Source organism: Maylandia zebra, linkage group LG20 (genome assembly GCF_041146795.1).
Source record: "Maylandia zebra isolate NMK-2024a linkage group LG20, Mzebra_GT3a, whole genome shotgun sequence".
Taxonomy (NCBI): Eukaryota; Metazoa; Chordata; class Actinopteri; order Cichliformes; family Cichlidae; genus Maylandia; species Maylandia zebra.
Window position 1 is genome coordinate 4,831,442 of NC_135186.1, and position 72,089 is coordinate 4,903,530.

At 41.8% G+C, this 72,089-nt stretch overlaps 2 protein-coding genes across 2 annotated transcripts; one reads left to right on the top strand and one right to left on the bottom strand.

The window, feature by feature from the left end:
* The first annotated feature begins 798 nt into the window (after positions 1 to 798).
* Positions 799 to 13,316, top strand: plekhn1 (pleckstrin homology domain containing, family N member 1). Its single transcript, XM_012919859.4, has 16 exons — positions 799 to 986; positions 2,639 to 2,729; positions 2,899 to 3,060; positions 3,862 to 3,942; positions 4,612 to 4,702; positions 6,233 to 6,366; positions 6,865 to 7,014; positions 8,131 to 8,211; positions 8,321 to 8,396; positions 8,648 to 8,793; positions 9,092 to 9,244; positions 9,898 to 10,140; positions 10,562 to 10,717; positions 11,079 to 11,324; positions 11,541 to 11,601; positions 12,451 to 13,316. Exons 1-16 carry the CDS (start codon positions 913 to 915, stop codon positions 12,633 to 12,635), a joined length of 2,130 nt encoding a protein of 709 aa, XP_012775313.1. The 5' UTR covers positions 799 to 912; the 3' UTR covers positions 12,636 to 13,316.
* Positions 13,307 to 21,673, bottom strand: perm1a (PPARGC1 and ESRR induced regulator, muscle 1a). Its single transcript, XM_014407500.3, has 4 exons — positions 21,546 to 21,673; positions 17,560 to 21,230; positions 15,110 to 15,226; positions 13,307 to 14,948 (listed from the first exon to the last, which is right to left on the bottom strand). Exons 2-4 carry the CDS (start codon positions 21,206 to 21,208, stop codon positions 14,818 to 14,820), a joined length of 3,897 nt encoding a protein of 1,298 aa, XP_014262986.3. The 5' UTR covers positions 21,209 to 21,230; positions 21,546 to 21,673; the 3' UTR covers positions 13,307 to 14,817.
* Positions 21,674 to 72,089: the final 50,416 nt, after the last annotated feature.

Here is a 72,089-nt window from a genome sequence, read left to right on the forward strand (position 1 = left end):
GGGAATTGACACCTTTAACCAGATATGGGTGTTAAGACCTAACTTCTTAGAGTGACTCTCACTTTTAGGTAGTGGATATTTAATTTGGGAACATCCTCCTAAAATGCAAACAAGATGTGTTTGCATACACCTCTTGGCTTATGAAAATTTCAGTGGTTGAATTCACAAGCATCCTGTTCCCTCTGTTGCAAACATGGATAAGAAAATATCACATTTCATATATCCTTGCTCTGAAAACAATGTGACGCCAGACATTTCCCCTCTTTGGGGTTAACAGATGTTTTGACCCTTTTTAAGCCCTGTGCTGTGTTTTTTTTTATCCAGTCTACTAACCAAAAGCTCACAGATACTTACCTTGCAGTAATAAATAGAATACTTAAGTGTGGAGGCATTTTCATGTCTGGACATGCCAGCAGAAGTTCCCATCTTCCCGTGTGATTGACACACACCATCCAGCGTGTTTAGTGGCCAGTTACTGCAGCGGTGAGCCAACAATGAGCTCCATTTGGCTCCAGGAAGGTGTGAAATGGCACACTTCTCCTTGAACCCCCTCCTGTTGGCTTTGTTGTCGGGATTGATTTAGCAGACAGGGCAGGTCAGGGGAGTGTGTGTCCTTATTCACCGAGCGCGCACGCACACACACACACACACACACACACACACACACACACACACACACACACACACACACACACACACACACACACACACACAACCTGTTGTGACACAGCCCCAAACTCCACCCCCTTTTACTCACACACAGTAGTGACTCTTCACCCTCCCTACTTCTGCCTCAGTACAAGTCTGACTTCAGCAGTGAGCGCACCACACGTCTGGATTAGACTCATCCATCACACAGGGAGTTTACAGCGTATCTACACAGAGGCGCAGAGCCCGACACAGGAAAGCAGCATGGGGAGCAGTATGTCATGTGTCCCCCAGCACAACTTCAGATTCTCCAGCAAGAGTTTCATACGCAGAAACAGGTAAGAACTATTCAATCTCTCCGGGTGTTCATACTGTACTTGTGTCGGTGTGTAAACAGAGTCATGCCCTTGACAGCAGATTGTTATTTTAGACACTGGCTTTCACCCGGAAGGTATTCTTGGTATTTCTTGAGGGTTTGAGAAGTGGGGTTACACAGAGGTTGTGCATTTTGTGGGGCCAGGTTCAGGATCATAATACAGAATAGTCCCGGAGTCGTGCCTGAGCTGCCTGTCCGTCTGGCCAACGGTGTCAATGATCCAGTTACCATTTGCCTCCTCTTTGCATCTCTGTGAAGATGATCTGCCAGCTGTCGATTACTCTGTTTTCCCTCCAAAAGATGAACACACACACAAAAACCAATCCAGACTTGAGTATTAACGTGATTAATTTTGAGCTGTTATTCTTAAATGATAAGGTTTAGTCTGCTAAGTTAGTACATGACTACGTGACTATGGAGATGGCTGGCTTACACTTGGTTTTCTACCTGGTTTTCTTTTAATCCCCCAGGATTATATGCCTGGGCATGTTACCCTTGATTCAGCCTTGCTAGACCATCACATCTGGTTCTAATTCACCACTGCTTCTATTCTTCATCTTCTGACTAACGATTCAGGATGTAGTTTGGTTAAACATCTCATGTAGCTTTAAAGTTTTTTTTAAATAAAAAGATGAGCATTGCGACCCTAAAAAGACCGTTGGTTTTAAAAGCTCAGCGGCTCAAACTTGGACAGTGATACACCTTCCAGGCAGGATCACTGGATCAGGATGAACAATACAGTCAGTGTTCCATTTTTCTGTTACCGTACAACCTCTTTGTGTTGGAGAATCAGGCCAGGCTCAGGTATTCCCTGAAGAAAAGGGGAGTGAATGGTGCTGAATGCCACAGCAGTGACTTGGAGAATGTTGGGTGTGCAAATCCACTACCTGTCTATTATCTACAACACATTCCTCTGCCACCTTGCAGATGCAGATTACATCACAATGTAGGACCATTATATTTATTCACTGCGCATAAATGCATTTTAGAAAGTTTTATTTTTTTATTGTTCAATAGGCACTAATAAATAATTAATTCTGCACATGGACGTCCTGGACGGACAACCCTTGATTCCCAGCATAAAAACAAAAGCCTGCGTTGTTAAACTGAGGACACTGGCACACATATGTACAGATAAGCAGATAAACTACAAGCGGAAGCTGTAAAAGCAGTCTCTAAAGCCTTATCTTTGCAGTGTGGGAGCTTCCTCGTGAAGATGTGACACAAATGGTAATAGATGAGGGTCATGCAAAACAAAGAGAGACATTGAATGCTGATTTTTCCCTGTGGATATCCTCGCTATCACAAACACAAGACTCAGTTGTTCTTATCATTTAAAGGGCTGGCACTGACAGAGTGGGAGCCAGGCATGTGGATGCTGATTGATTTAGGAGACAGACAACGTGATTTAAACTAAAGTGTGACTTTGGAAGGAAAAGCTTTGCTATAACAAACATTAGATTTAGGTTATTTCACTAACTGTACATAGGAGACTATATTGGAATCCTTATAGGCGTGAAGTTGATTGGGAAATAAACCAAACAGCTAAACATGGATTAGGTGGTAAACACTGGAGAGTGAGTATTAACACATAGTTTTCCTTTCTCATGACAGCAGTCGCTTGTTTCGCAAGTATAATCCCCAGGAGGGACAGGAGAAGTCCAACAGCATCATAAATATCCTCTGCACTGTCACCCCGAGGAAGGTACGTACCTCCATCAGCTCTGAAAACATAACGTCATTCATCTACATGCCAAACAGAACTGCTCGGCTGTGGTTTTCAAGCCCTGTGCCAATCTTTCTGACTTTAAATTCAGGTCTGACTGCTTTACTGCTGACATGCCCGAACTAATATTGTGACTTGTTGGTTGCAGGAAATGTCCCCTAAAGATCTGCAGACGATAGAAAACATCAAATGGGATCCTCCGTTTGCTTACGACCCGATCAGCGGCTGGAAGAAGAGCAGCATCAATGTGAAGAATTATGGACGGATGATTCACAGCTCCAAAGTTCGTTTCCGCTTCCTCCACTGTCAGGTGAGCACAGCAAAGCACCTTTTTTTTTTTTTTTAAATGACCATGTGTCGCAATGTCAGGAACACAGCTGTAAAAGAAAACAAAGATTATACTGCAACTACCTCGTTGCGGTTAAAGTCATGTCCAACAATGGCCAAGCCTATGGTGACACATCATGCCAGTCATCCCTGTGCGAACCCAGTGAGTGTCAGAAGCCGAAAAAACAAAAAAACAAAACAGGTGGAGATTAACAGGATGTGGCTGCAGCCACCAAACACAATGAAACTCGCTGCCGGCTTTGACGCACTGGTTGGCTGCGAAAGATCCAATACGTTTTCCAAAAAGAGAACCGCAGCCTGTGTTTGGACATGCTTGCATAGGCTGTGGTTGTGCAACAGCTTCATGAGAAAACCTCAGGGTACAGAGAGAGTGTGTCTGATCCCAGGCACAGATAGAGGACTTGCTGGTGGGAACTGCAATTTGTCAAAGTTGTCACACAACAGCTCTGTCAATAAGCGTAAAAAAAATTAATTGAAGGAATGACGTCACGGTGGGAAAAGAACATACTGTGCAGTAAAGAGCAAAATAATACTGTAACAAGACGGTGGGCACTCAGTGAATCAGAGGAAAACGCTTGAGTAAGATGGTGTGATACAAAATAAACAGTAATAACGTGCGCCTCCGCACGGGCCTTTATGCATACACAGCTTCATTTACCTGCAACCGGAGATTGCAGTTTTAATGCAGAACAGTAATCCTCACAGGTGGGATAGATTTTACTACACGGCACATTTGGCTCATCTTCTCTTACTGTCTCTTCAGGATATACACGACTGCTACCTGGATCTGTTCCAGACACACCTTCATTTTGTTTCCAACAACACAACCGGACTGACATACCAGGTGAGTTTTCAAAATTCAAGCAACATTATCAACAATCCCTTCCTTTAAATCCTCACGATTTCAGGTTAGATGTAAAAAAAAAAAGATTGTCATTTCATCATACGCTCTGACATAGATCCCCCTGTCTACCAGCACTTTGTTGGTAAACAGAAGGTATGATTACGTGTCTTCACCTGCCTCATAAAACGTGAGCAGCCATTAATCATCAGTAGCTACCGCCAATTAAACCCCTTCTCTAAAAGAGACAGCTAAGCACCTGTGTGCAGTATTAGTCAGGCTTATAGAGGACGGAAAATGGAAGTCAGACATGAATACATCATTGGCTTCCAAGACTGACCTCACTGTCATGGTGAATAATTTTTGGTTAAGAACTAGAGCTGAACAGATGGCTCAAACAGATCATATAGCAGCTCTGATGATGATGCAGTGAACGGTTTGTAGTTTATGAATGTTTGTGTGCAAGTGAAGAGAATAGAATAGCTCTTTATTGTCATTGTGCATGCACAACGAAATTGTGGGTCAATATCAATAGTACACAGCAGGAATAAACACAAAACGAAAGAAATATATGCTATAAAAATAAGAGAAAGGCACACATTAGAGAACAAGTTGCAAAGTGAAATGAGTGAAAAGCGCCATGACTGAAGTTGTTTTACTGTTTATGTGCAGGGGACTCTTCCGTTGAAAGAGCTCACTATCTGCAGCCTGCAGCAGAACTGCAATCACAGCCAACCCCAGGAATTTGCCTTTCAAATAAACGGTATGTTTGACTTCAGTAGAAAGGACACAAGTGGTTGCTGGCATTGTGCCGTGGTATCCAATAATGCTGTTTTGTTTCTTTGGCTTTGTGGAATTTAGGTAATTGATCACTTAGACTGAAAATGTATGACGTAGAGCTGTGGATAGCTCTTTTTGATGATGAGACAGACTGACACAATTTTTATTTATTGTTTTAATCTTCTGTTGTGTGGTCAGCTGTGTCGAACCGCCTCATCAGTTATAGATCAAAGTAAAAATTCTCCTCTCTTTAGAAAAGAAAACCCCCCACTATTTCCAGACTGCAGCATTTCCACTGTTATCACATTCTGGGGATTCAAAGGTCCCGCAATCCCTCTCACCTCTTCACCTCCTCTCAAAACCGAGATGAACCAGAGCTGAGCCCCCTCCGCCTTCGGTCAGGGAGGGCCAAACTGGCCTTAAATACCCTGCTTGTTAGACAACAGGTGCACTTCAGCCGGCCCAGCTGTTGAGCAGAAAAGCCCAGCTACCGCTCTTAACCTTGTCACCGCCTATAATCTATGGTGCCACTTTCCAAAAACTGCTCAGGTTAAGGCTTGCTGAAATGCCACTTAGCTTTTGAACTTTGAATGGGCAAGAAAAAAAAAAGTATCCGAAAGTTTCTTAAATTAAAATCACAAAAAGCTGTTGTGGCGGAGGAAGCGTGAGGAAGTTCTGAGTCAAAAAGGGAGAGCTGATGTACATCGGTTCTCTGAGGGAGGCCGACGTCTTCCTCTCACTGAGTCGAAAATGCGCTGTCGATGACTTAGAGGGGTGACTGTGCAAAAGCAACACAAGAGGATGTGTAAAAATTCCTGGAAGCTTTTACACATGTAGCTGTGAACACAAGATGTTTATTGTGGCACATTTTCAACAACAGTCAATGACCTGACTGACTGAAAGCCGGGAGAGACGTTTTCGTAATGTTTGCGTTGCTTGAACTTAAAAAAAAAAGAGGAAAGATTTGAGGGAGTGAAAAAGATAACTTTAAGTTTTAGGGAGTGCTGTGGTCACGGTCTAAAATTAAGACCTGCAGTGAAAAGAAAGTCAACACAAGACTCCAGACGAGCTGCTTATTAAGGGAGCAGTCAACAGGTTCACGGTTCCAGACGATTACAGTAAAAAGCCAGTGGACGGGAATGAAATAGACTACCTATCTGTGCTGGTTATCTGTGGTATGTGTGGGACTGATAGGTAGAGGGAGATTCCAGATCTATTCATCCCAGGTCCTGTTCATTCCTTCTGGATAAGCACTGTGTGGGAAGGAAAATCTCCTACAATCCTTAAATACCAAACACAGCAGGTCAGAGGGGTTTTTCCAACATAGGTCTTACATGTGGTTGACTGTCCTGAACATGTGTTCACATTTATGGCCCTTATTGCATAACGCCTCACAACATCAAAGCAGGCAGACTGTGGACATGAATAATCTGCCACTGTGAGATAAAAAAAAAGGGGCTTAGAAAGAGGAAGCGGTTTACATTTTTGACCTGTGACCTTTTACATCCTGCAGGCGTCAGCTTGAATCCCATCATCGTCTACTTCGCCAACCAAGAAGAAATGGACATGTGGTTTGGGCTGCTCAGAGAAAACATTGAAGCTAATGGAGGAAATGCAACGTCACCAGAAAACTACACTAGAGTGAGAGTAAGTTCATCAGCCTCGCCTGTGGTTTTTTGGCCTCTGTATGTGTGTGTGTGTTCTTAAGTCACACATTGAATTAGCCAGAAAATACTTTGGCTTCAGTCCTGGCTCATAAAACAGGATGGGTGCGTGCGTGTAGATGTAGGTGAGTCAAGTGGGTCACTCACTGCTGGCTCTCCCTGAGGCTTCGATACTAGGGAGTGGCCTTGACCGCATCATGGCCTACATCAAACTAACCCTCACATCTGTGCAGGGGTAAAGTGCTGACTCTACACCCACAGGTGGGGAATTAGTTGATAAAACACGTGAATGTGGATGTATCACGAAAAAAAAGAGAAAAGAAACAGAGTCATGAGTTCTTTAAAACGGTGTTGGCGTACAAGCCGGGGAAGGAAGGCAGACGAACACGATTATGTTTCAGGAAAAGCCGAGCTTTTCTTATATTTACTCAGGTGATGATCCGACTCACCTAACTCATCTCTTGTTTACTCACTCGTGTAGCTCAACAAGGACAACTCTCTCGAGGGAAGAGAGGAGCTGAGAAATTCCATCAACAGAGAGCCAATCCACGAGTGGGAAGGCTCACAGCGAGACAGCCTGGGCACCATCACCTATGTCACTAAGGTGCGACTGCAGCACCTGCCCTGCCTGGTACGTCACCTCTGCTTCTTATCAAGACTGAATCACTGCTATGGGTCACTTGCCTAATACTGTACAGACGGTAACAAATGATACATTCATGTTTTCAAACTCTGAGAATTTTTCCCATGATTATAGTCAGGATAACATCAGCCCTTAATCTAGGTGACTCACATAGTTTTCACATTGCGCAACACAAACACAAACATCAGCTCAACAAAATGTAAGGAGTGAATGAAAAGGGTGGAGTCTATATGTGTATATAATGTCCTTCAGCTCCTTTTTGTTTCCTGTCATGGTGCACCAGCAGTGCGAGACACCTGCAACCTGGTTGCTCCTGAAAAACATACAAGAAGACAAAAAAAAAGTACCGCAAACAGGGCTTCGTTTAGCAGCCAATAAAAAAAAACCAGTAGTCATGACACAACTTGCGTGGATCTCTGCAGTTTATTTTCTGTGGGAAAAAATCGGCAGTCCCATTGAAGTGCTTGAGATTTAGGGCCTGGGTGTGTGAGAGGCATTTGCTGGGCTCACGCAGTGACTCGACTCACCTCACAGCTGGAATGTCAGCTGTCTATCCAGACACGCCCTCCGAGAGAGAGAGAGAGTGAGAGAGAGAGTGGAAACATAAACCGTCCCTCTGCCGCACCTTTAAATCCCCTCACTAACTGGTTCTGAGTGGAGATCCTACTGAGATTTAAAGTGTACCTCTCACAGCGCCGTATTAAAAGATAATGTCGCTGGTTTTGTTAACGTTCGCACAGGTCTTATGGTTGTGTTTGCACCGGAGGTTATTCGTATCTTATCACTGCTTGAGTTATCAGGGCTTGCCTTCTTACCTTCAGAAGTAAGGTAAAAGACCCAATGGAGAACAATACAGAGAAAACCCAACAATCAAGTGCAGGAATAAAATGTAAATATTAAAACACCAGGAATAAACAGTACACAGGGGAAATATATACAAACAGGAGGCATACATACAAATCAAGTGAAAGGCACACATGGTAAAATATGTAAACAAGATATACAAAATTGGGAAACTATGCAAAAATGTTGCTTCTGGTTGAAAAATAATATAAATTCTCAGCAAAAGAAAACCACACGCTTCATAAATCTCTCTGTCCTCAGGAGCAGAATGACAGGCTGCTGGTGATGTACCCATCGACCCTGATCATCCTATCAGAGGAGAACGACGGGCTCTTCTATAAGGTGAGGTTGACCCCTTTCTGATGTTCAAATGAGTCACAGGCTAAATGCATCCGACATATTAAGAGTGTGCACGAGAAAGTTGTGTTAACCTGTTGCTATACAATTGCAGGGAAAACTTCCGCTCAACATGATTACAGTGACCACGCCCTGTCAAGACGTCAAGCCCAACACCTTCATGATTGAAGGTAAACACTGTGAATCAGTGCACTGCTCTTTAGTCATATCCATGTTAAAGAGATTTTAATGAGCCTGCATTCTTATGCATGTTTTTGTGCTAAGTGCCCTTTTCCATGAATCTGCTAGCGTCACAGAGTGTAACCCCCCCCCATATGAATGAGCTGGTTTTATCCCTGCTGAATGACAATCTTGCTATAGCACATTCCAGTGAGCAAGTGGACCGAATGACAGGCTTTGTCCTCCCCTCCTCTCTTCCCAGGCAAGATGATCAACCCCATAGTGGTGTCCTGTCTGGACAGGACCGAGTTCTGCGACTGGATCCAGCAGTTCAAAGCTGCTGACGTGCCTGTTCTCAGCCCCCCGCCTCCCGTCTATGACATCATCTACACCCCGACGAAGACAGAGGTGAGGCCTGCTTTCCTTGCTTTCAGGGGACAAACATAATTAAACTGACCACAGCTGCTATTAAGAGAGCTATCTCTTGTGAAAATATGGGTGGAGTGAATTAAAGTATGAGTCTGGCCTTGCCTCTTTTGTAAACTAACACTCAGCATGATTATATACTTGACTTCCTCTATTTTTGCTACTGTGTTACCAATTTAACAATTTACTGTAGGTCTAGACATGACCAAAGTCTGAAAGATTTATTCACAGTCGCTTGCTTTACATATTTAATGCGTGCTTTGTGCCCTTTAATCTCCAGGCCCCTCAGTTTGACAGGTGGAGTGGACACAGCCAAGGAAGAATGGAGTCTGTTAAGTCTAGCCAGCCCCCAAGTGGACGAGGATCCCGAAACCTTCAGTTCCCAATTCTTGACGAGAACCCTCTCACCCCTGGGTACTCCGAGCCTCGTTGTGTAAGTCGGCTGTGTGCTACTTCTCAATCATGAGTGTTCAAGTGATCTAATAGACTTAATTGCACGCACCAATATTTGCACAGATATAAATATGGTCAGAGTTGTGAAAAAACAGCCTGTGTTTGTTTTGTTGGAGCTGAGCAACCAGATGCTTTCTTTCACAAAGTTAATTATTAAGCAAGGTGTAGAGACCAAAGTGCTCCTGTTACAAAGGCTCCGGTGCTGATCCTCAGGCCTTCAGCAAAGAAAAGGAAAGACAGAACAAAGTCATTTTCACTCAAATGATGCCTATCTGCGAAAACTATAGATTTGGAGTCATAAGAGACCTTTAGCTTCTGCTTCAGCAGTTTCCTAATCATTCTGCATTATCAGGACATTTGACCAAACTCCTCCAGGAAAGGGGGGGCGGGTCCTGTAAGCTGCCTGCCTATCCAATTAGCTAAAGTAGAGCGTGCTGCACGCCCAGATGCTAGTGTTCAGCTTCAGATCTAAGGCACAAATTAAACAGAGACATTTTTCTCTCACACTTACATGACACTGTTTGCTAAAAACACGAGCAAACAGAAGCTAAAGAGACAGTCTGTGCTGGCACATGTGATCTAAAGCTCCAGTTCTTGGCTGACTTTTGTCCTTTGGGTGTGTTGTCCTTACAGTACAGTTCCAGCCGTCCTTCTTCGACTGAGACTGCCCAGCTAGGCAGCAGAAGCAATAGCATATCTTCCCACACGAGGCCCGAGCGTGACCTACGACCTTTGTCGGTGCGCTACTCATCCCCTCAGCACAGCTCCTACCTCCAGCCTGCAGAGAGCTCCAAGCTGTCTCAGCTCTACAGCATACCCTACTCTGCCCAGCACCGGGCCAGCCCGCAGCGGTTGGAGAAAGCTCCACTTGTCAAGGTAATTCAGTCTGGCGTCTTAACTCGATAACCGAATATTCCCTTTGAGACCGCTGACGTATTTTACGTGTCATGTGTGCAGTAACCTAAATAGACACCAGGCAATAGACTGAGACATGCATATGGTGTTAACAAATGGAGTAACACTGCCACTTAGGCTGGTTGAAAGATCAATTTAATCAAAGATGCAAGGAATGAGATCTCTCTTAGAGTTTATAAACAGAGCTTAAGCCAGTCTGGTGCACTCTACTGCTCCACTGGTGCAGATCTGGAATAAGTCACAAAGACACAATCACACTGTAACACTTACAACTAATTGTGGATTAGTTGATTTTTCTACTTCCTGTGTCTATTGTTACAAATGCAAGGAAATTTCTCCTTACTGTAAAGCTAACTCCTGCCTCTGTTTAAATCCTCTCCAGTCTAACAGCTGGAGCACTCCTCAGACATCCCTGAAGTACTCCCTTGACATCTCCCAGCGCCACTCGGATATGTGTGCCCCACGACAACCCTTGTCGCCTCTCTACGATGAGCCCTGCACCCCCGAAATCTACTCCTTGGAAGAGGCCAGGCCAGTGGTAAGTGGGCCAATGATACTGGATCCACAGGTTCAATTTACACCTGCACAGCCTGTCTGATATCAAGCAGTGCAAACACCCATAAACACATGAGTATTTGGTCATATGATAACTCTTTTTTTAGAGCATGTCAAATCTTCTATAGAAGTTTAAACGTTTTAAATTGTGATTTAGCCAACCAGTCATTTAATTATTTTAGTTTGGCCTAATTTACTAGTGCAGTAAAATATTCAGTTTTACTGCACTATTCCTCTTTATGAAGTCATCATTTATTTTATTGGATACATTTACTGTCCACTGTAACTGAGGAATGTTGCAACTTTTGTGCTAAAAATGCACATCTTATTTCTTTGTTTCTTAGCCGCGGCTCTGGCAACAGCTGAATCAACAGCAGTACCACCACCAGGAACCCCAGATGCTGCCCTCCTCCTTCCAGCTCCACGACCCTCCTATGGGTGGACGCGGCAGGAGAAGCCTGGTCCTGACCAACTCCCAGGGCCACGCTCTGGACCTGGAGATGGACACACCTGAGAACCAAGCGCAGCAGAGAGCAGAGGCTGTGTCGAGGCTAAAGCTGCTGCCTGTGCCAGGTCAAATGCAAGAGCAGGTGAGAGGCACAGAGATACTCATCTCCCAGGACACTCCGGTTTCTGGAATGCAGTAGTGCAGAGTGAAATGATAAACTGTATGGTAGCACAGCAAGTGTGCTGCAGGTGATATTTAAACAGGTTCAGAAGAAACACACATTTTTAAGAAACCATGAGGATGTTTGTTGTAACTGATCACAGGAAGTAACTGTCTCTGTTTTCACATCTGCTGACAGATACTTCACCCGTCGAGCTCTGCCAGAAAGCCTGCTCAGATGCATTATGGTTACTCACCAGGTAAGAATTAAAGGCATGCAATCAATAGCCAAATAAAACATTCCTTTTATGTTTAGAACGCCTGCGTGTCATTTTTGTGCTCCTAGCCCAGATAGGAAATGTTTTCATTTCATCCTGTGAACAAAGATACAGAGCCCCTTTTTTTCTTTGTGGAGAAACAATGGAGACTCTTTGAAATCTTCAATCTCAAAGTTTGAGCTATAAAAGTCAGCACTGTGAGCCTGTGTGCCTAAAAGGACACACAACATTGGCCACGCTCCAACCACACTGTAAATTCAACACTGTGCGCACTTTGGTGTGATTAAACTCCCGGGTCTGTCAGCAGGTAGACGGAAGGTTAAAGGTTGCAGATTTGAAGGTGTAGGAAATGTGCAAATGTGCCAGTGAATTAGAGCTTAGTGTCGCTCTAAATATGCTGGTGCAGTTGTCCCAACAGGGTGAAGCTCAGTGTAAGAGAACACTGCTCAACAGATTGGATTTATAACCCCACTGTGACTGACAGCACACAACTGCTCACACAGGCTCTGCTATCGTTGATGAAACAAGACTAGGATTTCTCTGGTCAGTCCAGATTATCTGATTATCCAGATAAACTAGTAAACATGATTTTACCAGGTGATTTTATTTGACGGGCTGCACGTTTTTTACTATTGACCATAAATAACAAGAGAAGGTGGTGCAGCAGGGATTATGCAGCTCTACTGGTTTTTACAGTAAGACCATATTTTGGGACAATGCACATAACACCATAATTACTTTGGGACTGTTTCCAAGTTTACTTAAACAGGGTGAGGTTTGCTTTTTGCTGTGTGAAACTACAAGTATGTTAATCGTCTTCAATTCTTATAGGTCGCAATTCATACCTCGAACCCGCAGAACCAGATGACCAGGAAGTAGACTATGACAACATTTGGGAGTTCGACTGTGATACAGGAATGATCCAGCCAACGGCTGGAATTTCAACAGACTGGACAGGATTAGACTTCGGGGCCAGAGGGCTTGGTGCCATGGCAACACCACAGAGATGGTCATAAAACAAAAAGGATGGCCCGGCGCTCGTCTGGACGTGTGCAAACAACAGATCTCTATCAGGGGGATAATAAAAGCCGGCAAGCACAGCAAGCATCGTGCTGGTCCCACTGTGTACAGTAGGAACCAACAAATCCCAGGAACTGCTTTGTTAGACGTCGGGCAGTTGAGCAGAGGAATGACGGGATGAAGCAAAACGTTATGGAGGTGGCAAACAAAGGCTTCAGTTGTCTGTTTAATATGTAGCATTTGTGGAAGGAGACAGTAGAGGATGCTGTATATACTGTGTAGCTTGAATAATATTTTCTAAATCTGCTATATGCTGTAAGTGCACTGTCATTGGTTTTATCTGTAGTAAACCCAGTTTCTTTTTAAAAATATTTATAGGTTTTTCAAACAGGCTGTTCATTTCATATTATACTGTAATGTGTAATGTTATTAAAGCATTCCATCAGGGCTTGTTATAGTAAAGAATATATGTATATTTTTGTAAATCTTGTACACTTCTTATTTTATTGTGCTATACTGTCAAGGCAAATAGATGTGGCTGTAACTGACTAATATTGACTTAATAATAATAATAATAATATCAGAGGTGCACAGTACTGATACCTCTGTGGCTTTTTTTCATTTTTGTTTGAGGTGCTTATTTATATTTGGAAATAAAAGTGTTAAAAGTTTCAGTATATTGTGTCTGTTTTGTCCTCTTCTGCATATAGTAATAGGAACACTTTAAAGGTAATAATTTGTCAAAGTGTCTTGGCTTTAAATAAAATTAATAGTGAGTGGTGAAGGATTGGTTTATATTAGAACGTGAGAAAAATAACAGTGTAAGAATAAAACAAGTCTTTTTATGCAAACCTTATGTTGTAAAACAGGTTTTCTGCAGTCTGCACACACTAGCTCACCAGGTGCCTCTTTCAAAGTCTAGTAAGACACCATTTAGTTTCCATGTAGGCAAATAATAAACAACAGTTTACCTGTGATTAATAGATTGTACAGTGCTTTGGAAAAATCATGTGACCTCTCTAATTTCTTTACATCTTGTAGCAAAATGTGGTGCAATTGACTGAAACATGCAGGCATACACGGAAATACAGTAAATGATTTAAAAACAAGAGTTTCAGGGTTAGAGTTGTACAATTATAACCAGTTTTAAAAGTCAGTATTTTGTATGAAAATCCACCTTAGTTGGTGCAAAAATACTATTTTATATCTGTCTTTTCTTTAGTATTTTTCCTGGATTTAATTAATAAAATGATTGTAAGCTATGAGAAACTAGATTTCTGCTAGTAACAAAGTGCCTGAAGATACAATTTAAAGCTATTTGCTAAGTTGTCTGTCACGCGCAGACACAACAGTGATTCATTACTGTTAGGCAGCTTTTTCATGCTCAAATGATTCATAAGTCAGTGTTAACTGGCTCAACAAACAACAACAACAAAAAGATTCCTTTGAAAAATCAAGAGAACTTTGAAACACTTGGAGTTTATGGTCCAGTGTTGCCCCCTGCTGGACAAAACGTCTTGACAGAGTGCTCTTTGAATACCAACAATATTGACCAAACTTTTAAACTCTTTAAATTTAAACAGTATATTAAAATATATTGTGATATAAGCTTAGTCTTATATTTCTGTACTGATTTATCGGCAGTATTTTGTTTATTCTAGGGAAGAAAGACATTGTAAATCACACAGCTGCGTCCAGTTACATGAGTGTATGTCGCCATCTAGTGTTTAGAAAGGTTTGCGTGCACGTCTGCTTTTTCAATAACACACACAGCACACAACCTACACTGTTTACTTTAGTTCAACTGAAAGGCATCACTGCCATTATCATCAACATCCACAGCTCAGTGCAACATATGACAACAGTATACAGATCTCTGTCATTAACATAAAATACCATTCACATAATATATAATATACATATAACTGATACTGGCACAGAATGCTGTCCCCCTTAAATAAATTATCAGCTTGCCTCATCTTGCCTTTGGTCGTTTCATTTTTTTTCTGAACACTTTCGGATGTTAAAGTTTCACTCAAGTTAAATAACTGCTCTTAAAATAAACACTTTCTCTGGAAAGCTCAGTGAGACGTAAGATCAGTAATCACAGTGCAAACGTGTTTCAACAATCCGCCGCGGACTTTCTGGAAAAGATGGATCACTTCAGCCTCGACATATTTAGAGGCCGAGAGGTGAAGGAGCAGGCAGCGCCCTGCGGTGCAGTTTCATTTCACAGCCGGCCGCCTCCGCTTTGACGTACTTACGCAGGTATCGAATGGCTGACAGGGCACTTACATTGGCCAGCAGAACTGTGTGGAAAATGCAAGTGAAAAAGTGAGTAATCCTGTTGCTAAAATCCAAGTTTCAGTGTGTCAGGACTTGAAGCGCAGTCACTTAATAAGAACCATTTTGTAATTTCAGGAAAAGGAAATTTTCTGTGGTATTAAACACCCTGATGCTGCACACGTACCAGCCTTCCAAGCATCTCCGACTTGAGGATTTGCAGTCTTCAGCACCCACGAGGCAAACGCAATGCAAACCAGACACATGTCTGACTGTTTGAGCGGCAGGAATGGGGCATCCAACCCTTCAAAGACAGAAATGTTTTGAGTGGGTAAGCTGTTCGTGCAAATGCAACACACAAGAATGGAACAACCATGTACAAAGAAATCCATTTGTGTTTGGCAGCTGTAAATAAAATCCCACCAAGTTTGGCCTTCCTCTGCTCTCACACAGTGCCCCAGTAAACCTCGAAACACCTGCAGACAGTTCACTTCTAGGAGTATATAAGTATATATATATCTAGTGAGTATTTGTGACCTTAAAGATAACCCTCATGGGTAAGCAAAAGAGCTCAGATATCATATAGCATATTAATTAAATGCATTGGAGGAGGAGAGGGATTTACACATAAAGACTCATGAATAAATATGAGGTAATTTCATTTCCTTCACAGCCAAACACAATTACAGCCGGCTTAGAGCTCAGATATGACGCTCATTGAGTGAAGTCAACTTATCACGCACTACCATTCCCCTTAGCTTCACTCCTGCGTGCCTGCAGTCCAGTACGGATCGTGTGACAGCTGAGGAAAGAGAATCTGTCCCAGTCAGGACTGTAACAGCTGACCGAGCAGTGGACATGTCCAACGTTACAGTCGTCCACATGTGAGGAAAACAAAAAAGAGCTTAACTAAACCTGATTTAATGAAAAATAGTCTATTAGTTTTGGTTTTTTGTCTGGAGGCCTCACAGAGATGCAATCTGTTGGACAGGTTCATACAGTTAGAGCAGTCTTCATCTTGCTCTTCGAAACATCTTTTTTAAGTTTAAGTGTGTCACTCTAAGATACTGTAATACAGAATTTTTTTCACTTTTCCATTGAGGCTGGAGTGGAAAACAATATCAGGTCCAGCATACTGTAGGTGAAGTGTTCAGAAGACAACTGGACTCTATTCACCTCCTCTGGGCTGTGTTTGCTGCCTCGTTCAGGAGATTTTGGCTGATCACAGGCAGTGTTGGTCAAGTTACTTGAAAAAAGTAATCAGTAACTAATTACTGATTACTTCCCCAAAAAAGTAATCCCGTTACTTTAATGATTACTTATTTTCAAAGGTAATTAATTATTTAGTTACTTAGTTACTTTTAAAAAACACGATTTACAACCTGAATAGGTGATAAAGCAACAGATCTTTCAGCCCAATTCTACTTTTTCTGCATAATCCATCATACAAAATGTAATCAAATGGAAAAGTCTCTTTTTTAAACTTGTTTTATTAGTTTTAATCTTTTAATTTTTTAACTTTAAAATTTAATTATATGCAACATTCTCTGACTGGAAGAAATTTGTTTAATATTTAAACACATTCCAGCACATAAAATATATATATATATATTTTGTGTTTACACTCACTCTTTCAAGTAGATGCAAGTAAAACACAGCAGAAAATAAATAAAATCAAAGACTAGCGGTCCTTTTGCTCTATTTTCACCTGTAAAGCAGGACTGCGGGTAGGCGGAGGTTTACCCTGGTGTAGGTGTGCCACAGCGGTCAGTGGAAGAATCCGCGAGTTTCTCTGTGAGTTTCCCATTACGTCATAGCGCACTCGGTGCTTGCTTGGAAGTTTATGGGGTTTTTTTCGCTGTAAAAAGAAGTTTTCTTCCTATGCGCAGCAGACGCTAATGTTTTTGTCACTTTTTATGGAATCAAACTCAAAGTAAGGTCAGTACTTCCACGCTTTAAACGCTGCACGCTCATACTCTCTCCCCACTCGATATATTATCCATTGTTGATCTGCACACAGCTGTTGTCATGAACGTCACACTTGCTTACATCACTGTCATGAGACGTTCTCCCAAAAACATCACGGTTTTAGTAACGCAGTAACGCAGCGTTCCTACGGGAAAGTAACGGTAATCTATTTACTGTTTTTGCAATAGTAATCCCTTACTTTACTCGCTACTTGAAAAAAGTAATCGGATTACAGTAACACGTTACAAGTAACGCGTTACTGCCCATCTCTGATCACAGGTCATTTTAAGATTTGAAAGCAACTGAGTGCTGCTTTGTGCAACGATGACAAATTTAGACCCCTATCTGATACGTGGACATGTTTGTAAAATCAGATGGTTAAGCTGGGAGAATATAAAGAATGAATGAGGGAAAAATGCATTTTCTGTCTTTTTTCCCTTTCAACTTCTTACAAAAAATAAAGGCAAATTGAATCATTTACTTGGAATTTCAGTGAAGATGCTACTGAGATCTCATCTCTTTACTTTTTTAAATCAAACCAATCCAAACTGTTATGTCTGAAATCCAGGATACATACTGAAGATTCGACCACTGCACATTGCAATGAATCTCATAACCTAACGCATTTCCACGGTTACTGTGTGCATCGTTGTGTTAAAGTGGACTTACTTGGATTTGAAACGGCCGTCTGCAGGTCTTCGTATCTGAAAGGCTGCTGTGCTAGTTGGCTGACTACCCTGTCCTCAAAGTGGTAGAGCAGTGGATCAGGAAACATCACGTCTTCATTTCCCAGTGCATTCAGAGAAGAAACTGTCCTTGCATGAGAACCGCCCCTTTGTCTCGCAGGTACGAGAGACAGAGAGTGCGACGCCTGGTTTTGGACTGTAGATGCTGAAAAATTTATGTTCCTGAAGGAGAATGTTGTTTTCCAGAAGAAGTTTTGTCTGAGGTTGTTCTCTGCAAAGAAATCATCATACATGTCTTTAGAAATATGAGATGAGCTCGCCTTGCGGCTGAACCTGGTAAATACCCTGACAGGACCGGTGTTATCCTCCTCATCGGATTCCGACTCGTCAGATGAGGATGATGAGGCAAAGAAATAATCATAAGCTTCCGGGAACTGGAATTTTCTGTTAGCTGAGCGAGAGCTGGAAAAGATAGGAACTGGCTTGTCTTTGGTCTCATCTTCAGTTGCGATGAGCGGATAGAAGAAGTTTTCTGTGTCGAACTCAGAGAAAAAATGATCATACGTTTCAGGGACTGAATTCCCGTCATCGTAGAAGGTGGTTAAGTTATCTGCAGCTGGTTGGCTGGGAGCAGTTTGTTTCCCTCCAAAGAAGTACTGAAATATATCTATGAGAGAGATGCTGTAACTGTCTGTCAGAGAGGAAGGCAGAGGATCTGTGCCTTTGTCTTGCTTAGGCAAGACATACTCTGCTTTCTGAGATTCTCCTTCATCTACTGTTTGTAAAGTTTCACATTTCTGCGTGTAGCTAAATGACTCAGACTCGAGTGCACGTAAGTTGTGCACGCTGATATTTTTGGAAATCTTTCGGAGGGACTTTTCAGCCTTTTCTGAGAGGAAAGGTCGAGAAGTGTCGCTCACAGATGTCAGCATCACATTTTCAGGGTAAATATCAGCACTTCGGCTCACGTGGGCTGATTCACTCTCCCATAAAACACTTCGTGAAGGGGAAAAATTGGCCGCGCTATTAGGATTAAAACATGATTCTACAGCATCGGGGAAACCAGAGGCGTCCTCGGTCGTTTGCTCGGGTGTGGACTCGTCTATTTGAGTGAAAAAGCCTGAATCTGCCATCTCCTCGTTTTCCTGTAACGGTGGGAGGGAGCTGGGTGGAGCAGCTTTGCTGATCATTCTCAAACCCAGAATGTCGTTTATTGTCAGCTTCTCCATCTCACTCCAAAAGGAAGACATAGCAAACACTGGATTCAGCACCCGTTCAGGTTTACATTCAGCTTCGGGTACCAAGATGGCATCTTCCGCTTTTCCCAACAACTCGCACACTGAGTCTGGGCTCTTGAGTCCAGATTTCTCGTCCCCCTTTTTTCCTCCATGACCTCCAGACTCTTGCTCGCTGACAGATGAACAGAAACTTGCTGGCATGTCTCTGATATTTCCATTTGACCGTGACTCTGTGTTCAGAGTACCGCAGGATGATACATTTGTGATATCTGAAAGACTTGTTAGTACATCTTCAGACACGGGTGATTTGGTTTCTGCTTGACTCTTGCTTGTTATCTGTGATGCCGCTAGTGTTTCTGTGCTTTTCTCTGAAATATCTAATTTGGGTGAGGTGTGAACCTCAAGAAGACACTCTGTATTCACACCTATACAGGGTGAACTTTTAGACAGAAAGCTTTCATCGGGCGAGGGATTAAAACTATCAGATGTAAATTGAGCGCTGATAACTTTGCAGGCAGAAGTTTTTAATTGCAGAGGTTTTGTGAGCAAGCCTTTTAAAGTCGAGGCTGTAGGTGGAGAATAGTCGGTGTTTGCCATTGTGCCGCTATATTGGTCTGTGTTGTGAAACTCCTTTTCCAGCTGTTGTTGGGGCTCAGCCTCACTGGGACACAGTGTGGGCTCGTCCCCGCCAGAATTTCCAGCCTCCACAGCCAGGACTGACTTAGCGGCGGGTTGTCTGTCATTTTGGCCGACTTCCACAGAAGTAGCATTTGACTCTGAGCTCGATAAAAGACTATGAGTTACTGCTTTGACCTCTACAGCAGATGTGAGATTCTGTTCATTTTCAGGTGAAGTGACGGAGTGACGCCCCTCGACTTTTATGTCCCCGCTCTGACTTTCTCTGCCCATGTCTGGTTTACCATATTCACCTACTGTCATTAAAACTGACAGTTTAGGATACATTTTCAGTCCAGCTGATTTTTCTTCCTGCGACTCGCTGCAAACCTCTGAGTTTGTTGCCACAGTAGCACTGCTGTTTGGTGCAGACGTTGCACTGTCATCAGTTTGACTCAGTGTAGTCGCTGAGCTATTGTTTGCTGAATTATTGTCGGATGTATCTGTACTCCTCCTCTGCCTGCCCACACTCTCTGACAAATATTGGTGCTGACTATCACATGGAGGATTAGAAGATATAATCACCGGGAAACTGCTGCTGGTCATTGAATATGGTGTTAGAAGAGATGTGAGATTTTTCTGTGGTTCGTTTAAATAAAACGACTTGATATCCTCAGAAAAGCAGAGACCTGTTCCTGCTTTTGACGGGCACTGCTCCTCCTCCGAGTCGCTCGGCTTGACTAAAACCTGCCTCTCGTATCCGTGCCCACCTTCGCCTTGCTCCACACTGAGCCGTCTCTTCTTTCTCCTCTTCCTCTTCATGGAAGCAGACGGAGATTCTTGGATCACTGCTTTGTTTGAACATGCTGTGTCTGACTGTGAAACAATAGGAGTTTGGTCTTCCTGCCATTTAATATTTGCCATGTCCAAATCACTGGCTAAATCAGTGGCACACTTTTTACAGAGGTGTTTCAACAATTCTTCCTCTTTAAAGTCATGTAGAAGTGCGCATGTCTGCACCTTGTTTGGTGTGGTCACTGAGCAGACGGCCGTGCACAGTGAGTCACGATTCCACTGCTGTACGTCGCTGACTCTGGGTTCTGTGCAGGCTTCCTCTCTGATGAATAACTCAGTTTCAGTTGATTTGTTAGTGTTGAGTACTGAGTTACTGGCTGCATGTTGCAAGGAAATGCTGGGGTCAGAGTGCACTTTTCTCAGTGTGTTTGTCTTTCTGATGGTGTCGACAGGCCTCTTGCTCTCTTTGCCAACTGCTGTTTCACCCCTGGCAGGCAGAAAGTTTAACTTTTGGATGTTTTTTGGCAGTGCATCTCTACTGGCCTGCTGCCCTTCGCTGCACCGCTCCGTCTCTTGTATTGCCTCACTGTTTTTTCCAAAGTTCACTCGGCTTGGCTCAGGCTCTGTCAGACTTTTCAGCCTTTCAAAAAACATATTGACGGACTGCAGGTGGATATCCTCCTCGCTGCCCGAGAGGACGCTCTCCATCCCTCCTATGCCGTGTTTGCTGAGGTAGTGTTCCACAGGAGAGCCCTCACAGTGTGGCGGCCCATCGATAGGGCGGTCAGTCTCAGAAAAGCCTGCGGTTAGATCGACTCTCTGAGCCCTCATGGCAAGAACAGACCCCGTGTCATCGATGTCACTCATCCCCGAATCTTCGAGACCTGCTAGCGATGGAGGAAGCAGATTACACTCCTCGCACTCTGCAAAGAAGCGCTCCCAGTCACGGTCACAGATTTCCACACTGTATTCAAACTCTTCCATTTTGCTTCAACTTCAACAAAACCTGCAAAATCAATTTAAAGAGCTGTCAAGTAAAACCCTTGTTATCAGGTAATATTAACATTTACAGATCTTGTCAGGATGACTAGCAAACTCTAATCTCAAATCAACTCATTAATAAAGCTGCTCATAAAAATCCAAGGATATGAATTTTAAGTGCGCGTCATTTTCAATCCACAATTTAAATTGCAATGCAAATCATAAAACTAAAATGCCACAACTTACAACTTACTTATATTAAAATTACAGCATATAGAATTCAAATGTTTATGTGTTTTAGCTGTTTTGTTGTACTTTTACATCCAAACATGGTTCCTACCTGTCCTGATTCAAGCTGTCCTGCTCTACAGGAGATGAAGGTCAAGGAAGTCTCTGCAGCACCATGCTGTACGTCCTCTGGTAGGTGTTCTTGCATGTGAGCATGCGACAAGGCAAGCCCCATGATCTGATAAATATAGAGCGGTGCTTCTGATCACGTAATACACGCTGTGTTCTCACAGCCGCCATCTCTAACAGAGGTATAACATTTCTGAACTTTAAATAGATTCTCCCCTGGCAAACTGCTAATCTGCTTTTAGAGTAGCTTTAATGTTACTGTTGTTTAATTAGCAGAAAAACTCTTGGCATATTTAATTAAAGTTACGTATGTTTTATTATTAATCCTGACTTTTGGTCAAATAAGTGTGCTTAAACCTCAGCAAGTAGCCGGAGTGGCTGGGAGCAGCTATAAAAGAGGTCCCTCAGCAGATATGGGTGTCATGTGAGGTGTGTGTCAGTCAGCTGATACCTCACTGTTGTGACATCATGGGGTGACAGCCAATATGAAACTTTCCCATGCAATGTTTCCAGCTAAGGCGAGCCAGAAAGACAGACGGAAGAAAGTGGCACAAATGACTTAGACGTCATTTGTGACTCTTCTGAGGCTGAAAATCAGAAATACAAAGAAAAAAATAAGATTGCTTTATCTGAGGAAATAAAAAAATATATAAAGATGTTTAAGAAAATAAATAAAGGTGCTTTATTGGCAGTTTCTAAAAACAATGCCAAAGGATCAAAACACAATTTAGTGAAAAATACACAGACCAATCCATACACTGATTAACTTCAATTTAAATAGTCTTAATAAATAATTAGGTGTTACATACAAGCACATGTGTGTGTCCAGGTCATTTATTGTCTGTCAGGTTATGGCATGTTAATATAAACTGTTCATCTGATGACTGATGTAAATATCGAATCAGCCAATCACATGGCAGCATTGAAATGCATTCAAACATGTAGACATAACAACTGCAACAACATGCAAACACAGCATACACAGAAGAGCATCTCTGAATCAAACTTTGAAGCAGATGAGCTACAGCAGCAGAAGACCACACCAGGTGTCACTCCTCCCAACTAAGAACAGGAAACCGAGAGTACAACTCACACAGGTTCACCAAAATTGGAGAAGATTGGACAAATGTTGTCTGCTCTCACGAGTCTCGATTTCTGCTGCAACATTCAGATGGTGGTTTCAGAGCTTGGCATAAACAACATGAAAGCGTGGATGCATCATGCATTGTGTTAACAGTTTAGACTGGCAGCAGTGATGGGGGAAACTTCCATGCTTTAAATTCAACATCCTGTCTGAGTATTGTTGTTGACCATGTCCATCCTTTTGTGACTGCAGTGTACTCATCTTCTGACATGTCATAAAGCTCAGATCATCTCAAACTGGTTCCTTGAACATGACAGAGAGTTCACTGGACTCAAATGGCCTCCACAGTCACCACATCTCAATCCAATAGCTCACTTTTGGGATGTGCTGGGCTGTATGATGCTAGTACATCAATATAACCCAAAGTCTGTGAGGAATGTTAGAGGGTGTACGTTAAGTAACCAGATATTTCCTGTTTCCTTCTGATAAGAGAATTTTTAATTATGAGACCTCAATTAGCTTATTGAAATTTAGCAATACAGTTAAATTAGAGACTGCAAGCAGTCCTTGTGTCATTAGATAATTTACATTTCAATCTTTGTTTTAACCTCACCTGTCTAATAGTGAAGACAAGTTCTGTTTCCTTTGTCGTGATTTTTTGTGTGTTCCTTCCAACATAAAGCCTATTTCTTCGTTGCAGTGTTTTGATGGGCTTATTTGCATCGTGTTATCATTTGGTTTGGAGGGTGTCTTTAGGGCTGGATTTAGGGTGATTAACTTTGAGTGAATGTTAATTGTCAGTAAGATTTTGCCTAATTCTGCTCAACAGACATTTGCTGGTGTCTTATGCTTTACTACCATATAACACAGGGAAGGACGACACTATGAAAAATTTTAAGTGAAATTTTTATTGGAATTTTAGCGAATGAACAGTTTCTCATACATTTTTTTTCTTACATTTTCAGTTTTTCTACATAACAAAGAAACATTGCTGTAACAAAAAGAAGAAATCTGTCAGCATGACTCTTTGGGCTTAAGGTGTAAGAAATAAATGTCTAAAATTACAGAACATTTTTGCAACTCATTGCTCACACTGTCCTGTAATTAAAAAGCATTTTATTTAATTGACAGAATTCTGAAATCTACTACTGTAAAAAACAAACACACAAACAAAAACAGAATTACTTTAGTACAGTAACTTTTCTCTAATTTAACTGTTTATCTGTTACATTGGTGTAGCATGAATGGCCGTGGGGGAGGCCTTCATCGGTAGAAAAGTTGTAAAACATTAGAAAATAAGGTTAAAGTCTGAAGGCTATGCCCTCTTTCACATTTACAAAACAGTCCAGCGATGTTTTACACCCCTGCTTTACACGATCAACCTCTTTACACAGCTTTCCAGTTCGCACTCCTTGTGTTTTCTTTCCTAGTTTGCATTCCAAATATCTTTTCCAGGTTTGTATTTTTTTGTTGTCTTTTATTGTTTCCTTGTGCTTTTTGATTATTCTCCTCATGAATCTTTATCTTACTGTCTGCATGTGTACATCGATTCCTGACCAAACATTTGCTTTTTGAACATTTTTTCTGACTTCTGTATCCAGTGTTTGAATCCTCTCCTTCTGCGGAATCACCTATTGGTTCATATTAAAGTCCTAGTATTAGCTTGCCATTAACAAAGGCTTCTTCCACAACAAAGGGGCTTTACAACTGGAACTGTAAATATTTAGGTCATTAATGGGAAGAGACAGGGGGAAATGGCAGAGAAAGAAGGAAGGGGGGGGGGGGGGGGGGAAACGAGGAAGGCAAAATAAGTAAAAGATTAGGACAGGGTGGGAGTGAGAGAAAAAAGAAAGGATGTAAGTGACTTTATTGATAGTGTTGATTTACAGTGCCTTACTAATTAATGTAAGGCACTGTAAATCAATGTAAAGTTTATGTTTCAGTAATTCCACCAAGCTTTCTAACTGAAATTATATTATATTATATACTAAAATACAATTATTTCTGTTATCCATGAATTTTTAAATATACTGTTTTAGAAAAATCAGAAAATTGCAAAGCACATTAGTATTTTTTGATTATGATGCCAAATTACAGTTATTTATTTGGTTGTAGTGGTTGAATGGTGTGCTTGATAAAACTCTCAGAGTGCCAGCTCAAATTTGGGTATGAAAACAAAAATAAGAGCACCGTTTTTAGATTTACACACATCATTGGCAGATTTCTAAAATATTTGTGTTTGGTTGTTGCCAAACTGCTAAAAAGGCGAGGATGTCTTACCTGAGGAGGCCTTGAGCCTTTGTTTACAGCTATCAGCAGGACTCAGTAATAACAACGTGATTACGGGAACATCCTTGCTGTCAAAATATTCCCAACACTAAAAGATACCAAGATAACCGATCAGGCCCGATCTCATTATCTGCTGTTAATCTCAGATTATCAGATGTTGAATGTAACCTTATTGCAGCTGAATGTACTGACTAATGATGACAATTACTGATAATTTAGAAAAAGAACAATTCCCAAATGATTTTTCTCTCCCTGTCACTATTGTTAGGAATAAACAAGCCTTCACAATACACCCAGGCATAACATTATGACCACCTGTCTAATATTGTGTTGTGTCCTGACCCGCGGAGGCATGGAGTCCACTAGACGCCTGAAGGTGTGCTGGGGTCTGTGGCCCCAAGATATTAGTAACAGATCCTTTAAGTCCTGTAAGATGTGAGGTGGGGCCTCTGTGGATCGGACTTGCTTGTCCAGCACATTCCACAGAATCTGGATTGGATTGAAATCTGAGGAATTTGGAGGCCAAGCCAAGGCCTCAAACTCATTGTTGTGCTCCTCAAACTATTTGTGCCATTATCCTGGGTGCATTATCCTGCTGAAAGACGCCATCGGGGAATACTATTTCTATGAAACAGGTCTTAAGCAATCCTTAGGTAGGTGGTTTATTTCAAAGCAACATCCATATAGACGGCAGGACCAAAAGTGTCCCAGCAGTACACTGTCCAAAGTGTCACACTCATCCTTTAGTGCATTCTTGTGACAGGTGTTCCCCAGGTAAATGACCCACACAAATGCTCATGTGCCCATTGTTGGTGCTTTCAGCGATGTACAGGGGTCAGCATGGACACCCTGACTGGTCTGCAGCTCTGTGTATTCTGACACCTTTCTTTGAGAACCAGTATAAACTTTTTTCATCAGTTTGAGCAAAAGTAGTTCATCTGTTGGATTGGACACACAGGCCAGCCTTTGCTCCCCACGTTCATCATTGAGCCTTGGCCTCCAATGACCTTGTCGCTACTTTACTACTTTTCTTTCCTTGGACCAGTTTTGATAGATGCTGAACACTGCAGACTGGGAACACCCCACAACAGCTGCAGTTTTGGAAATGTTTTGATCCAGTTGTTTAGCTATTCCAACATGTTCCTTGTCAAACTCATTCAAATCCTTACACTTTTTTTCTTCTTCTAACACATCAACTTTGAGGACAAAATGTTCAATAGCTCCCTGTTATATTCCACCCACTAACAGGTGCCATGATGAAGAGATAATCAGTGTTATTCACTTCACCTGCCAGTGGTTGTAATGTTATACCTGATCATTTTATTTGTATATGTAGCAATCAGAAGTGATGCCTGAAGGCCGAAAAATGTCAAACAGATTTACTTTCACAAGTGGAGTATTATGGCCTTTGTTAGTCAAAATCTATTAGAACTTTATTGGGATTTTTTATTTTGGATTATTACAACATAACGGACGAGGCTGGTGGACAGAGGAAAAACAGAAAGAAAGACAGTGAAGTTGGGGAAAAAGTTAACAGAAAGAGACTGAGAGAAAAATAGAGGAGACGAAGAGGGATAGAGGGAGAGGGGAAAAAACCTACTGGGAAACCATAGCAACAACCAACATATGCATGCAACAGCACACAGTACTAATAATACAAGATATTTCTGGAGGCAGCAGCAGCAGCCCAAGATACTGTGTGTCTGTGTGACATAGGCAAAAATTTACACACAGACACAAGGATGCATTCCCACCCTCATGCACACAAACATTCACACACACACCCAACTTAGAGATGCACAGAAATGTTTGCCATGCACACACTCACACTCCCCATACACACTCTATACTCCCAGGTCCAGGCACCAATAAACCTCATTGGGGCACCAGCACCAGAGGTGAGGCTGCCCCAATGAGGTTGTGTTTGCATAGCTCAATTGCAGATTAAGCTGTCATTATAAGTAACAATTTAGAACAATTATTTCTCTTGTAAAAGCACACACCTGCCAGGTTTCCCTCACAGTGTCACTCTCCATTGAGACTTTTTTACCTCACACTTTCACAGGGTGGAACTGCAGCCTTTATTTACCTAATTTTCATTGCTATAGATATTTATGAGAAAACAGAGCCTCTAATTAGCCAAACCACAGCCTGGGCTGCATGCCCAAGAGGCTCCTCTCAATTCATCAGCCTCAATAAAGGGAGACAAGCCTGGGCCTGAGTGGCTACTGCACCTGGGGCAGCGGGGCTGTTTTGCCATGGGTGGGATTCTGTTTCCATCAACAGGATTAAGCTCTTATGAGTGCGTTTATGGAGCTGAGACTGAGATCCGCTCGGGCTGTTTCACAGCTACTAATGTGACAGAATTTCACCCTAATTGTTTACCATGTCAGGCTCGGCAATTCAGCGTTAATTAAACAAAACCCAGTAAAAAACACATTCATCACCAGCTCGGTGACATGGTGTTTAAACAGAGAGCAGTTTCTGTATGGTCCCGTTACCAAGCATCCTTGGCTGGTGGCACCTTTTGTGTCAAAAAGGAGTGCAATGCCTAAATTACAGCAAAGGGTAGAAGACAGAAAATAGCAGACAAAGACTTGTATTTTGCATCACTGGAGACTGTTTAGGAAGTGTGCAGACTGTTTGTACCACACAGGTTGATGTAGAGTCTGATTAAAACCAGTATGAAACTACAGACTGTTTACACTATGTGGGCGTAAAAGAATGAATTACCAACAAGTAGACGGTGCTTGTAATTGTAAAAAACAAGGGACCCTTTATTTCTTTATATTATGCTATTAAAATAGGAAATATTTTAATACATATATATATATATATATATATATATATATATAAACTAACACCCAGCACGCCCCTGCGGGCGGTTTATCCTTCAAGCCTTCAGAGGCCTGGGAGCTTGAGGGTCCTGCGCAGTATCTTAGCTGTTCCCAGGACTGCGCTCTTCTGGACAGAGATCTCCGATGTTGTTCCCGGGATCTGCTGGAGCCACTCGCCTAGCTTGGGAGTCACCGCACCTAGTGCTCCGATTACCACGGGGACCACCGTTACCTTCACCCTCCACATCCTCTCGAGCTCTTCTCTGAGCCCTTGGTATTTCTCCAGCTTCTCGTGTTCCTTCTTCCTGATATTGCTGTCATTCGGAACCGCTACATCGATCACTACAGCCGCCTTCTTCTGTTTGTCTACCACCACTATGTCCGGTTGGTTAGCCACCACCATTTTGTCCGTCTGTATCTGGAAGTCCCACAGGATCTTAGCTCGGTCATTCTCCACCACCCTTGGGGGCATCTCCCATTTTGACTTCGGGACTTCCAGGTTATACTCAGCACAGATGTTCCTGTACACTATGCCGGCCACTTGGTTATGGCGTTCCATGTATGCCTTGCCTGCTAGCATCTTGCACCCTGCTGTTATGTGCTGGATTGTCTCTGGGGCATCTTTACACAGCCTGCACCTGGGGTCTTGCCTGGTGTGATAGACCCCAGCCTCTATGGATCTTGTGCTCAGAGCTTGTTCTTGTGCTGCCATGATTAGTGCCTCTGTGCTGTCTTTCAGTCCAGCTTTGTCCAGCCACTGGTAGGATTTCTGGATATCAGCCACCTCCTCTATCTGCCGGTGGTACATACCGTGCAGGGGCCTGTCCTTCCATGATGGTTCCTCGTCTCCCTCCTCTTTCTTGGGTTTCTGCTGCCTGAGGTATTCACTGAGCACTCGGTCAGTTGGGGCCATCTTCCCAATGTATTCTTGGATGTTCGTTGTCTCATCCTGGACTGTGGTGCTGACACTCACCAGTCCCCGGCCCCCTTCCTTCCGCTTAGCGTACAGCCTCAGGGTGCTGGATTTGGGGTGAAACCCTCCATGCATGGTAAGGAGCTTTCTTGTCTTTATGTCAGTGGCTTCTATCTCCTCCTTTGGTCAGCCTATTACCCCAGCAGGGTACCTGATCACGGGCAGGGCGTACGTGTTGATGGCCCGGATCTTGTTCTTATCATTCAGCTGACTCCTCAGGACTTGCCTGACCCTCTGCAGGTACTTGGTGGTTGCAGCTTTTCTAGCGGCCTCTTCATGGTTCCCATTCGCCTGCGGGATCCCCAGGTACTTGTAACTGTCCTCTATGTCTGATATATATATATCCTCTTATTAGACTTCCAAACTGTCTTTAAGACATTATTTCAAATGCTTCGGATCCTCTATCTCCCACTCCTACTATATATATCTCTATCATGACCTAAAACATGGGACATGAATCTTTGTAATATCATGAATAATTTTATTTATTATAGTCTTGAGTCTAAGTCTCTTAGCCTCAAGTCTAGATACTTTATAATGGTATTCAATAATAAGGATATACAATCTTAAATAGAGTTACATCCCTTGACTTTGTTTCAGTACTCCTAATCAATGATGTCTTTCTGAGAACTGGCAAACCTTCCCTGAGAATTACACAAAGACACTTTATGTCCTTTCCCAGTCTTCCAAAGTACTCAGGAGCTCCCTGACAGTATACTGTAGATATTTAAAAACTGAGATCTAGGTATTCCAAATTGTTGGCAGATTGCACATCTGGAAAGCCACCATCAATGCTGAAAGGTATATAGAGGGTTTTAGCTGTCATCCCTGTTAGACAACATCTCCCACCCCATGCAGGAGACTCTGACAGCACTGAGCAGCTCCTCCAGTGGCTGCGGCACCCACGATGTGGGACGAAGAGATTTTGCAGGTCTTTCCTCCCCACTGCTGTCAGACTCCACAACAAAGACTTTTGCAGCTAATCAAACACACACAAACCCACACATGTGCAATAAGACTAAGTGCAATACTCCTTTCTGACAAAGTTGTATTTTTACTCAGTTGTATATAGAATTTGTATTCTATTTATATCCTATTGTATATTGTATTCTATTTTATTCTACTTTATATAGTATTTGATTTTATTCTATTCTGTACAGTTGTGTACAGTATATTATTCATATTGTATTCTAAGTTTTGCTATATAACTTTTGCACTGTCCACTTTCTGCTGTGACAAAACAAATTTCCCACGTGTGGGACTAATAAAGGTTATCTTATCTTGTCTTAGTCATCCAGATGACATCTTTTTCTGTTTCGAGTACTTCATTGACTACAACAGCATGGCTTCATAGTAGAAGAGGCCTGGTGCTGAGCTGGCTTGCCTACAGACCAGACCTCCAAAGAACTAAAAACATTTGGCGCATCGCGAAATGAAAAATGCAACAAAGAAGACCCAGGACTCTTTAGCAGCTAGAATCATCTATCAGGCAAGAACAGGACAACTTTCCTCTCCTAGCAGTCCAGCAGCAGGTCTGCTGTTGTTACAGTGGTGAACACGACCCTGTCACAACTGTTTTTTAGAGTGATGCCATCAAATTCCAAATTACCTTATTTTTTCCCTTTAACTGGTACATTTTCTCAGTTTTAACATTTGATGTGTTTTCTATGTTTTACTCTTGACAAAATATGGATTTCTTTTCAGAATTGCACTTTTGCACAGTTTTTATTCCTGAATTTTTTTTTTTTTAAAACACAGATACGTTTTGAATGTGCAGAAAGCGTTGAACAACAGATGAATTCTTGCAGAAAGCATATCGGGGCTGGTACATTAAAATAGCATCATTTATCATTGATTTGAACAGACACATGGTGGTTTAAAGAGATTACTCACATGAAACACAGAAGTAGCCTGAAAGCTGCAAACTGAAAGCTCTGGCTCTCACGCCTCACAGAAAAGTAAACCACACCTGTGCTTGCGCTCACTCAGCATGACAGGATGAAAGGAGGAAAGCATCACAGAATAGCAGGCAGCCTCAGTGCATCCTGTGCTGAACAGTTACCTTACAGAAACAAAGACATTTCCACAATATGTTGATGCAGAAGTATAAGCTGGCATATCCCCACTCACTTCCACTGCTCAACATCTGGAATGTGTAATCCCCACCCTACCCTCCCCACATTCATGTTTTTAAAAAGGCTTGAATCTACAGTTTTGATTTGAGCTCTTATCTTATCTTATCTTTTTTTTTTTTTTTTTAATGTTTTATACTTTTACTTTGAATTTAGTTAATTTCAGCTAGTTGAGTTTGTTCATTTCCGTTGTTTTTTTAATGTAGTTATTAAAATATAAGCACCTGTCTCTTGCTGTCCTGGATATCTCGTGGTCTCAGTAAACATTTACATCAACGGCCTCCTCAGGCTGAATTTGCTGACACATTCGTTCAAATTTACCAGTTAAGATTTCTTTCTTTCTTTCTTGCTTACCTTCTTTTCAATTTGAGGTATAATTTTGAAATTATATGTCTGCTAATTAAACTTGCTAAACTAAGCCTTTCAAGTCTAATGTGAACTAATTATAAATGAACCGTAGTTTTCTGAAGAAAAAGAGCAGAGCGTTTGCGTGTTTATCCATAAACACGAGCCCACTGTAAATAAGGTAATGGACCGTTTCAAAGCACCAGGGGTTATTCTAGTCCAGCTGTTAGGCTAAAGAGGCCATTGCTACCTGTATCCTTCTGTTGCTGCTGCTGGATGTAGGACTGCCTGCAGGTACTCAGGAGGATTATCATTCGTCCTGACAATGGTGGGATTTGATCAGGAGCACTAACAACACATTACTGGCTCACCTGAAGCATCACCACCCGGCAGTGTCAGCACACTGGGGATCATCAATACTCCTCTGCAGAACCTCTGCTTCCCAGATTAGACAGCTTATAGCCATTAATTAATTAGGGTGATTGAAATGACTTTTTTTTCTGTCTTTTTTTTTTTTTTTTTGCTTTCCCTTTGACAAGAAACACACAAATGTGTTCACGAGCACATGCCTCGTCATGTAAATACCAGATCCTGCTTTTCAGGTATGGGCCGACCCTGATGACCTCGACTCAACATGTAGTGCGCCGTGTTCACCACAAGATGGCGATTAACAACCACTGTTTGACACCAGAGCTGAAGCACAAAGGAGTTTAAGACCTGCTAACCTTACAGGTAAGTAACAGTTGCAAAAAACAAAACAAAAGTGTGAGACTTCCAAAGGCGTTTATTTATAAAAGCAGTGGCAGAGAGCAAACTGCCAAATATGTGGATTCAGCAGAGAGACAGCTCTCTGTACTTAACTGTAACTTCTGTTGTTAGCCACTATACAACCATGAAATTAAGAGACATTTCCAATTAATTTCCAAGTTAGGTCTCTGCTAATAAGTGTGCGGATGAGTATAGACTGTATACTTCTGCCGTCTCGTAGCCCTGGCTTACAGCTGGTGGCACGATGACTCTTCTCTACACTGAGTGAGCAAGTGTATAGAGTCCATCCTTAGTCCAAAGCTGACAAAACAGTCACTCGTGCAGATTTTATAACTTATTTAAACAACCATATTATTTGTATCTTCACTGATCCATATAGGAGAACCTGTGTGACTGATTTATTATTACTTATTATTTTTAATATTATTATATTTTATCTATCTGTCTGTCTGTCCCTTGTAATGTTGTTTATATTAGCAGTACTAACATTAAAAGACTTACTAACTTTATTTCCTAAATCTCTGAATGGAACGATAAGGCTGTTCACAAGTTTAAAAAAAACATAACAAAAACCAACCAAACAAATAAACAAACAAAACCATTTCTCTCCATAAAATAAAATCCAAAACTAAAACTGTTAAAATTTGTGTGGGCCAGTAATTGTTCTCTATGTTGTACTTTTGCCAGGAAACTGAGCAGACTTGCTGAAAGCTGTCCGCCACGGCTAAACTTGCAGCTTCACAAATGGTTCTTTCATAGGTTGCAAAGCCATCTTGGCTGTGAAACACAGTGATGAAACCTTTTGGTTCCATGCTGATTGCTCGCTCCTCCCTTCTACATTGAGTGTGTAACCACATCATCACGCATTAGCTGGTGTCAAGGTATTTTTAGACCTCAGACAGTGGGTTTAATTCTCCTTTCAGTTTCCAGGCATAAGGCAGTCTGACTTCTTGCACATGAAATTTGGTTAACTTTTGCCATTTTTTCCACTTCAAATGAAACAGCTGAAATGATTGTAAAGCAGGCCGAGTGAGAGCAGCACATTGACGCAGATAAACAGTGAACAATTAAGGCAGCAGACACATGACATCAGCTCAGCACCCGAGGTGTGATGTTATCTCATCTGACTCTGGTCTCTGTCCTGACAGCATGAGAGTCCCACAGGCCTGATCAGCTGAGTTAATCAGTGAAGCAGATTACACTGTTTACCTCTGAGCTACAGCTTTTGATAAGAACAATATTACCAACATTTACCAGAGTTGGCTTCAACATGGCTTCGTTTTTACTGTCCATACTGTTCATCATAGATGTTCAGGTTATTTTAAATGCCTTTTTATTAGTTTCCACTAAACTTTCCACACAACCTGTTTGCAATCCCATTTTCTTGTTGCGTATGTGTGTAAATGAGAGCAAAGTGCTCTAAAGTCATTTAAAAACGTGCATTTCTCATTATTTATAACTGATGATTTAAAATGAAAGGATAGAATGAATCTATTCCCTCCTGACAGGCTTGTGCTCACTCCTCTTGGAGGATATCACATCTCAGAGATGCCTGAAAGGCTGTTTACTCTTAGTTAACCATACAGCGAGCCATGTGAGGATTCATTCTTCTCTCAGAGGACTCTTTAAGTTAATGAGTTATTGGTGGACAAAGAGCTGACAAGCCCACTGCCACAAACTAATCGACGGCCTTCCTTCCTTTGGCCCGAGTCACAGAGGTTATCAGTGACAAGGGAACAATAGGAAGTGGTGCGACCAGTCACACTGCAGCACATCACTCACCACATGAAAGTCTCCACACGGCTCTGCAAAGCTATGGAGCTGTTGGTCTGCCACTTGCATCACATGCGATGTGACGAGGCTTTGACCTCAGCTATATTATTACTTCTCACTGCCTGAAGTTTCCCAGCAGCCGTGACGTGTCGTGACTCTCTCTTCACGGCATCTGCACAGAACACATGACCCGCCAACAAGCATGCGAAACTACTGGAAGTGTCGACGTGTTAACAGGAGAGCTGTGACTTGCAGACATGTCAGAGCTGCTGCACAAACAGGTCCATAAAAGTCCAAAAAATCAGAGTAAAAGAAAGAAATGTCAAACTCTGTCCCTCATTTAATCAACCGATTCGAACTACAATTTTATTTTATTTAATAACTGTACAGTACTCTGTTTATAGTAACCATTGCCCTTAATGTAAATATGTAAGAAAAAAAATTGTGTATGTTTCTGTTCTGTGTCCTGTGTACTGTTTGTTTGTATATGTGTCTTTCTGGCTGCTGTTAAAACCAAATTTCCCCTTGTGGGACAATTAAAGGATTCTTCTTCTTCTATTTTTTATGCCGTATGTGCAAAGAAGAGAAGCTGTGTGAAGTGGCTAAACTGCTGATTTGACACAGGAAATATATGCATGGTAAGAACAATAAGATAAAAAAGAACCAGTGATAAGCAGTAGCTCAAATTAAGTTCATTATAAAACAACAGCAAAATTATATGCAATACATAACTGTTTGCCACCAGATTTGCTAAGGTTATGTCTACTTGCTCACAACATGTTTTTGTTGCCCTCAAGTGGTTGAGAAAATAGTTATTATGGATTTAAAACTTTCATCAATGTCTTTATTTTAATGGGGGAGTGTCTGTTCACAAACCCACAGAGGATAACAAGTTTTTAGTTTCCCTCCAGCTCTTCGGAGCACTTTAAAGTTTATTTAATTTAAGTTGAATGATATTTAATAAGCCAATTTCATAAAGAGTAGCTTTGCATGATTTACTGTTCACAATAATCCGTATTTGGTGGTTTAGGTGGCTAGCACTGCTGTATGTCTGAAATGAACATAATAGGGATATCCCCTCTTACATCATATACCTATCCATCCATCCATCCATCCATCCATCCATCCATCCATCCATCCATCCATCCATCCATCCAGCCAGCCAGCCAGCCAGCCAGCCAGCCAGCCAGCCAGCTAGCTTCTTCTGCTTATCCAGTTTAGGGTTGCAGTGGGGCTGGACCCCATCCCACCTGGGTAAGGGCATAGGGCGAGAAGTAGACAACTTAGATAGGTCCCTAGTCTGTTAAAGAGACAGACAACCATTCACACCTATGATCAACTTGGCATCACCATTGTTGTCTTTGGACTGTGCACAGGGAATCAGATAATCAATAGTAGGAAAAAAACTGCCTGAAGTACAACGTTTAGTACAATCATTGAGTCACAGAGATTGTTTGCTCATATGCTGATCTCATTACTCACATGACGAATGAGAACATCCACCACTGTTACAGTTTATATATGATGGTTTAGAGAGAGTGTGTAAAAATGAATTAATGGACTCATAAGTGGCACCTTGCCCTCTGTGACTGTATTATCTTTAGATGTGGGCTGTAGTATGAGGATGAAACCAGTTTTCAGGGTGTCTCTCTCCTGTAAGGAAAAGGCGTGTGATACTGGTTGCATGCATCCTTGCCAAAACCAGCCAGTAAATCAAAGCTTGGCTGCAAAGCATTTCAGTGCAACGCCTCAGGCCAGGAGTGCACATAACTAAGTCTGAGTCAAATGTCTGTCGGTGTGCAGTGCCCTGTCTGCCCTCAGCATCTGAGTCAGCCTGCTGGTCAGAGTGGGTGTTGGCACGCTGAGGGTATGGGCCATCCCCCGAGTAACCTCAGTCTGAGCTGCCACGCAGCTTTATCACTGGGAAGAATGACAGAGAGTGGGCACAGTTTTTCCCTCTCGTACCACAAACTGTCGCACCACAGCTCTTTTGTGGTTCAAAAGTTTAGCAGAGTTCCTCCTCCAGTTTGATTGTTTCCTGTTAATGTGGATCACCCACTGTGCAGGTTATCAGTGTGCAGCGTGGTAGCGCTTACCTCCCTGGTTTGTTTAACTATCAGTGTTTGTTTGTTGCCAGACATTTGTTAATGATGTGTTTCTTCAGGGCTGAGTGGCACATTCTTGCTCTGACACTTCAGATGTTTTTTTAGCTCTTTTGCCATTGAGGCCCAGAAGCCTGTAGACTGAAAGGCAGCTAAATTAACACAACCAGTCAGTCAATGCTGGCCTTTGCCACCTGAGAGCGTGTAAGAATTTGTACTGAGGCCTCGCCATTCATTCTGCAATACAACAGGTCTCTGACAAGTGCTCCCTGAGCTCGTCTGGGTCTGCTGGGAGAGCAGCTCTCCAAGGAAAGAGACTCTTATACGAGGCCAAATAGAGAGCTTAGGTAACAAGAGGTAAGCTGGTTGCTTCTTGGCTTGGTGCTGCCATAACAGAAAGGGTAATAAGAAGCAGTGGCTAATGTGTTCCTCTACTTAAGGAAAGGGCAACAAAAGCAAATGGTCAGGGGTCAGCTATACTAATGCCATCAGCTCCTAAAACCTCTCAGAGTTACAATCCTTTTACACTAGAGAATTATCAGCCGTATAGTGTGTATTCTCAAATGTCCATAGTCTTTGGATTCAAACAGCAGAATGGGAAGAAGAGGAAACCCCCTCATTATGTTGGTTTCCCAGTAATGTTAGCTCTCGGGTCGCTTCAGATAATTAGCCTGATTTTAGCAGTTGTTAGCTTTTGTTGTGTGGCGGTTCCTGAAACCTGGTGGAATCACTGGATAAATCATTATTTTGTTTTATTCATCTGCATCATCACATATCAGTATCTCTAAGTGGGGACTAAAACTTAGAGATTCTCTTCAAACTCAGAAAAAGAAAATAATAATAATAAAAATAATAATTTGTCATATAGCAAGAATCAATCATTTTGTGTAATCTGGGCATCTTACATCATACGCTGAATAGCATCATCACACAGCACCATGCAGCTAAGACTTTTTATTTCTTTGGCCTGAAAGCAGGTAAAACATGCCATAAAAATAAAGCAGAGCCCTCTTGATCTGAAGAAGAAGCAAGTTGTGGCATTGCCACTGCTAATGGTCATGCCATTACTCTTCCTGGGTTCACTGCAAGTTCTCCTCTTATGTAACTGTAATGCTGGTAGATGCTTATGCAAACATGTTCTGGGCTGCCTCTTTTCAGACCTGTGTAATCATACATTTATTGTCAGCGTCAGATAACTTTATGTTACAAATTTGGGGCTTTGTGTTTCTTTTCTCGCCTCCTTTTTTTTAATCTCTGCCTTCATCATGGAATAATCACCTTTAATTTCCGTGGGTTTGACGGTGCAGTGTGGTTTATCACTGCGCACACAGTTCTACTCTGAATGGTTTACACGCTTCTTTGAATAATAACACTGGGAAAACCCACACAGGGTCTCAAGGGTCAAAATGCATGTATTTTTTTGGGCACTTCTGACTCATGGAGTGGGGTTGATGGGTAATTGGAAGAAATGTGCCAATAGAAACAGCATACATGAGAAGCTCTGTCTACTTTAGTTCTAATCAAACTGCACAGAGCATGGCATGCTGGGAGAAAGCCTACCCCCACCATAGCCTGGGAACACGCCAGCTTGTCTTGAGAACTTCCAAATAATCACAGCTTCCCGTCCTCTACTCTCTCAGAGCTCCCACTGTGTTGTAATATAACCTTAGAAGGGGGTAGCAGGGCTGTGCGAGGCCGGTGCTGTCAGTTGGTACATTATAGTAGACGCTGCCGGACCGCCGCGTGATATTACTAAATACTCGCCATCGCTTTGAGGTTGCTGAGGTGAACTGCTCGGTTCTAGCAGGTGGGGAGCCGGGCGGGGCTCGGGCTTTCACAGTAGGCTCTGGTTGATTAAAAGTGTTTCAACACAGTGGTGACCGGTGCTACCCAACTGCTTGCCATGAGGAAACTAACAGCATCATATATTACAACGATCAGTTGGGGATGGGAAGTGTTCCCACATCAGTCACAGCACGAGAAGCTGATTTAAAGGGGTGAGGCATTTTTAATATTGTCCCAGTGAAAGGAAAGAATCGGTCTCTGTCAGCTTTAAGTGAGTTTATGTGCTCAAAGCTTGGTTACTGCAACATTTCAATCAAAGCATTAAGTTTTATGGTGGGCAGGCCATAGTGAGATATAGTCGAGTTGATGTCTGGCGGTATGTTTTGATCTGTTTGGTCCAAGAAATGGAAGAACAGCAGGTAAGAAGATGTAATGGGCTGCTGGGGTTCATTATTTTTCCAATTTTACAACATGATGCAATTCCCCATTAAAGGACAAAGTTCAAGATTATAATGTGATATCATCTGAACCCACTGTCCATTTCATTCATTATTTTTTATGACACGAATCATGAACTGTCAGATGATTATGGTATTTTTTTATGTGCTGCTTTTCTAGAATAACATCACTTAATGTTGGACTTTAGAATAGAATAAACATTTATCCATGTATTCACGCAGCTCTGTATTTTTTATTCTGGACCTCAAACCTATATCCATCTATAACACGCATGCCTGTGAGAGACTGCGAGAGGAGGTTGTATCCAACGGAAATCCCCTCAGACACAGGCAAAATGTGCAACCTCCACAAAGAAAGGCAGCTGACCAAAAGGACAAAACCCAGAAAATTACAATACACATCACAATATTATTCATATATGTATGTATGGATAACATTCTTGTAGTGGTTATCCATCCATCCATCCATCCATACATGAGTTGATGCTTTATGTTTCACATTAGCACCATTGCATCGTTCTTCTTCAGCTTCCATGCATTCATCATACTGCAGTTTACGGTGTGCTTTCGAGTGGTTGAAGACGTTAGTTGGCTTGCTTTGTGACAGATATAGCTCTCCAACCCTCTTCCTATCATTTATCAGCATCACTTGCTCTAAAGCCAAAGTATTTCTAATTACCTCCTTCAAGCGACAAGCTCTTCGCCTTCTTGATATTTGAATTTTATAGTATAAATCTGTCTTTTTACCTAGTGTTACTGCTACAGGGAAATTCAAGCTGCATGGTGCAGGGAACAGCTTTAATTTGCACATGTAGGCATGTGGTCAGGTACTAATTTGCTTTTGGTTTGCGTTCTGTTGGTAAAGCTTTTCAGTATTGCCCGTTCATGTTTATTTAATTGTAGAAAGGCAAACTTGTAAAATGTAAATTATTATTTTAACAGCCTTAAAATGTAGCCCCGGTTTATTGAATTATGGAACGATTTCGGACTCAGCTAAAACTTTTTATTCGAAGTGTATGTGTTTATGCCACTTGTATTTTTTCCTTTATATCCATGTGGTTCATGACATAAAAATATAACTAAACATAACAGGGGTAAGTCCATTTTGTGTTTAAAACACTGGTAAGCTCACCTACATATAAATGACAGCAACTTCAAAAAAGAAAATAAAAAAAAACAATAAGATGGTTAAAGATAACAAAGGATGGCAGTAATGTTTAAAAGAATCTTTGCTCGCTGCCAGCAGGAAACATCTGGCTGAACAGTCATAATCAGACAGATATTAGTAATACATAAAAATACAGACCTCTTATTCATTTCAGGGAATACAAAGTACCAGTTGATGATTTGGTAATGATTTGGTAATTTCAGTGGCGTGAGCTACACTTTATCTGGTCACATAAGGACAAAAATGTGAAGGTGTGGCTCATGAATGGATGGCTGGGTAATCATAATTTATCGCCCCAGTGGCCTTGCTCTTTACTAGAAGTAAACTAGAATTTCTGTCGGCACACAGTTTGTGTAGGTTGAAGCCTTTTGGAAGACTTCTACCTTCACTTGTTCCCTCAGCTGAACTGATTTCACCCGAGGCCAAAATGTCCCTTTTACTCCTGCTGTTTCACCTTCCCTTATATGACTATCCCCTGCTCCCCCTGCGGTGGGCCAGCCTGCCACGCAAAGAACCTTCCCCGTGGAGAAAGAGGCTCCACAGGTAAGAGCGGCCTGAGGACGAGCTCTCCTGCTGGGCGACGACACAAGCTCCCACACTCTGCCCTTTCTCTGGTGACAGCTAAAGTCCTCCTTTTACAGTCACCCACACACACACGCACACACACACACACACACACACACACACACACACACACACACACACACACACACACACACACACACACACACACACACACACACACACACTTGAACTGCTGATTGCCATGTTTATGAATGTCTCAAATGTTTTTTTGTTAGCTCTCTCTGCGTGAGCTCTTGGGTCACGACACCCGCTGCCATAAGGCTTGTTATCATGGCTGAATGAATGAAAGAATTCACAGAAGTCAAAAATGCCCAAAACACAGTATATTTTTATAGAGTATCCTTGTTCTTCTCTCTTCAGTCGCCTTGGGTAAAGCAACAGAAGCAGCACAGGCATACATGGCCACGCACTCAGGGGCTTCCCGCTGTGTCTTGCTTTCAATCCGAAGCTATTTCAAATGTTATTGATGTGTCTGCCAACTGTGAGCTTTCTAAACAACTACCCTGCTGCAACAGGTTACAAGTCCAGCTTCCCTCTCATTAGGCTCTAATTGATTGTAATCTGCCCTTTGAGAAGTACTGGCCCGCTATGGGGTTGTTCTGCACATGTGAGCGCCCCCACTGTCCCTTGTACTTGTCCACCTCACTCACCAGCAGGGTCTGGAGTACAGACACAATTGGTCCTCTCAGATGGAATCATTAAAGCGGGCAGGATAGCATGAGCTCTTTCATACAACAGGCCTAAGCGGACCAGCTTGAGACCAGGGACAGTGGCCACTCTGCCTGCCCAGTGGGAGAGCCCCATCCTGGGTAGGCTATTGTTGGCCTCACCCCTCGACTGACTGCCTGCGGTTCTGACTGCATTGGCTTGATTTGTATGCCAAGGTCCTGGACTAAAGACAGCCATGCAGGGGAGCTGGGTCAATATTGGTTTTGAGAGCTGGAGGAAAAATGTCAAAATGTTAAATTCTATTGACTTCCCCCCACTGCTATTTGTTTCTGTGGCAAAAGGCCTAGTGGGCCATTAGTGTAAACAGGGCTTTGTCTTAGAGCTCAGCTTCCAGCAGGAGGTTTGTAGAACAAAACCCAGAGACAGAGGGTCTAGTCTGACTCAAAAATGGCTGAGCTGTGGGGCTGAAGAGAGACCTTAAAATGACTGTGATACTGAAAGCACACTGTTTTGATCTCACCTGACACCGTTAAAGTGGGACTGCTCTGTCTGAAAGTCATGCCACTGGAATTATGTGAAACCACGAGAGAGATTAAAACTGACTGTGACCACTCTTGGTTTGTGTTTTCAAAAGGTAAATATCAGGAGTAACATAATGAATATTTAGGAGTAATCAGTGTTTTCCCTTGTCACTTTTTTTGAGTGTGTGTTATGCTTTCTTGACATCTTTGTATGCATTGATCTTTCGCACCTGTGTCTTTGTGCAAAGGCTGATGGGGGTAACAGTGAAGAACAGCTGTTTTACAGCAGTACACCCTTGTTTCTTTTGCTCAGGGCTCTCCTATTGCTTTCAAGCCTCCTTCCGGGAATATGGGATTCTTTTTTTAAATCACTTCAATTAACATGGGGCCATAAACCTGTTCTCCTTCACTATTTTCTCACGCTTGTCCTCTGTGTTTTCTCTGTGGTTTCTTTTATTAGGTAATAGACTTTTGTTCTGCTGTGACACTGCATCACTTCCTCTGTGGGCATACAGCAGTGCAAGGATGCAAGCACAGAGGAAAAGGTACTGAAAGGAGGGATACCTCTTTGCCAAAAATTGCTGTTTTTTTGTTTTGTTTTGTTTTTTTTTAATTTTTTAAAAAATCTGTAAATGGCTGGTTCAGCATTATGTGCACCTTTATGTTGTGCTTGGTAAATGCTACTTAGTTTTACCACTGCTAATGGATTACTTAGCAGGCAGTCATACTGAAAAAACATTTGTGGGAAATCACACATTGCTGCAAAGTGGCATGCTTCACTAATTGTGCACCAAAGGATCAGCAAAGCTTGCAAAAGCATGCTATGTACCTACTTACTGACACTTCTTCCTAAATTGTGCCGTAAAGTTGTCTGACAAGATTGCTCAGCCCCATTACTTTTTAGGCAAACAACATTTATACAGTCCGTGTGAATAGGTGCACCTTGGATCACAAAGTCACAGAAAGGTGAATAAAAGTCCTCATATACCCAACTGTTGGTCCGATTACATGAAATAAATGTTATTAAGGGTAGGTGTGATGGAAAAACAGGGGTAAAAACAGAATGAGTGACAAGGCAAGCATATACTGTGTGTTTTATTCAGTCTCTGAAACCCTACATAACCTAGAAGTGGCAGACCTACTCAGCTGGTGCAAAAGACAATGAAACCAGTCAGACTGTCCCATCCAGTCCAGCTGTCACTAAACCAGCTGGGGTAGAAATGATGCATAAGTCAGGGTCAGACAAAAACAAACCTTTTTATCAAGTGCAAGTATTTTTTTCACACACTTGATTGATTATCTTCTTCGTTTTCTTCCGGCTGCTTCCCCGAAGTGGATAATCTGCCTCCATTTGTTGCCCTTGACACAACATTTGATATCAGTGTTGCTACAGTGGGCTAGACATACACAACACATCAGTATCTCTTTCAGCACAGTAGTTAAAACAGGCCCAGGTAGGAAAATCCACGAGCAGCATTTCACTGCAAATCCACTTGTTTCATGGCTGCTTTGGTTACATTTGCAGTGATTCTCATGTTTATGTGACATAAATTCATCAGCTTGTGATTAAAATAATAATAATTCTGAAATGGTAAAGATGGCATTCATCCTGCCACCAGAAAAAGAAGCTGCACATACTCATGTTGTTGCACTGATGCATGGGCACAGCTTTTTCTATCCTCATGGGAAAGGTGTAAGCAGAATGAGCCAGGGAAGTGGGTAATGCCAGCCTGCTGCACTGAGCTGTAGATGACATCATAAAAATTTCAACCTTTGCATGTTTGAGTAAAAATATAAATATTTAAAAACAAAAGTAAGCTTTATGTGGACCAATTTCTTTTTAAAGCTTTTTGAGCCTGATACAATTTTATATACTCACGAACACTGAAATAAGAAAGTTATGGAAAAATAAAGTTTGGGTTTAACTGCAGTTTATAATATTAACTCCATGTTATCAGGTTACTTTAGGTGCCCTACATGATGGGGACTGCTTTCTGTTTGTCACTGCACCTTCTGGTCTGCATTTAGGTGGGAGGGCTCCTATACAGGCCACAGGTATGGGAGTGATTACAGCTGATAAAGGCCACTCAATGAGATGATAACATTGAATGTGGATTTTTTCAGTCTAGACGGGGAGCAAGTGGGGACTTTTGGAAACAATGACACAGTTGCTCATGTTTACTTCTTGACTGCGTCTTATCAGTCACCATTCAAGGCAAAATCATTGAATCCTACTGATTAATTCAACACGGGTATGGAAATACAGGAATTTGTGACCTTGTTGTCTATGCTTGCAACTGCTGTGTGTTTAAATTTTGCATTTCACTCTCATCCATGTGTGTGTGACTGGTCTTGTGTTTCTAGGCAGGATATTTTCACCTTACCTAAATGGTTTTGCGTTACAATTAGTGAGCCTCAAAAAGATATGCGCTTTGAGCAGACCGTCTCTCTTTCAGTAACTCAATAGACTCTATAGAAAAAAAAAGTTACAATACAAGTAACGAGAAAAGGCATCTGCCTCCTTGGCGAGTAAAGAAATGCAATAGTTGTAAAAAGGCAGGCACCTGTGGCCACAGCATGGCCTCCTAATCCCTATTTCTACTCCAGCAAACATCCCACAATTCCCTTCAGTCGGGTTGACTTTGCATGAATATATTTGCTCGTTCTGATTGCCAGCTTTTTGCCGGCCCCTTCTGCTGAGAGAATGAGCAAACATGTCCCTCTCCCCCGTGGACCTGCTGTAAACCAACGACTGAAAGACATGGAACAAAAGGAGGGGAAAAGAGCAGTCAGAAAGGTAAAGAAAAGTCAGTTGAAATCTGAAAGGCACTGGAGCTGAAACAGAAAGGATAAGAAGAGCGTGTTTGTCTCAGACTGCTACTGAAACCAGTGGCAGAGTTCAAGGGAAGTGAAAAACCCCCCAGAGCAAAACAGAAAAGAGTAACTTTCTCAAACATGCATTTACCAATCTCTTCTCTCTAAAGGAGCAAATACTCATGAGTCACTGAAGTATGAAAGGGATGAAGACGTGGCCCTCTGTGGCTGTTGCTCCAGGGAATAGTTGTCTCATACCTGACACCTCATTGTGAACGATCATCTAAAGAGTGCACATCCTCCCCACCCAGGCTAAATCAACTCAGACATTTATGCACTCGACGCAGAGACGGTTCAAAGATTTTTGCTGTCCATGTGAGCAGCACGTTTGGTTGTACGCTTTCAGTTATTAAAATGCAGCTTAATACCTGCTTGGGTTTACGATAAAAGTCGCACAGGACAGTTGAATTATACGTGTTTTAGAGTTTCGAAAACATGAAAAAAAAAACTAGAAATAGAATAAAAATAGAGCCACGCTACTAAATTTAGTTTGACACGTGAAGAAAAAAGAAAATTCGGGATGTGACATTAGTCATTAGTCACCTGGAAACTCAAGCTGCATTAGCTACACTACAAAGTAACATCATGAGAAAACACCTGCTTGTAGGATGCAAAACACACTGCTTGCCTAGGAAACAGCTGCCCATCTATTGTTGTCTGGAGTTTTGCTTTATGGACAACATGAACCTCTCAACAAAGACACGTCCCTGTGGATGACAATGGCCTATGTAGGAGGCAGTGTGAAGGGCATGCGGTGTTAAATGAAGTGCAATGTCAGCCTTTTACTTGTTTTTATTGGGCAGTCAAGTCGATGGCGCAGCTCTGTTGGGGGCAGCAATAAAAGAGGAGGGAAGATTCCTTCACACTTAGGTGTCTATCCTGCTATCAGATCCTCACATTAGCACACAGACAAACACCAGCTAGATCTTTACTTTGAGTGCACAGTACTGGGTGTAATGTAACTTTATTTTTTTATTATTCTGGAGGAGCTTCATGAGTTACTAACATGTTTTTCAGAAAGACGTAAGAACTGCCATGATGCAAATGCAGACTTGTCTTGACACAATAAGTGACAAAGCTGATAAAACAGGTGAAGGAAAAACCCGAACCTTTCCTATGATTTCAATCTGACTTTCGATATTACTCCATCATAAGGGCACAAGGGGTCATTAAGTTAGTGTGAATCATGAATCTACTTTCACAGGCTGTTTCTAGTCTAAATGCGAACTAGTTCATAACAGTTTAACCTGATATGAGGTAAATGTGCGGTGTAACAAGCTGTTTCGTTTAGTTTTTGACACTATGTCACGTGTCATTTACATGTCATTACATTTGTCATAAACATGGGGAAGAACATGGGGCTCTTATGGACTCCTTACTAAACAAAACCAAACCTAGCTAAGCTAAGCTAAGCTAAGCTAGGATTGTGAAATGTTCACAACCACACAATCTATTGATTTATGTTCCTGAACACAAAATATATTCTTTATTTTGTTTACATGATCACATCTTTTAAGCAGCCTCGTCTCATGTCTATGCCATAATTCACTGAAATCTTCATGCGGCCGCAAAGTCAATCTGCTGTTTTCCTGCTGAGGGTACAGAATCTTCATCGCATTAAGGGGCCAAGACTTGGTTTGTTAAAAGGGAGTTTTTCCTTATCACTATCACCAACTGTATCACTGCTCACGGGGGTGAGGTTGCTGGGGTTTTACGGTAATAAGGTCTTTACCTTACGCTATAAAGTGCCTTGAGGCAACTGTTGTTGTGATTTGGCACTATGTAAATACAAATGAACTGAATTGAAAGGATGGGACCATGTGCCATAAAATCTTGGATAAGAATCTCCTTTCCTCAGTCAGAACACTGAAAATGGGTGGTGGATGCGTCATCCAGCATGACAATGATGCAAAACATACCACCAAGGTAACAAAGGAGTGGCTAAAGAAGCAGCACATTCAGGTCATGGAGTGGCCTAGCCAGTCTCCAGACCTCAGTCCTATAGTAAATCTGTGCAGGGAGCTGGAGCTTCGACTTGACAAGCAGCAACCGAAAAACATAGAGGATTCAGAGAGTTTCTGTAAAAAAGACTGGGCCAAAATCCCTCCTGACATGTGTGCAAACCTGGCGACCAACTACAAGAAACATCTTACACCTGTACTTACCAGCAAGGGTTTCTCCACCAAGTATTAAAGTCATATTTTTCTTGTGGATCAAACACCGATTTCACTCAATGACTTGCAAATCAATTTATAACTTTTATGCAATGTATTTTTTCTGGATTTTTGGTTGATATTGTGTCTCTCTTCACTATAATTAAACAGCTGTAAAGAGTGTTCATTTATTTGTGAGCAAACTTACAAATTCGACAGGGGATCAGATAATTATTCCCGCCAATGTTATAGCAAAAAAGCCAGCATTTGGAATTGCTTCTGTATTGTCTGTACAGTTAAGCTGTGCTTTAGCTGTTGTTTGGTTTGGTTTAGCCAATAAACATACTGGGTTAGTATTACCAAAATTTTAAGATTACTAAGGCTGTTTAGGAATCTCATAAACACACGTGGTGCAAGCAAAACACACTTCCTATTAAAATCCATTCGCTTCTATGGTGATTGTTGCACACTCCCACATACACCACTGCAAACACCAGAGAATATACGTTTTCTTATTACTGCTTTATTGTCCCCGCTGCATGCACGGTTGCTGACCTTGCACTTTAGTGGTTATCAGTAAGCACAACAACTTGGAGGACACACATGCATCCACACACATTTCCATCACTCAGGCCTGAGCCCAAGTTTAGGACTAAGCAAAAACCTTGCATAAGAACTTTTTTTTGACAAGAGATAAATTAGTTAGAGATGCAATTACAGACCATTTTCATATTTCTGCAAAGAAACCAGACATGACATAATACTTTATCTGCCAGCACACCAAACACATTAAATATGGTGTACAGGATTAAAATGCACCTATAAACATGCATGAATGCAACAATAACACATTAAACTCAATAACACAGAAACTACATAGCAGAGTAAAGGAGGGAGTGGGAGCTGCTGCACCAACTGGCAAGTTGTATACTGAATAAATAAACAGATCTAACCGGCTGTTAAAATATCACAGCATACAGAGCACTCATTGTGTAACCAGGATGATCCTCACCAAGAAGTTTTCCCGTCTTTATTTTTGGGATTGTCTCGCTAAGATCACCCAGACAATCCTTTGTGTGTCCCAGCTTAAGTTGTGTATGCAGAGGAAAGCCTGTAGTTGCCTCCACCTATCTAGCTTCTTAACAATGAAATCTATGAGAGGGACTTCTGTTTAGTTTCAGTGCACTCAGATATCTGAAATACTGCTCTGATGGTGCCATTTAAATATTTTGTGTTCTGACCTAAAATTAAAAAACAGATCTTTTGATAACTTTCATGTTGACAGCTTGCAGGTTATTATAATTAAGGTAGTGTCTTTTCTTTTAGTTATATACACAGACTGTATACAAAAGATGGATGATGACATCCCTCTTCAGTCTGTAGACTCCACATTAGCATTTAGGTCAGTGTTATATTGTTGTTGAAGCCACCAATGAACATATTTGGATGAGATAAGGCTAAGCTTAGACAAAAATATATGATTAGTGCAATGAATTGTATCTAGGGCTCTTTTAGCTTTACTGAACATGTAACACTTAACTCTATCCATCCATGCTCCTCCACTTATCCTTATCAGGGTCACGAGGGGGCTGGAGCATATCCCAGCTAACATAGGGCAAGAGGCGGGGTACACCCTGGACAGGTTGCCAGTCTGAAGCAGGGATAACACATAGAGGCAGACAATTATTCACACTTATGGGAAATTTAGAATGACCAATTAACCTAACCCCACTAACTGCATGTTATTGGACTGTGGGAGGAAGCTGGAGTACCTGGGGAAAACCCACATAAGCACTGGGAGAACAAGCGAAGGCCCCACAGAGAAACCCGAGTCAAGTGGCAGATTCAAACTTGACCCCCGTCTTGCTGTGGAGTGATAGTTCAGACCACTGCACCACTATAGTGTACTAAATAACACTTGAATAAAACCCGAAAACAGGGATGTCAAACTGACTTCAAGGGACGTCATACAGCCCACTTTGATCTTAAGTGAAATTGTCCTTTGTGTCAATGAAAAGAAACATAACTATATATTTAATCCCTTACTATAAAAAAGAAATGTAAATTCAGCAATTTCAGCAGCGTTTCTTTATTCACGTAGTAAAGAAATGGTCCAGAAAAGGTTCAGAAAAGGTTCTGGTAGCTCATTTCCCAGACTATCCTGTAAATATAAAAACAGAAGATTTGAATTCATTCACAGAAAATGTCCAGCTTTTTTTTTCTTCACTTCAAACACTTCACTCACAAAAAGAAGTAGACAAACCCTGACCTTCAGATGGTCTGTACCACGCAGGCACTGATGTTATTTGCCAGATGATCCAATCAAAATATGCAGTTCAGTGACGTGAATTACTGGAGATGAGGCCTAGCAGAGATTTATAGGTCGGCACACCTGTCAATCAAAGCGGCCACGCCTCAACTTTGAGCCTCCAAAAAATCCAGATGGGTGAGTTTTTGAAAAATCTAATCCCTGTGCAGTTGTTATGAAAGGGACAAACTCTCCATAGAGTTCAATGTCATTCATTGTGCCATGCTCTAAATGTATTCATTATATTATGTTTTAAGTGGGCCATTTTAACACGTGTTGGCCTAATTTCTCACACCCAGAGGTTGTTGACTGGAAGAGATTGAGATCAGTGGGACAAAAGCATCTTTTATCAGCCTTTCAAACAACAGTTATGGGTAAAATAAGAGAGATATGTAACTATGCACTTACAATAAATAAGAACTATAAAAGATCTGCACCAGCAGTAAAAGTGAAACAAGACCACAGTTTTCTTAAAAAAAAAAAAAGAAACCCCCCCCAGCTCTTACAGCTGCTCAGTGAAGGATTAAGCGTGTTTTCAGGCAGAATCCTGGAATTTAAAAAAAAGTAATTCACAGTGCTTATTTTACAACACAATGAAGAAGCTGATCCACTAATTCAGTGCCACAGGTGCACAAATACCTGTGTAAGCAGAGTTAATACTGATAAAAGCTCCTGGAAGAAGAAAAAAGGAAGGAGAAAAAGTTCCCACACTTTGACTGTTTTGTTTCTCTGTGTCCTTTTTTTCAGTGCTGCCAAAATGTAAAGCAGCGTGCCAGCCTTGAATGAAAAACAAAATGATGGGGGAGGGGGGAAAGCAAAAAAAGAGAATAGAGTAGAGAAAAACCAACAGTGACTCGTGTAACTCACCTGTTGGTGAGAGTTTTTGTTTGGTGTTCATTCAGACAGTAGTCGGCCGGGCGGCCCCTCCCCGAGGCTGCTTTGGTTCCCAGGTAGGGAGAAGAGTAATGGGAGGAGAGTTCCCACCACACTCCCTAACCGTTCTCACCACAGCTCATTGGTCATAAGTTGCCTCATCGTTGGAAAACGACACCCTTCCAGCACTGCGGGCAGGTGTATAGATCTGCAGGCCAGAAGTTGCTGATAAGTGTGTGCGTGTGTGAGTGCGTAAGACACGAGGACAAAGAGACGTGCGAGAAGAACGGGGGGAGGGTGATGAGCAAGTGTCCCTCAGCTTTGTCATACAAGTGTCATGCATGTGAGGTGTCGCGCAGCGCCTTATGCATACGTGCTTTCTTAATCTTTTTGCATTCAGCAGCTGTTCCAACAGCATGAAGTCATGTTTACACAAACAGTCGGTATTTTGCCAATATATAGGCAAATCAGTTGATTTAATCAAATGATGGTGGTTGCTGCACAGCTCATCACAAAGGAAGCAGGGATTTTTTTCTCTTTTCCTGTGTACAGCTTTTCTCTCGTCCCTTTACATTCACTCTGTGCACACAACAGAAAGCAGTTACAGGCTTTTGACATTTAATGTACACGCCAAGCGTTTCCAAATGATATGAAAATGTCAGTGTGGTTGGAAACATTTATGATGAATGCTGCATATGTAGCCGCACACAACATGTTCACATGTTTGGAAGCCTTCCTGCACGCGCACGCGCACGTACACCTGTACCTTTCTTTGTAGTTGACACAGATCGCTCATATGCTTTTCAGTCATTCTGCTCAGCTGCGATGCTTGAAGCACGTTGTCCGCACTCTGTATAGAAATTGCAGTTTGCGGCATGCATTTTGTTGCCAACCTTGATAAATATAACAGGAGGCGTCACGATTATCACATCCTTTTCACATACCTTCAACTTATTTGCTTGTTTTTTGTTTTTTATAAGAGACTGTACTGCAGTCATGATAAGATCTTATCACTCTCTTTTGTTATATAACAAAACTTTTTTTTTTCTTTTTTTGCTATTTGACAAAGTGCTGAGAAAATGATAAGATTAACATCTCCAGCCTGGTTTGTTGACACTGTGCCGACTGTTATTGGAGCCATAGCACAGTTAGTGATAATCACACAAACTAGTGTAAATAAAAACGCATGCATATGCAGGCTATGGTCTTTATCGTGCTATTTGTCATGTTAATTCGTTTTTGTCACCCTAACACCAAATGAGGGTTTCATCCTCAACCTAAAGTATCACGATATAGGGAGAATATCTCTAATATATAGATTTGATATAAAATATATATCTTTAAGAATACCTTTTGTCTAATCACACCTTAATTTGGCTTTGGCTGTTCTTGCTTTTGTTTTTTTAGTGGTTTCAGTGACTTATTCCAGCATCTGGAGGGACAAGTTGGCAGGCCTGAGAACAAGGTGCAGAGCTAACACAGGAAGTGACACATCCAGCAGTACCAAGAGCTCGCCGTGTTATGGTGAAAATAGGATTTTTACTTCAAATATTTGTATTTGTATTTTTTTTTATATATTTTGCTTATTTGATTTATGATCAGACGATTGCTCCGTTTAGTCTGCAGGGTTTTTTTTTTGTTGTTGTTTGCTGTAAATATGTAAATATCAGTGTTTATATGCTGTATATACTCTCCTGTGCTTTCCTTTGTTTTAGTTGTCTCACATCTTCAGTTTAGCCATGACCTGTTTCATGGATCCAAAACTTTATCATACATTATGTTAACTGTTAAGAGAAAAACTCTTCTCTCTGCTTTTGCGTGATTGTTTTTAATTCACAAAATGTGTCACAAAACGAACGGAGATGAACGAGGTCCCTTTAAGTTTTCGACAGTAAATAATGTGAATTTTACCCTTTGTCAATCTGTGTGAGGCTCAGTAAGTCAGTCGTGAATTATCTCTGGTGTTTGCACTTGGAAATAGAGAACAGGTCTACCTACATATGAGTGAACTTGCTCTGCACCCAGGAACGTCATAAACTGCTGGGTAGCTTCCTGAGTTTAGCTCTTATCACAGGATACGGCTTCAACAGTGCACGGTGACTTCCTACTAGTGGAAGTTTCAGCTGAGCTCGGCTGTCATGTTTGGCACTGGCACCTGGAGACGTGTTTACTGTCCGCTCAGTCTGACTGACACGGGGCAAAAACAGGTGGATTGTAGACGTTCAGTCTCTGCTTACCTCATTTAGGCAAATAAAAGAACTTTTTAACAAAAGACCGACATTTTTCACACGAGGAATACAAGTACGTGCATACATACTTTAGTAGTATGAGATTATGATTTTCATGCCAGAGAACACACAAAAACAGTAAGTACTGTGTATAAAAGTAGCTGAATAAACACCTGGCATTTTTTCTCCCCGTGTCTCATCTATTTCTGGTTCACTGCTTAGGCTTTGAGGTGGATGGTTTAGATCATTTTTGTTTTTCCCTGAAACTTATAACATGACACAACATGAGTAAAACTTAAGCTCACATGGGCATGTGCCGGTAGACAATACATTTGTGGAATCAAAAGCTAAACTCAAAGCAATTTTGAAGTCTACTGTTTATCTTTCAAAAGACTAAAAGAATTAAGTGTGTGTGTGTGTGTGTGTGTGTGTGTGTGTGTGTGTGTGTGGGGGGGGGTGGGGGGGGGGGGGTGGGGTGGGGGGTGGGTGTGGGTGTGTGAATGAACAATTAAACATGTCTGAGGGTGTGTGTGCGTGCATATGCGGTAAGGCGTGTGCCTCTGGCTTCTGCCTCTGTGTTTTAATGTGTGTCAGTCTGCAAGCGAGGCAATGAGCCCGGCTGTGTGCCTGCTGGAACTGCACGTGTGTGTGTGCGTTTCTGTCTGTGTGTGTGTCTGTACGTGTGCGCGCGGCTGCTGACGGGACCTGTCACTATCAGGCCCACACATCTCTGGCACCGTCTGCGTTGACACTCTGCCCGAGGGGGAACGAGCCTGCAGAGGTTGAGGAGAGCAGCGGTTTCCCACGGCTGCTGCTCTCAGTCCCGGCCCTGCCTCTGCATTCCACGGCTGCCAGCGCTCTGTAAATGTTTGGACAGCCTTGAACAAATAACACACCTTGAAAGGCACAAGCACAGGCCCTCTCTGCCTCTCTCTGCACAGCCCGTCTCTTCACCCACCTCCTTGAGCTCACACAACTAGCACCCCCACCCACCCAAACCACAAATCTACCTCCCTCGCAGCCACCCGCCTGGCTACTGCCTCTCTCAAACTTTCCCAGCTTCACTCTCATGCACAAATAAACAGCAGCCCCTACTCTGTTACTATTATACACTTGCATATACAAACATGCAGACACACACCTGTGTACATGTAAATAAATACACCACCGAGACTGTTTTAGCTTTTCAGGAATATGTCCACAAACACTGAGTTTGAGGACAAGTACGTTTTTCCAAAGATTTTTTTTTTAACAGAACATGCAAATAATGGGCTGCAGATGCATTTTGATCAGTTCTGAAAGTTGTTTTTGCTTTAGCGCCACTGTTGATTGCACCTTTCATTCTGGCACCATGATCTGTGGAAAAATGAAACAATCCCAGTAGTTTTTAGCCAGTTTGTGTGACTGTCCATATTTGTGTAGATTCAGTAGCTACAGTCAGTTAAAGTAAAGCTCTTCAATGCCAAGATGTAGGGAAAACGGTCTCTGCCCACATCCACAGTGGTTTATTCCCAGGAAGCAGCTCCCGACACATTTAACCTCATTTGACATTTTTCGTGGGTGGGAACCGAGTGATGGACTCAGCTCAGTACCCTAGGAAATATGTACTCACTGGATTATTCCACACCCAACAATTTATGTTCAAATGCTGTCCAAATGCAGGAAGCAGTCTGACCTTTAAATGGACGTGCATGAAAAACTCTGACTTTTTTAGGCTAGAATTTGCACTTGATGATGGATCCGTGGTTGGCGCTTGCAACCAAACAGTAGGAGTCCTTAATTCCTACACTTGCAGCAGGAGTCATTTGGGATTAAGATATTTCCTTAAACTAGCCACACACTAACCATCCACAGCCTTCCTGTCTTTATTTGTTATAACCATAACCAGATAATACAGAATGTAAGAGTTTTATCAGTCCTGTCCTCAAGAGAGAGAGAAAGAAAACAAGCTGAATTTTCCACTGAAAACAAAGAATGCAAAAAAGGCTACATGAAACCAGTTTATTCTTCTCATATGAAGTACGAAATTGCAAGACTCTCCACTGTATCCAGTAACAGCTTGGTCATTGTTTAAGCGTGCAAAGCTTTAATACTGCAATAAAAAGCACTATAGGAGCTCATACTGAGGACAAAGTGTGGTGCAGGAGAAAAATGCATGTAGGTTTCATGCCATGAGAATATTAGTGAGGTTTGCGGTGTTTGATGTGATAAAGAAGCTCGACGTGTATGCTTTGATAGACACGCACCCCACCCCCCACAATCCCCTCCCCAGCACATGCATTTAGTTTACATGGCTTCCTAACCACAAAAACACTTCCTGCCAAAGATGAGTTGCAAGCATGATGATATGTCTCAGGTTTGGGTGAATGACTTTGCTTTACCTCACTTTAACAGAGCTACGCTTCAATAACACAATTACTACTCTCGGTTCGGTTCAGTTCAATTCAGTTCAGTTTTGCGTATAGTGCTAAATCACAACAACAATCTCAAGGCGCCTCAAGGCTCTTTATATTGAAAGGTAAAGACTCTACAATAGTTCAGAAAATAAAAACCTTGTGAGCAAAGACTGTGACAGTGGAAAGGAAAAACTCACTTTTAACAGGAAGAAACCCCTGGCAGACGATAGATCAGGCAGGGGGAGCCATCTGCTGCAATTGCTTTGGGGTGAGGGAAGACAGGAAAAAGGGCACACTGTGGAAGAGACCCAGATATTAATAATAACTAATGATTAAATGCAGAGTGGTGTATAAACACACAGAGAGTAAAAAGGGGTTGAGTGAAGAGGAAACACTCATCATGGGAAGCCCCCAGAAGCCTAGACATACTGCAGCGTAACTAAGGGAGGATCAGGCCTAACTATTACATAAGTTCTGCCAAAAAGGAAAGTTTTGAGGCTAATCTTAAAAGCGGAGAGGGTGTCTGCCTCTCTAATCCAAACAAAACACTCTGGTGACCAAGACAGCCGAGCTACTGTGATTCAAAACATGGCTATCAGCGTGATCCTCTCATACACTATGTGAACAGTGCATTCCTTGTGCACCAGGCTTCATGCACAATAACATGGCACAATAATAATGAGGCTGAAGCAGTGTGAATTCCCACACAGCTACCGACGCTGCACTGTGATGTCTGCCAGCAGCTGTGGAATCTGGAGTTTCTTGCTCATGGTAAATCCCACGAAACATAATGCAGGACAACTTCCACTGCAGCAGCCACTCAAATGTGCCTCTGTTTTCATTGTTGGGAGGCCTCGGGGTACATATTTCTGTAATTTGGCTTCTATGCTCAGCAGTTTTGCAGCTGTGATGACATTTGGGTGTCGCCCCCCTGTTTCTCACGATCTCGCTGCCAACGCTGCTCCGGCCACTGGTCGCCAGCCAAGACTGAGGTCTGTGTGTCAGCCCCCACTTCTTATGTACACATGAACACTGAGAGAAGGTGCTTTTGAGAAAAAAAAAAACACTCCAGGCAAATGAGTTCAACTGTGGACGTTTTCTTTTTGTCAGGGTCGGTTTTCTAAAGTTTGTGTCAGTGGATTCAGGGCGGAAGAAGCGTGTCAGAAGTACAGCAGAGTGAAATGGTAGGTGACTTTGGAGACTTTTGTAGTGGGGATTAAACTGTGTTTTTTCATTTGAGTTTCTGTCAGGTGTCATTGTTGATTTATGCAGCCTTTAATAGAAAGAAAAAAGAAAGGTGGAGCTACATATTGTAGTTAGCTTTACCAAAACCAGAGCTATATTTTCTCTGGGAGGCATAACTGCTACACTTTTGTGACCTGTATTAATCTAAATGATCACTTTTCTTTTTTTTCATTTCTCTACTGCAAAGAGCAATCTGAAATGATTTCCTGGTTGGGAGGAACTAATGAATAGGGCCGAGGACAGGGTTGAAGGAGTGATGAGCGTGGGAGCTCCCCGTGGTATTCCCCGCCTGCTTGTTCTCAGCTGTCCTCCTGGAAACCTCGGTCCAGCTGCCGCCCATTACACCAGGAATGTAAGTTTGGGTCAGATGCCAGGAGTGTGGTGGCACCTTAATGACAGGGTGACCATGGGCCCAGGCCACTTGTGAGTTATTAACATGGCACACTTAAATCCTTCCCATGCCTCTCGGCTACCCCTCCTTTAACCACCCAGCCTGACAGCAGCTGCCGGACTCTCAGTTTCCCAGAGTCAGGAAACAGGGAGTGTGTCAGCATGTATGGATGTGTGTGCGTATATGTCTCGGGGTGGGGGGTTTATGGGGTCACGATATCTGATTAGTTGGTCAGATATGCATACCAGTGGTTCTTGTTTTGTCTGTCAGGGTTTAGGCTGATTTGTGTAATCGCTTGAGACAGCAAAGGCTTTACAACTTTTTATAAATATTTATAAATCAAACAAACAACTTATGATTGAAGTGCAGACTTTTAGCTTTAAATCAAGGGATTTAACAAACTAACTGCGCTCCTGTTTCAGAATTGCAGCCAATTTTATACAAAATCCCCCATTTTCAGAGGCCCAAAACTATTGAACAGTTGAATTATTTCATGGTCAGGTCAGATCTGCCCCTTGGTATTTCATGACAAATGAAGATGATAAAAGATCTGGAGGTTAAAGAAGGTCCAAGAATTAAACTTGCATTTAGAATTCACTAGTTACTGGAACTTTTCAGTAGAGATGCCGATGTCATATATCTTTCATTAAGAAAAAGCCATTTAAACATCTGACAAGTCAAGAATACCCTTGAGGGGATATGAGTATCATTGTCAACATCTGCAATCCAGAGACCCCTTCATGATTCTAAATAAAGAGAGTCTATAACGAATTGCAAACTTAAGAACCTGAAGGCTAGATTAGACTCCCGGTAAACATCTAAAACAGCCCCTGGACAGTTCTAACCAAGAGGAACTTGTACCGGAATGATGGGAAGAGAAAAGGATGGATAAGGAGAGAAACAGCTGATGATCTGAAGCATATTTCATTATCCATCAAACATGTCAGAGCATGGCTACCAGTGGAACGGGCACCAATAAAATTGGGTTTATTGATGATGTGACCTGTGATTGAACTGTGAAGTGTACAGAGCTGTACTCTGCTCAGATTCAGCCAGATGCTATAAAACTCATTGACAAAAAGATATTAGCCTAACTAAATGTTTATTACCCCTTTATTAATATTATTTATAGACATTTGGTCAATAAGAGAGAATCGAGGAATTATGATGAATGAATATTTTAGACAAATGTTTCATTGAAGAAGAATTGTGGAAAATGTGAACTGTGAAGGTTTTCGGTGGAGAAGGAAAAACTTTAATTGACTGGATGTGGTTGTGAATGAACCTATATACTTAAAACCACTGCATATGACTCACTTCCTGGCTCTGCACCATCAAAGGTAACTGAGTCTCTGAAGTGCTTTTGAAATGACCAAGGAAGGAAAATAACTACTCTCATTTCCAGGACATTTTGGAATTCCGCTGAGTGTACATCAAGTCCATTTATTTTCTCGGATGGTCTGAATGTAAAACATGCTCGTCATTGTTTGAACCGGCTTGATTGACAGAATTTAAGGACTCCACTCATGCCACTATGTGTGAGCCAGGGAGTGTTACAAGCACCAAAATCTTGTGGTTGGCAGTTTTTCTTTACATCGTCTCTCAACATATTCAGGCAGTGAGCACCTGGGCGGATCATTTTGGTCCTAATGATATAGCCAACAAAACAACCCAAATGGTACTTGAGGAAGTTTTTTAGAGCCTGGGCCTAATTACAACACAGGACAAAAAAATCAAACCACCCCTCACTTAATTGGCTTCTTTTCTTTCATGCTCCTATACATGGCCATTCAATCATGAGATGGAGGCAAACAAAACCCTTGCTTTCTCCTTGACCCAAAACACTCCTCTAATTGCCACTGCATGGTGAGCTATAGCTGTAGACGGACAACTAGTTAGTATAGCATCCCAACAGTCTGCCAGGGCACTACAAGATAAACACACAATGGTAAATTCGGGGTGACAAAACTAAAGGCGAGGATGCAATTATTTTTACACTTTAGTATTATATGCATATTACCTAAAGCTTTGCAAATGTTAGGTATCACAATAAATGGTGAAGAGTCTGATGGCAGGAAATTGGTTGGTATGCTTTCAAGTGAGACAGACCACTTCCTTGATATGACTCACGTGAGACTGCAAGCAGTATAATTTTGCATTTGCTTTATTTTGAAAGAGCATCACTCTGTAAAATCTAAAGCGACAAAGTCGCTGCACTGCTCACGCTGAAGAAAAATCTGTGCTTACTGACATAGTAACACTAGTTTCTCTCCATGCTTGGAGTCAGAAATGCATGTTGTGGGGTTAAGTGTTACTCTGCTTCATGCGTCTGCTGTCGAGGTCATGACCCAACACATTCACACATGTGGCATCTGCACAGTGGGTGCATGCCAGAGCACTGCGCCTGCAAGACGACTGAGAGCGCATTTGCAGACAAACAACATGACAAAATGCATCGAGTGCCTCACCACATTACGATAGCATTTTTAGCAACTTTTCTCACAAGCTGGATAAAAGATGTAACATATGCAAAAAAACAAAACAAAACAGGAGAATCTCTATTAGAGGACATGCAGCGCCCAATCGCTCATTAATCACAGATGAATATGATTCACAGACGGACAAGAGGAAGAGCTGTTAGCGGCTGTTTGTGTGCGTGTCTGAGCCACATTGAGGCCACCGTGTGGGACCCTCTTTTCACTCTCTTCCCCTTGCACGGCTGCTTCTAATCTCTGACCCCCATCAATAAGATGCATTCAGAGTCCATCAAACAGACGAGCGGCTGCACAGGCAGCCGCAAACCGCTGGGGGGAGAACCATGGGAAACACTCTCTTAATTGTTCCCCAAACCCTTTTAAAGAATATTAAGCTGCATTAGCTGACCATGAGCCTTTCTCCGTGGTGCTTTTCTTCTAGAGAGGGCTACAGCAGCCCACTCAGCCAATTGGCCATTAAACGTGACAGGTCTTTGTGAAGAACATAGAGACAAACTCAGAGGAAAGTACAGCTAGCAAACCCGTGTTTAAATAGCAGGAAGGCTAAGAGGTTAGTTAGCCTCGCATCTGGTTTGTATCAAGCTCTCCGTGCAGTCTGCCTCACTCCACCAGTCTCACATCTATTAAGGGCTATTAAGTATCCCAGTGAAGTGAGTCTATCCATAACTCTGGCAGGGCCGGAACAGAAACAATACAGGAGGCTCATTATAGGTGCATTTTTTTTTTCCTTTGGTGATATCATTGATTCAGTCATACACCCCAATGGCACTGTAACGGGAAGCTAGAAAACTACAGTAAAAAAAAACCAAAAACCCCTTGAGTAACAAGTTTTTGAATTGGGTATAAATAGGGGAGTCCTTCTCAGTTCCTAGCTTCTTTACTTACTTACTTTCAGCGGTAATGAAGAATTACAGTGCGCTAATGTGCAAGTACTGATGAATGACATTATTGATGCATAAACAGACAAACATGATGTTAATGCACATAATATAGATGTAATATTCAATACAGCTGTTAGATACTAATCAACCCATAGATAGTTCTTATTAAAAATGGATGTAAAAACACATCTTTTTATGAAGTGCTGTATGCATTCATAGCACTCCTCCTACATTTGTACCACTCACTAGATGTCCAGTTCTGACCTTTCCTTTCAACATACTGGATGCCTGATTTCACCGTGTCAAAGTGGTGACCATGCATTTTCGACTGGAAAAGTGGATGATGTCCTAGGAACTTGGCAAGGTTAGGTGGATCATGTGTTCTGTTGTGGTAAAAACATTTTTACTTTTTAGTGCACTGTATGATGGCAATTTCACAACTGGGGTAAATGGGTGTAAAAGAAAAGAAAACACCGCTAGGACGCTAGTATTAGCACATTAGACTACTAAGTTTAAAATCTTTATTATCTTATTCCAAAACATGCAATCATGTGCTGGTGTCTGCACACGACATACCAAGCAATTAAAAATGGCATTAAAAGTAAGACAATAGTGCCACAATATTTTCGTACACAATATTGTAACAATACTGCTACTATTCTGCACAAACTCTCACATTCATACCAGTTTATATTTATATTTACCTTTTAGATTTAATTTATTTCGACTAGCAACTTCAAACAAATTAAAAGTAACCAGTTGAGGTGGTTCAAGTATCTGAGTAGAATGCCTCGTGGGTGTGTTGGTCTGGGCGTGTCCCACCTTGAGTAGGCACTCAGGTAGACCCAGGACACGCTGCAGAGATTCCACCTGGGAATGCCTCAACAGGCTATTTTCCACTAGTATCTACTTCGCTCAACTCGACTGCACTATATATAGTTTAGACCATTTTCCATTATTATTTCCATAATTGAGTACCACCCCAATGTGGGTGGGATTGTTATAGCAAAGTGAACTTATCTGTATATGAGACAAACACAACACAACAATCAAGGACAACGAGTCGATGGTATACCATATTGGGATACGGACTTTTTGCCAGAGAGCCAGCGAAGGCGGCAGGCAGCATGTGTTGCCATTTTCTTCGTTGTCAGGTTTCTAAAATAGCAGGTTTCATTCTTGTGAAGGAGTCCCTCTCTCACGACTCATTCAGTGATGTCAGTCCTTGGCTAATCAGTGGTATTCAGTTATTAAGAACCAGCCGAGTAGGTTCTAAAACAGTACCTGATACCAAGAACTAGCACCTAATGGAAAACCCTAAAAACCTAGTTGATTTGAGTAGGTGCTAGTGGAAAAAAACAAATGCTAGAGGGGATGGCTAGATAGAGGGATGTCTAGACTTCTGACACATGGATGGATGGATGGATGGATAGAGCTCAGGAGGTAAAGTTGGTCAACTGCTAATTGGAAGGTTGGAGGTTCAATCCCTGGCTGCTGTTAGGTAGAAAGCACTTAATTGTGAATGGATGAATGAGGCATGTTTCCTAAAGCACTTGGAGTGCTCAGGTAGAGTAGAAAAGCAACTTGCTTTTTCTACCTGAAGAAACCAAGACTATGAGTAGTACCTGGGCAATGAAGACCAGTATCAGTATAATTAGTATTCATACTTAGCAGTACGAGGAAGCTAGAATCTTAATGGTTTTGGATGTCCACATACCTAAGGCTGTTGACATTTTATGACATCTCCTTCTGAATTCAGTCAAAGAAAATGCATTTCCGTAATTGCCTTCGAACTCAAATCATGCATGACGTGACTCTTTTAAGGCTTCTCCTGTGTAAGTTTAGGTCAAAAGATGTTTCTTGATTTGTCCAAAGTGAGTTGCATTATTCCAAGTTGCTGACCCGGTCTTTCTCTATTGTTCTTCACATTAGCCACATTAAGAAGACTTTATGAGCTTGGAAGGAGTGAGTCATGTGTTAAGGTTGGTGTTAAGCTGCTGTGCCCTTTCAGTGCTCAGGCCTGAACTCGCCTTGTAGCTCTGAGTGACACCAGGGGATTTAGAGGTAATGGCGAAGCATTCAGGAAGGGTTCCGTCTAATTTGAGGGATCAAGTCTTCTGTTAGGCAAAGGATTTATATTTTTAGCAGACTGAAACAAGGAACATCATAGTCGTTCATTGACTTCTTTCACTCATTCATGAGTGGAGGTAAAACATTCAGTATTTTCTTAGTAAAGTGATGCTCATCTAACTCTTTAAGCACACAATCAGTGACTTTAGCACATTTACTTGCCACCATATGTTGAACTTTTTTTTAACAAATGGAAAAGCTCAGTTTCTTCCTTCATTTCACTCATTCTGTGTCTGAACTGCTCGCTGTGACCTAATGACATCATTACTCAAGCATTTTGCCTATGCGGTTGCCTCTGTGGGCCCCGAAAACAACATACGTTACATAGAATGGGCTGTCCATTAATCAAAAGCAGTTAAGTGCTAAATAGGCAGATCCTAAGGAGCCAGGATGAGAGATTCACCCCTCCCCAAACTAACCACCGCCGCTCGTATCAGTCAACGGAAAGGGGATTCATCACCTTGTCATTCTTAGATAATAAAAAGCTATGAGACTGTGTGGGCTGAGGGGATGGGGAAGAATTGTGCAAATCTGTGATGCGCAGGGAATGAGTGCCGATGTTCAGGAATGGGCAGGGTCTTCTTATTGGCGACACAAAGGCGTTGCTGTGCAATCAGCTCGGTGTAAAATCGCCACTCTGTGGCCCTCACAAAGGCTCACAAAGGCAGGGGGCTGGTGGCTGGGGCGGGAGTGCAGTGACACAGCTGTGTGCAGAGCCTACACATCCCGGCTCAATATGGGCTCTCCTCACATCTGTAGCAGCCTGGCCCCTGCTTCCGTCGGGTCCCGGGACAATGAAGGCCCTCGGCCAACCCCTTTGTTGCAAAGTTTTTCAGAGTCCCTTTTTAGCCTAAATCTTAAATATTTCATTAGGCCTCCCTCACCCCTTCTCCCTTTTCACTAGCGATTTGAAGAGGATCGCCAGGACCTCTAGACTTTACTCCCCTTCGCTGTAGTAACACCCTGAAGACAACAAAGGGTTTCTTCTAAAACTGCTGGGGACCTTCTGTTACTCGAAAACAAGCGCTGTTTAAAATTAAACAGATAACGGTTCACATGAAGAGTCTTTTTTGAACTGCTTCCTGATGGGATAGACTGCTGGAAATTAGTAAGCTGGTGTCTGGCTTTTTTTTTACATTTGTTTATCAGAATCAGAAAATTACACGTAATTAGAGGAAATTATGTGGTCACAGTTGCTCCAAGACAGTAAGCTCAGTAGGATATACAAATATCCCTGATATATTACACAGAAGAAATATAAAATTGAAACTGAGATGCCCCTTTTGTTATAGTGAGAGATATTAACAAGATATTAACTATTGCAACAAGCATGTTTATGTGTTTATGTCCCCAGATCTTTAATTGAAATGGGCGATCTCTCCTAAAAGCTCCCTAATCCCCCAAATACAACACTGTACACTTATACATCAGTCCTTTTATCTGATGCCTTATTTCTTAAAAGGGTTATTGTCACATTTTTTAAAGGGTGCACTGTATCCACTGGAGAAAAAAAAGTATGTGTAGCAGTTAAAAAGTTAGCAGCAGCTGGAAGAGCAGTCAATATTTGGTGTGGAGTGAATCAACCTATTTAAAGGTTGCATAATAACAGTGAACCTGATGATAAAAGCTGAATGAAACTTTATTGAAACTCAAATATATTCACAGCATATGAACACATTAGCAACACAGAGCGTCATTATTAAGTGTTGAGTCACAAGCTGCCCCATAATATATACGGGCTGCACATAAATGGCATGTATAGAAGAGGTGACCAAACACTCCCATCCAAATATTAAACACTTGTTAATAACTTTTCCGGCCCTGCAGCAGAGCGTCTGTCACGAAGCACTAAAAGGACTGAAAAGGATTTGTCTTTATGCTAAGCCTTAAACTGGCGTGATTGGACTGAGGGACAAAGAGATGCTTTTGTCAAAAAGAGAAGAGAGGGGTGTTGATTTATCCAGCACTTTAAGGGACCCTAATGAATAATTCAGTGTTATCATTCAACTCGATGCTCAATTATTATGTTTTTCTTCTTTCTTCACACGTGAGGGACCTCGGCAGACAGGGGGTATCATACAGGGGCACCTTGGGGGAAGTAATGCGCACACAAGGACAAAACAAGAAAGGCCACAGTGCAGTCACTCTGCTGTCAGCTTGATAAATATAATGTGTCACCAATTAAAAACTCATTGCCATTCTTTAATTCAGCCAAGGCCTTGTTAACCGCTCCCTGGCAGGGAGGCTGCCAGAGTAGCCACGGCCTCTGCGACCAGCACCACCATAATGGAGGCCCCTGCTTTCCCATCCTTTTAAAACCACGGCCCTTTCCTTTGGCATGTAAATAAGACATTCATTCGGCAGCACTTTTCCAATAGAAAAAAATGACCATCGATGTCTTTGATTTTCATCTTTTTCCTTGGGAAAACAATGAATTCTATAGTTTCTGATTTTTATTCAAAAAACCCTTTTTGGGCTTTTCTTAGGGACCTTTCTCATGGTAATCATGTTGACTCAACTTTGTGCAATGTGGCTATACAACACATATGAACCCTAGCAGGAGTCCATTACAGAAATACCATTTAGCAAGCTGTTTCTGTGAGAAAGTCAAACGTTTGAGAGGCTGTTTTGTGCCAGTCGGGGACAAGGGTCTCAGCAGAGCAGCAGGAGTCCTTGGAAACTTCAGTGAAACTAAAAGCCTCTCAGGTCTGAGATAGTTCCCAGCTGAAGTCAAAAGTGCCGAAAATGCAGAAAAGCAGGTTTCCTTGAGCAACGCATGACTCCTTGTCAACCGTGACTGTTACGCTGTTTAGCAACTTTTCTCACTGGCGCTGGATAAGTGGATGTCATCGAGCCTTTGAAATACACCTACTCTCACACAAGTTTTCAGCTTACAATAAACGAGACAGACGTTCTTTGTGCTGTCCGGAATTATAGTTCCCCAAAATAAAACAATAAATTATACGGTTTTCCCTTTTCCTCTAGCCTAATGCATAAATCTGGGAAGGACGTTGTGTCTCTGTGACTGAGTTTTCTGCTATGGTTCAATTTTTATTAGGTTTGGGAAAAACATTGTGGTTGTAGTTATGGGGAGAACAGTGGCTGTAGTAAAATTGCCACTTTGTTGAAGTCGGGGAACATTTGTTGTGATTAAAATAAAAACCACATATGGTTATGTGGTTAAAATAAACCAGTGTTGAGTGTCAAGGGGAGGCGTAGCTGTATCCCATCTTAAAGCACAAATGAACTGTGGTCGTTGCTCTATAAGCTTGTTAAGTTGACCCTGTTTCTATTTCTCCAAGCCTCTACTGCCTTGGCTCTAAACTCATTAAAGTCATTTTATCTCAGTACAGTTTTTTATTAGTACTATTCCTGTGCTAGATTAGCGCATAGCTAAGCTTATTCTAGTTATTCAGAAATATCGCTCTCAGGCCGACTAAGCACAGGATTGTATAGCATGCTCCCTGACAACTCCTTTGCAGTTTTAATAACTGTACTTATGCTTCCAACATGTATACTTCCAGCATACAGACACAGTCAAATGTAAGGTCACGCATTTGTTTAAAAATACACATCTCTGTACAAATCAGATATAAACTATCACCAAAAATAAAAAAAAATCTGCTGAATTTTGGTTCAGTTAAAGACTCGCCAAGGAGGACTGAGAGATACACGTGAAAAGTGACTTAGTGCACTAAAGTGTGCACTAAAATCTCCAAATTATTGGATGACAGAAAGCAAGACTGGATAATCTTTGAGAAGTGAGATTCAAATTGTAAATGCTGGTCAAAAATATGACAAGCAAATATGATATTTGGTACTGTGATGTAATTACCTTAGAGGAGTTTTCAGTGCCAAACTCAAGGACCTCAGTTTTATCCATTGTTGGTGTATTTTATAAAGCACACATTGCTCGAGAGTTGTCCATCATATTGGAGGTGATACAGTCACGAGTAGTAAAGGAAAAGTGTGTATCACTCAACGTCCTAAGCCTAATGATTACCCTGTAGCTAACCAGGAGTTGGCAAATTATAATATGTCAATTTTGACATATTTGATTTTCTTTATCTAAAGTTCATTAGATGTCTAAGGTTAATAGCAATTCTGTGACATATCATTTCTAGACATCAGCTAGCAAGCTAGCTTCTTGCTAACTTCTAATGCTGGGTTCCCGATACCTTGGAACTCAGGAGCAATGTAGCTACTGAGCTAGCGCGTTCCAGAAAAGGTGAGGAAAACCAGGATTTGCATTGGTTCTTAAGCTAAGCAGAGCCATTTTTGTAACACTAGCAACACAACAGAATACTTGCAGCACATTCGTGGACAGAGGCATTCACCGTGCTCTGCGAATGCCTTATTTAGTAAATCACAAATACACAACTGTGGCAGTGTAGATAAAAGTTTCACAATCTTACTACTTTTTATGTACAAACTTAGATTGCTAACTCAGGATTGCGGAGGCTGCTCCGACTTTCCAAGTGGGAAATCTGAGTTGAGGGTGCGTTCAAGATTCAAATACTAACTGAGAACTTGGAAATTCCAACTTCCGACTTATTCAGGATGTACTGAATCCTCTGCCTTCCAGTCCTCAGCTGCTTTTGTTTTCAGTGAGGGAACTATTTTGCAACAGTAAGTTGAAACTGAATGACTTTATTTACCTAATCTTAAAGCAATTAATCATGGAAAAGCACCGACAAAGGTAAAATATATACAAGTATTAGTTAAAGACTAAAAGGATAAATGGCTTAGCGATCACAGAGGGAGAGTCGGCCTCTTTGTAAGGTATCTGTTTGTTGAGTCACTCATTGAGTCAGATTGTTAAGTTTCCTTCTCCCGCACATCTTTCGTGTGACACTGTTCTCAGCAGTGGGGAAAGAATCCAGATTCAGAGACGTTTCTAAGTGATGAATTGTAGGAATTCAGAGGTCGCACTATTTATAATTCCCAGCCTCTCAGTGTCCTTCATCAAGCCTATTTGCACATTAATGCTGGAATGCAAAATATTCCATTCAGCACTAAATGAGTGGGGTCATCTTGGAAACATTAAAGCTCGGAGCAGATAATAAAAAGAATGAAGTATGAATGTCTGAATGAGCGTGGGCTCGATCTTCAATCCAACACCAGTCCCCCTCCTCCTCCTGCTCCTCTCTGCCCGCTCATTATCCCTGTCACACAGGACCAGGGCCCACTTGGCACAGCCTTGTGGACTTAATTGAATTAGACATACCCGCTTGTTTAGGTATTGTGCGCTGGCATGAGAATCTCCCAGCCATCTCCATGAAGGCAGAAGAAAAGAGAGGGATCGGCAACACTTGTCGGTAGATCTGAGGGCTGTAGATGCTCAGGAATGGAAGGGCTGCCGCGAACCGGAGGACCACCAATCTCCCGTGGTGCCCCAGCTCGGTGCCAAGTGGAGAGTGGGATTCGTACAGGGAGGGTCACTCCACTTAACCCTGAAGTTTTCCTGGCATTCAGAAAATTATGAAACCCTTTTTATTTTTTGTTTACATTTTTTGGAAAAGCTACCAGCAACATATTATTCTGTAACTTGAGATTCTTATCACATATGCAAATAACTACATATACTCCGCATGTAGTTATAAAAATGGTTGCATTTTGTGGCCAACTTTTCACTAAACCATTGTTTGTAGTGGATCTGCTGGTTACCATAGTCTCTATCTGCCATATTTTCTGGTGCCTGTAGTCTCTGCTAAAATCATTTGATGCAGTTCTTGACACAAATGTGAGCACGTACCTTGCTTAAGCTTAACCCTCCTGACTTATGCCTTTTCCAGCCATCGTCTTAGAGGTGATTTTAAAGTCAAGAGTCACTCACTTTGTCATTAGAGATTTCTTTCTATCATTCTTTCTTTGCTTTCTTTGGAAAGAAACCTCTTCTAATGTGATTGCCCTTTTCCATTTATCCAAACGGTTTCTAAATGGAAGCGCTACAAGTGGATGCCTTGGCACTGTGACTGCATAACGTCACCTCCCTAACCCCAGGGGTCAGGGCCAGATTGACACCATAACCCACATCCCTGATCCTCCTTCAGCCTCTTTAGAGATGCACCCGCCCGGCAGTAATACGTACCGCACTTTATTCATTGGGAAATCAGCCAAGCTGAAAAGATAAGCTCTGAATAATTGGAGCCTATGGACCACGGAGAATCTGATGGGATCTTCCAGTCTTTAACTTTTTTCTTCTCCCTCTCCTCCTCTTTTTTATGCACTCTTATAACTGGAGGGCACCCCTTGTTAGATTCAGGCAGCCAGATGGGCAAGAGAGGAGTGGGATGATCTTTGGTGCTTTAGAGAGCTGGTTGAAGAGACCTGTCACTCACGTGCAGGGGGAGTGACTGTGGTGTCTAATGAATCCTCCACAGCCACCAGTGGACAAGGCAGAGTTCTGTGTGGACACCAGACAGCCAGACAGTACACCATTCTGCCTCCTTTTCAGTCTTTCTCTCTTTACTTCTCTCGTGGCTTCACGGTCTCTTCCATTCTGGCGAAATCCAAGAGAATCTATTTTAAGATTTCGAATTTCAAGTGATTTACTCCCTTTACTCGCTGCTTTAAAACTGAATATAGCACGAGATGTATCTATGCCACTTTGGCTGTCTAGCTGGATCAAACCCTTAAAACAAATTGTTCATGCATCAAATACTCACAAACAATGATGGATGCACGAGGGTTAACTTGGGGTTCAGTACTGAGCCCAAAGATACCAACAAATTACCAACCTTCCGACTGGTAGTTGGCTTACTCCTGAACTACAGCTGCTCTGTGTCCATATGTTAAATGCATGGAATTTGGACCCTACACTTTTTAACCGTCATTCAAAGGTGAAGAATGAAAAGAAACATGCACTGAGCGAGCGTAACGTACACGTACACTCACACTCAGCTCAGGTTTTGGTATTTTTTCCAAGAATAACTTGGCATGCTGACTGGAGAAGCCAGGGAGAAAGTCACCAACCTTCCAAGTGTTAGACAATCTGGGTCTTCCCCCGGCAGCTTAGGCTAAGGCAACAGCAAGACAGTGACTAACACAAAATGTAAATATGGAATTTTTTTCACGTGTTGGCTTGGGTGGTAATCAGCTGCTGTAGTGTTGTAACGCTCAACAACTGAAGCCATAAATGTAGGCATTAGCTAGCAAATGGAAGTTAATAATATATTTGCCACACTATTTTTTAAAGAAATAATTTACATTTTGTAGATTTAGTTACATAGTTTTACAATTTTTAGTTACAGTGTTACCAAAGGACATTTTTAGAAAATGCAAAAAATAGTAACATACAAGGAGTTGAAGTATTGAGCTAAGCCCTCAACACACATAAGTTAATAGAGCAGTCAAATCTCTGGGAGGTGGGACACTGGAGACAACAAGACGTGAAAATGAGGCAGTTTGTTACCGTGCTGCTGTAGTTAATCATCCCTTTGTCAAATTAGCATTCCCCCTGCTCTGCATGGAAGAGACCACAGCAGACAGACAGGCCATCGTTAGCTGTGCCGTGCAACAATAGGCTAGCAATGGGGAGGCTGCAGCTATACTGGTAAAGTCAGCTCCCAGGTCAGCTTGGTCCGGAGCCAGTGGAAGCCCATGCTGTGCTCTGACTGTCCAGTGTTGTCATAACAGAGCAGCTGTACTGTATGAGGCGAGAGTGAAGACAAGAGTGGCGACAGCGTCCTGAAAACAGGCATAATAACAGGACCACACACTCATTTCTCATTAATATCAGAGCTAGTCATGGTTTTTCTCTCTTTTTCCCCCCTTTCTCGTGTTCGGACATGGAAACACTTGGAGTAGCAACAATGGGTCTTAATCACAAACAGCGAATACATGCAATGCTGTGCTTGAACCTCACACGTTAATGTTTCGTATAAAACCGGCATTTATCAGTTTCTTCTTACATTACGTTTTTAATACTGTCTGAACCACTTCAATTCATGTATACACACGAATGATATCTCAGAAAATGCAAAATGCTTTACATATAAATCCATTAATTAACAATATTTACATTTTTTAGATTGGCTAAATTTATAAAATAACTGTGAAGATGATGGTCTTACATTCATTCATTTGATGCTCTAATTTTCATCCTCATTTATTGGTATAGGCTAACCCACTGATGGACGTTCATAGGCTTTGTAGGCTTTGTCCTCCATCTGTTTGTTTTTCAGCCGGTCTGATATTTACGTTTTTCATCAGTGTTGAGCTTTCTTCATGATACACCTATAGGCAAACATATTTCATAATACAGAAAAAGATGGACATTGCAGCACGCTGATTACTGATTTGAGGCATAGATTGTTTGTATGCACAATAGGAACATTTCTGAACACACATCAGTGAATAAGGCCAGTAAGTGTGCCCCCCTACTTCCTGAGCCTGGTTCTGCCAGAGGTTTCCTCCTGTTAAAAGGGAGTTTTTCCTTCCCACTGTCACTCACCAAAGTACTTGCTCAAAAGGAGTGATATAATTTGGGGGCAGTATATGTAAACAAAACTGAATTGAAACTGAATTAAATTGCTAATGTTTACTTTTTTAAACCAATGAATCCATCTCAATTATTTTTATCATATTAAATTCTGATGTTTCATAGTGATTACTGGGTAACGATATGGGTTGTTACCCTTTCTTTGGCTGGATGTGTTTCATGCAAGTAGCATTATCCAGGATTTTTTTTTGCTCTTAACAAGTAATGATGATTAATAAAAAGCAATTTTTGTGTCAACGACCTGTGCAACCTCTTTTTGCTGACTTGTTCTTTGACAAAAGCCAGGCACTGTGGAACATAATAATCCTAATTGCTACAATAACATCAGACACTGTGTGTGCCATTGAACGGAGCTGCATGGCATGACAAATCTGTAGCCACCAAGTCAAGCAAAATATTTTCTCTGCCCAATCACAAGGGCACAAAGCTTCCTGTCCTGGAGACAGTGTCATCCAGTTGCCCTTTGTTTTCCATTAAAACTTGTTTCCTGTGTTACAGGACATTTTCGTGAAAAAGAATAATAATAAGAAGCACTAACTAAAGTTTAACAGTATGTGAAACAGAAACTGTTTTCAACAACACTTTCAGCAATTTGTCAATGATGAAGAAAGCAAAGACAGAAAATTAATGAAACTGTACATTGCTGTTTGATTAAGGGTTTGATTATCTTGTAAAGTTGCCATTATTTTTCTTTTGGCTCCAATTTATCACTTCACAAGCTTTACAACATGCTTTGTACCTTTTTATTATCTGGCTTGGAATGAGTTATGAATAGATCATGTGCAGACAGCTGAAGTGGCCCAGTATTACAAATCAATGGCAGTTTGTAATTCTCTCCATTTAAACAAAGGGGAAACGAATAAAAACTCATTAAGATGACATGTGAATTGGCAAACAAACTGTTTAATTTGTGTCTTGTGTGTGAAGGGGGCTTTCCCTCAGAGGGGTTGAGGGCAGCCCAAATTTACATCTGATTGGAGTTTAATGGCCCATGATCGCTTTTACTGCACAGTTACTATGGTGACCAAGCTTTTCTCAAGATTTCCAGCAGACTAAAATGTCCTTTTTTGTCCATTTGAAATGTGTCATGCTCGCCAAATGGGGCTGGCGCTTGTATGTATCAATTTGTTTCTGTTGCGGGGCCCATGCCAGCTCTGCAATGAATATATGGGCCATTGAATCCTCTCACACAATGGTCGCAGCTGATGCCGTTGCCACAGAGACACGCCCACACAAAGGGTAGGAATGATGACATATGGTCCAAACCTGCCCAGTCGGTGGACCCCCAATAGGTCGACTGCATTGACAGACAAAACCCCACGTTAGCCATTTATCCTTGCCTACTCATTTCATGGTAAGATAAACTTTTTATAAAGTTTCCCCAACTCAGGCACAAGAAGTAAACGGATGGTGAAAAAGCCACCATGTAAAGTGGGGGGAATTCATCATTAATTGATTAACAAAGGCTTCTTTACCACCTGCTTCTAAATTAATACAGACATTAAAGGCCCCTCTTTTTGTTTAAGGTGAAAAAGAAGAGATGGAGGCAAAAAGCATTAACTTAAAGAAGGCGCAGAATGAAGCATATGTGGGTAGTTTAACAATTCTTCAACAGAGTATTGTTTCCAACTTACCATCTTATCATGGACCACTGACTTACGGGCTCATATACATATATATATATATATATATATATATATATATATATATATATATATATATATATATATATATATATATATAGACAAACAGAAGAAGACGGCCGTAGTGATCGATGTAGCGGTTCCGAATGACAGCAATATCAGGAAGAAGGAACACGAGAAGCTGGAGAAATACCAAGGGCTCAGAGAAGAGCTCGAGAGGATGTGGAGGGTGAAGGTAACGGTGGTCCCCGTGGTAATCGGAGCACTAGGTGCGGTGACTCCCAAGCTAGGCGAGTGGCTCCAGCAGATCCCGGGAACAACATCGGAGATCTCTGTCCAGAAGAGCGCAGTCCTGGGAACAGCTAAGATACTGCGCAGGACCCTCAAGCTCCCAGGCCTCTGGTAGAGGACCCGAGCTTGAAGGATAAACCGCCCGCAGGGGCGTGCTGGGTGTTTTTATATATATATATATATATATATATATATATATATATAAAAAAACAAACACCCAGTATATATATATATATATATATATATATATATATATATATATATATATATATATATATATATATATATATATATACGTATGTATATAGCTAAGCCGCAAATTTTTTTTCAGAGGAAGGCCTCAGAGAACAGGCGTGTGCATAAAAGATATCTGCTGATTTTAAGAATGATAAGCAGTGTGTGAACGAGACATTTAATTTCCTGCGAGTTTCATTTCTCATCACTGAAACATGATGATGTCATTCTAGGCTTTGCATTGGTAAGTCGGTGGTGGTCTATACAGGGCACAGCAATTATTTAAGGCAGTGCATGTGCATGGTTTTAAATATCATCTATGTGTTTATTTGAGGATTTAGGGTGATTAAATGTCATTAGATTGAGGTGACTTTATGAGATGTTCAGGTAGAA

What these genes read in the sequence shown, in the direction of transcription:
- plekhn1 (XM_012919859.4), top strand. Translation starts at nt 913, where the DNA reads ATGGGGAGCAGTATGTCATGTGTCCCCCAGCACAACTTCAGATTCTCC. An exon ending in CAACCGGACTGACATACCAG is followed by an intron (nt 3,943 to 4,611) that starts GTGAGTTTTCAA and finishes GTTTATGTGCAG; the next exon opens with GGGACTCTTCCGTTGAAAGA. An exon ending in ATTTGCCTTTCAAATAAACG is followed by an intron (nt 4,703 to 6,232) that starts GTATGTTTGACT and finishes TACATCCTGCAG; the next exon opens with GCGTCAGCTTGAATCCCATC.
- perm1a (XM_014407500.3), bottom strand. Translation starts at nt 21,208, where the DNA reads ATGGAAGAGTTTGAATACAGTGTGGAAATCTGTGACCGTGACTGGGAG. An exon ending in GACGGCCGTTTCAAATCCAA is followed by an intron (nt 15,227 to 17,559) that starts GTAAGTCCACTT and finishes CTGTCTTTGAAG; the next exon opens with GGTTGGATGCCCCATTCCTG. An exon ending in CGGAGATGCTTGGAAGGCTG is followed by an intron (nt 14,949 to 15,109) that starts GTACGTGTGCAG and finishes TTTTCCACACAG; the next exon opens with TTCTGCTGGCCAATGTAAGT.